Below are 72089 nucleotides of genomic sequence, written 5' to 3'. Positions count from 1 at the left end.
GGTTGTGCGCTGAATCGATCAATTGGGAAATCCAACCTTTGGTTGTTGATTGAAATTGATTGATCCTTGAACATTGGTCTTTGGTACCGTTCAAGTGTTTTCTCTTGAATTCAATTTGACTCGCAGATTTCGATTTTCTTGAGTAAATATTGAATCGAGAAAGTGAGATATAACTCTTTGATATACTTTTATTAAGATTGAGTCTGACTGTTTAGTTGATTCTCTTAAAGGTATATTGGAGTTAGTCCATACAAATTGCTAAGCGAAATATTGGGTGTGGTTGTTGTACCCCCGCTTTTTCAATTGGTATCAGAGCAGGCAAACACGTTTAAAGACCTTACAAGTCTGTGTATGTAGCGATCTGACTCTATGGACAGAATTTTTATCTCCATAAACGTACCACCAGTCTTCGATGGCTCAAACTACTTATGGTGGAAAATTGCTATGCGTGCTTTTCTTTAAGCTCGTGATTTTCAAATATGGGTACGTGTTGTTAATGGATATGGTCCTCCGGTTAATACAGAAGGTGATGTATATATACCGAAGGATATTGGTAAATATAGTCCAGAAGAAATTCTTGCTGCAAATCAAAATTCTGACGGCTTGAATGCTATCATACATGCCATTACCCCAGATCTTCAGCACCATGTGACTACGTGCACTAGTCTAAAGAACCCTGAGATATCTTAGAAACCGTATTTGAAGGAAATACCAGTGAGAAAGAAGCTAGGCTTCAAAACCTAAATTCTGATTGGGAAAACCTTCGTATGGCAGATGAAGAAACATTTGATGAGTTTAAACACAAAGTGTCTGAAATTGTTAATGCATCTTTTGCATTGGGTAAGACCATTCCTGAAAAGGACATTGTGATGAAAATTCTCAGATCGCTGCCAACTAGATACGATTCTAAGAAGCATGCCATCGTTGAAGGAAATAATCTCGCAACGCTGTCCAGAAATACTCTGGTTGGGAAGCTAAAGATCTTTTATCATAAGCATATGTCCAAGTTTAGTAAGGATGTTGCTTTCAAAGCACTAAAGAACACTAAATTACTTGATAAAAGTAAAAGTGCTTACGTCTCTGATGATGATCTTTCTGAGGCTGATTCATCAGATGAATATCTTGACAATTCAGTCTCGTTGATCACAAGACAGTTTAGGGATCTTCTTTTGAAGATAAGTAAACGGTTCTCCAGAGACAAATCCAAGTCATCAGATAAACCACATAATCGTGTTCCTCCTAAAAATAGGAATAATAATGACACTGATGACGAGGATATGCCTCAGTGCTTTAAGTGTAAAGGTTTTGGTCATTTTGCAAATGAGTGTCCAAACCGAAAGAAATACACTTGGAACAAAGGTTTTGCTGCAACTCTTGATGAAATGTCTGACAGCTATGATTCTAATGAAGACGAAAAATCAAGTGTTGCACTTCTTTGTAAAAATATTGATTTTGATAATTGTAGCAATACATACATCAATCTTGATATTCTTTCAGAAGAAAACTCAACCAATCTGGAAGAGAAAAATTGACTTTTCCATTGGAAACTCTGTGTATGACGTTTCAGGTACCACTATGTGTCTAGCAGCTTGCAAATCTCAGATGCCTGAATTATATCCAAGATTGACATGCTCGTATTGTTCACTCAAAGGTCATGGACTATCAAAGTGTTACAGGTACAAACAAAAATTGGGACATGTCAACAAACTTCAACGAAGAGCAATCGATTAGCAAGCAAGCTTAAACTTGCTCAAAAGACCGCCGAGGTATGTAAGATATTATCTTCGTCTAAGAAGTTAGTTTCCAAGGATAAAACAAGACCATTAGAGAAGAATGTATGGTCCAATAGTTTTGATAGACAGAGGTCTATGGATTCTTCTCAAAAAGAACATGGTGGATAGATTGTTGTTCACCGCAGCACAACTTGATTGTGTTGAGTTGTGTATCTTGTCTCATGTGCCTGATCAAAAAAGACAAGGTTGTGCACCTCTCAGGCTTTAGGAAAAGTTTTATTTCTTCTTTTCTTAGTTTTGTTTTGAAATTCCCTGTCTATCAATAAAGGAGGGTTATTCTCGACAATTCTACTCCTTCTAGGGTTCAAAGTTATGTGTGTACGAACCTGTTAAAGGTTGCGTAACCCTACATTCCTTTTTCCTTCTATGAAACTCTTTCCAAGACTACCTGTTGAGTTTAAATTGTGTTTCCTCTCACAAACCCATATTCTTATGGATAGTCTAAGCATCATGTCTTCTGATGGAAAATATGTTAATATCATTGTTAAGCCATCAATCATGAAGGAAAAAGAGAAATCCCCGTTGCCTCCAACTTTGAAAAAAAAAAAAAAGGAATGTGAGGAAGCCAAGAGCTGTTCCTTCAAATTCTCAGAAGTTTTATGATGTTCTTGAATTGTTGAAGGAGACATGAAAGGATATTCAACAAATAAAGGCTTTTGTGCTTAAGACTCATGAGATTCAGGATGCCCTGGTTCGGCATCAGTCAAGAAGGTTTATTGATATTAACTACTATCTTCATGAACCTTATGTCCCAATAGCTGTTGATGACAAGGAGTTCGGGGACGATAAAGAATTCTTCAAAGCTCTTAACATCTAGTAAATCTTCTGATGAGAATTTTATTTTATTGTTTTGTTTAGATGAATAACCAGAGTTTGGAATAGCTATTATTGTGACTACACATAGTTCTGTCCAACGTTTTCATCTTCATGTTTTTAGGTTTATTGGCTTAATTTCTAAAATTGTTTGGAAGATGATTTTTGCAGTATTAATCTTTATGGTTTTAAATATTGCAATTTGTTATGGGATATGCGTGTTTGCGTCTGTGAACTATGATTGTCCCATACCTTGTCAAAAGTTAAATCTTTCATATGTCTATATGCATGTGTTGATAAAAGAATGAATGAACTTTTGACATTACAAAAGTGTTAAGTCTATTGTATGTCACTATGCAAATATTGATGGAAGATAGGATGAACTTTTGTTTACAAGGATATGTCTATTGTATGTCACTGTGCAAACAATGATGGAAAATAGAATGAATCCTTGTCTATTCCGCAGTATTGATCTTCCCTGATCCATATTCTTATGTATATACTGTGCGGATCCGTAAGTTCTCTTATGTTGAGCATTTCCAATTAAATTAATCATGGGTTTTCTTGTGGTTAATTTGATTGAGTATTTTTGGATTCAAATTCATATTCATATGTAATTTGTTATGTCCAAAGAAATCCTTCTTTTCTTGTGAAAGTAAGGTCTCTCTTGTTGTTCTTTCGGGAATGACATTTTATGGGGGAGAGTTCTTAATTGAAGCTATTCTTAATTGCCAAATCTTTGTGGGGAGTGTGGCTATGGAATATTATAGGAGTTATCTTATATCTTTATAAACTCCTTGATGAAAGCATTTAGCTTTGGCTATATAATTGCATCTAAAAAGTTGATATGTGCTTGCTTTTGGTCATGAAATGTCTCTATGGAAATTTCATTAGGATCCCATTGGTTTTCGTACCTTTGCCAATTTTCTTGACAAAAAAGAGGAGAATTAATATGTAGTTCACACTACAAATACATATGGTTTTCGGATCATTATATAAGGGGGAGTGGTTTCCATGTGAGATGGAGTATTGACTAAGGGAGAGTGATACATATCACCATAGTATTGTTGTCAAAGTTGTGATACAATTGAACTTTGATGATGTGTAATAAACTATGATATTGTGTAACAATGATTGAGAACTCTTGTTTTCTCATTGTTATGGCTACGAATTTTCAGCAGCAATGATGCTAAACTTACAACCTTTGGGATCATTGGAGTACTTGGAAGTGACGAAGATTTCGAGTAATGTTGAAGAACCAAGAAGATCGGGCATGTGGAAGAGAAGCTACAAAAGTTTGTTTATCTCATTTTTGTATTCCATATGTATTGATAGTTTTGTCACTAAAATTGACAAAGGGGGAGATTATTAGAGCACTTCTCGGTCGAACTCGCATGCGTTGCTATCTCAAGCATGTTTGTCAATGTTAGTGATCAAAACTATAAGTCTTGATTTCTAGTCTACTTATAGCTAAGTCTCGGACTAGGATAGAAAGTGTAGTTGAGCTCTAGACTCTATGGCGATCATCATACAAAGACGAAGAACTACTCAACGAACTGGTGGAACTTCATCGACTAAAAGGTATGTGGAGACTTGAACTTATCTATCACTCAAAAGTCTATCTACTCTATCTCCTATCTTGAGACAAAAGTCGTATTGCTATATAGACTTTGATTATACACATTTGCTATTTCGAGCCGAGTTTATCTCGCTTATCTATTTCTCAAAATATGTGTTGGTAAGCTTTCTCTTTGGCCAAGTTCATCTTTACTAGTGACAAAAGTCATATTAAGTTTCAATTACTTTGACGAAAAATGGTTTGTGAATAACAACTATATAACGTCCTCTAAGAATGTTTCAATAATTGAAATGAGAGTTTAGAATATATAACCATTGTTGGATATAAACATTGTGTGATAAATCATACGTGTGTAAGTCCTTATTCCTTGAACCAAAGTATGCGTACTATGCTGATCAGGAAAACCGGAACTAAAGTCCGCGTACCAGTACGCGCACCATCAGAAGTTCACGTCCCGTGAAAATCTGCTGGAGTTTGTGAACTGAAAACAAACTTATTCCGGATACTTAAGTCCGCGTACTTAGGTTGGTTATTTTCTAAAAACGATTATTCGTGAACTTAAACTTATATAAACTAAGGAATGCATATTTGCAAACCGTGGCTAAAAACTTTATGAATCGATTCGAGTGAACCAAATCGTTTTTGCTTCGATTGTGTCTTGTATACTTCTATAAGATCTAAGCAATTGAATGATAGGTGTATAAAACACCTAAATTTATATCTAGTATTTATGCTTTCTTTGCTATTATCCTTGTGAATTGCATCTCTTATGGTTAGTCTTGAGTTTTAGGTACTTTGGAGTCATTTGGAACAAAATAAGAAGAAAGCGTTCATTTGGAGCGAAAAGGAGCAAAAAGATCAAGTCGCAGGCAAATAATGAGCTGTCAGTTCCCCGCAACTAATAGTTGAGCAAAGAAATAGATTAGGAAGTCAGTTTGCTGAAACTGACAAGCCAAATAATCGATGGGTGGCCCTCATCCGGAAGCTGGTGCCTATATCAGTTTTACTCATTACCAAAACCCTGGAATTCTGTGGGGATTATTTCTCAATCATTATCTTATCAACATTAGAGCAGAGAGAAAATGGTTGCTGTCAAAAAGAGATCTTGATGGATAAATGGGATCGATGAAATTCAAAAGAAGAACATTTAAGTGAAGATTCAGATGTATATTTGGGTGAACATTTTAGTATTTGTTGTTGTTGATACTCATGGGGAGTTAGGGTTCGATCTGTTATCGATGGAAGTGATTTACCAGAGAAGAAATTGATGAAGGGTTTTGAGAGGTTGAATCAGGATGGAGGATAAATTGAAGCTTTGTGTTGGGTTTGTATCAGAGATGAAAAAGGTGTCGCTGCCATGAAGATATGGGTGTTGTGTGTATAAATTTCACGGAAGATTTAGAAGAAGATCCAGCAGAAATTGATAATCGAGATTATAAGAATGGAGCTAAGTTGATGGCCATGGAGTTTAGAAAAGGATAATTGAAGATGGCAGCAGCTACAGTTGATTCAGGGTTGCAGTCTGTGAGAAGAGAGATTCAAGAGCTGGTTGAAGTACAAATTGGGGTTCGAATTGATTCTGTGAATAAAGAGATGGAGGATGAATAACTGAGATTCAGATGGAAGAAGGTTTTGGTTCTGTTGGTTGGATGGAATGAACTGTGAAGGTTAGCTGAATCTGCAGGGGGGTTTGAACTGTGGATGTTTCTTAGGGTTCAAGTTCTGCTGCAATAAAGTAAAGGGAATGATGAGGCTAAGTATATGGTAAGTTGTGCAACTGTGATGGGAGATTGTAGGTGGAAGTAATGATTTTCATGGGTTTATGGTGTTGTGGCTCAATGAAATGCAAAGTTGGGGATGGAGCTAAAGGATATGAACTACAAGATAATCCTGCTGCTGTGTTGGTGACTGGAAGTTGAGACAAGAAGCAGCCGCAGTTGCAAGAAAGAACAAGGAGAATGGGTTTTGCAGTTTGAATCTGGAGCTGAAATTGCAGGTTCAGTTAGCTGAGACAGTGTTGGCAAGTATGAAATATAGTTGTTGTTACTGCTCGAGGCGATATTGCAGCTGAGATTGAGATGATGCTCTTGAAAGTTGTTCAAGTACTAAATAAAAGTGGTGATGTTGTCTAGATGAATGCTTAAGTTACAAGTGAAGTTGATATTATAGGTGCAATATTTTGCAGGGGAGATTGAGATAGGTCTGATGGGTTGGTTCAGTCAAGTATGTGAAACATCCTGGTTGCAGCTACAGCTGCGGAGATGGAGGAACTGGTGTAGAAATAGGTGAAGCATAAGTCGAGCAGGAAAATGCAAAGAAGAGCTGCAGTTAAGTGTTGGTGCTCACTGTTGTAATGGAATTGCAGATTGGAGAATTGAATGGCAGTTGCAATGCAACTGGTTCTTGTGAATCGTGTTGCTGTGACTGGAGATTGTATGACTGGGGTTCAGAAGTTGCAGTTACAAGGGTTACTGCCCTTGGGGTTTGTTAATGCTGCAATGAGATTCCAGAGCTGATTACAATGTGGCAGTACCGTGAAGACGGGAGGTTATGGAGTTGTGACTTTGATTGCAGATGCAAGCAATGGTGCAGAGAAGAATCGAGCTACTGTCAGTGATGATTGAGATGAAAAGATGGACTTGTGGTGGTTGTTTAAGAGATCATAGTGACAGAGATGTTGGAATATATGGAATGCAGGAAGTTTTAAGTGCAGGGAAGAAGAATTATGGGTTATAGTTAGCTGGTGGTACCAGAGCTGAATGTCTTGTCAGTTCCACAAGACTGACAAGCTTAGCGAATTCTATATGGGCCTGTATTGACTTGGCTGGAATGTGAGTTTGTAAATTTGGTGGGGATGGTCAAGCTTGGTCGAGATTATTCACACAACAGGGGAGGCTATATAAGCTCTCTAGGATTCTATTCAAGAGGGATCTTTTATCTCTTCGACTACTTTTATTATAGGGTTTAGAAACATGAAAACCTTTCTTTTTCTCCTTGTTATGAACTCCATTAACATGAATAGTTAATCTTATTATTGGTTATGGAATAATTGGATTTCACATAATATTATTTTTGATATGATAAATTAGTTTTGTCTCCATATTATCGATTATGATTCACTATTTATATTGTTACATGATTTGAATGCTTGTTTGATCGAGTCGCGAATCGGTTGAGTTTGTTTTCATCTCTATTGCTCGATTAGGATTTGTTATACGCAAAAGTAATAAATTCTTGATTACAAGTAGCATAATTGTGAATATTGCTTGTAGTGATACATCCTAGTAGTCACAAGTGGAATATAACCTTTGTTAAATCGGATTAGTGCTTTTACACGTTCAGTTGCTTTGATTGGACTGATTTCATAGAATTTAATGCATCTAGGGAATTAAACTTGATTAGTGCTTTTACACGTTAGGTTGTTCTCTAAGATAGAATTCATATTCCCATCTTTTAATGTGTTCATTGATGACAAGAGGAGATTTGCGGGATATACTTGCGATCAAGGCATCCTAGGGCCTTTGATAAAAGAGAGATTAAATATCAATTCTAGTTATTGCTAAAAAAGCATGTTTATGAATGAAGAAGAATCCCTAACCAATATCTGTTGTATTTGATTTGCTTGTTTATTTCTTTATTTGCTTTCATTTTATCTTAATTTATAAAAATCAGAAAATTCCCCATTTGTTTATATAAGAAACTGAAACATATTGACAACCTAGTCATCTCTGTGGGAACGATCATTTCTTACCCTTGGTATATTATATATTTTGAGTAGTGATAAAGTGTAATTTATTTTTGACGCATACGACAGCGATCAAATTTTGGTTGTGTTCAACTTTCTGATAAAGCTATATTATTAATTTATGAATTGGATTTGAAAGTGGGTACTTCCTCTTGTAATCATTGATAGTATCCCAATTACAAAATGTTTAGTGTCATGTTTAGACTTTTCACAGGTAGCTGGATTTTGGAAGTACAGGTTTTGTAGGTACACCTCTTGTAAACCTTAACGAGACTATAACTCGTCCACTAGGGACACCTAGGGGTTTAAAGGCTTGTTATACATGCCAAGTGTGACCGTAGCCTCGACGACACGGAGTTATTTGTATGTTTTAGAATTGTTTTATTTGATTTGCTCGAGGACTAGCAAAGTCTAAGTGTGGGGGAATTTGATAGGTGTCTAAAACACCTAATTTTATATCTATTATTTATGCTTTCCTTGATATTATCCTTGTGAATTGCATCTCTTATGGTTAGTTTTGAGTTTTAGGTACTTTGGAGTCATTTGGAACAAAAGAAGAAGAAAACGTTTATTTGGAGCGAAAATGAGAAGAAAGAACAAGTCGCAGGCAAAGAATGAGCTGGCAGTTCCGCGCAACTGACAGTTGAGCAAACAAACATATTAGGCAGTCAGTTTGCTGAAACTGACAAGCCAAATAATCGATATGTGGCCCTCATCCGGAAGCTGGTGCCTATATAAATTTTATTCATTACCAAAACCCTGGAATTCTGTGGGGATTATTTCTCAATCATTATCTTCTCAACATTAGAGCAGAGAGAAAACGGCTGCTGTCAAAAAGAGATCTCGATGGAGAAATGGGATCGATGAAATTCAAAAGAAGAACATTTGAGTGAAGATTCAGATGTAGATTTGGGTGAACATTTGAATATTTGTTGTTGTTGATATTCATGGGAAGTTAGGGTTCGATCTGTTATCGATGGAAGTGATTTACCAGAGAAGACTGATGAAGGGTTTTGAGAGGTTGAATCAGGATGGAGGAGAAATAGAAGCTTTGTGTTGGCTTTGTATCAGAGATGAAGAAGGTGTCCCTGCCATGAAGATATGGGTGTTGTGTGTATGAATTTCACGGAAGATTTAGAAGAAGATCGAGAAGAAATTGATGATCGAGATTATCAGAATGGAGCTGAGTTGATGGCCATGGAGTTTAGAGAAGGAGAATTAAAGATGGCAGCAGCTGCAGTTGATTCATGGTTGTAGTCTGTGAGAAGAGAGATTCAAGAGATGGTTGAAGTACAAATTGAGGATCGAATTGATTCTGTGAATAAAGAGATGGAGGATGAATAACTGAGATTCAGATGGAAGAAGGTTGTGGTTGTTGTTGGTTGGATGGAATGAACTATGAAGGTTAGCTGAATTGGAATTGAATCTGCAGGGGGGTTTGAACTGTGGATGTTTCTTAGGGTTCAAGTTCTGCTGCAATGAAGTAAAGAGAATGATGAGGCTAAGTAGATGGTAAGTTGTGCAACTGTGATGGGAGATTGTAGGTGGAAGTAATTATTTTCATGGGTTTATGGTGTTGTGGATCAATGAAATGCAAAAGTGGGGATGGAGATGAAGGTTATAAACTACAAGATAATGTTGTTGCTGTGTTGGCGACTGGAAGTTGAGATAAGAAGCAGCTGCAGTTGCAAGAAAGAACAATGAGAATGGGTTTTGCAGTTTGAGTCTGGAGCTGAAATTGGAGGTTTAGTTAGCTGAGACACGTTGGCGACTATGAGATATAGTTGATGTTACAGCTCGAGGCGATATTGCAGATGAGATTGAGATGATGCTCTTGGAGGTGGTTCAAGTACTCAATATAAGTGGTGATGTTGTCTAGATGAATGCTTAGGTTACAGGTGAAGTTGATATTATAGGTGCAATGTTTTGCAGGGGAGATTGAGATAGGTCTGATGGGTTGGTTTAGTTAAGGATGTGAAACATCCTAGTTGAAGCTACAGCTGCGGAGATGGAGGAACTGTGTTGAAATAGGTGAAGCATAAGTCGATCAAGAAAATGCAAAGAAGAGCTGCAGTTAAGTGTTGGTGCTGACTGTTGTAATGGAATTGCATATTGGAGAATGGAATAGAAGTTGCAATGCAACTGGTTCTTGTGAATCGTTTTGCTGTGACTGGAGATTGTATGATTGAGGTTCAGAAGTTGCAGTTACAAGGGTTACTGCCCTTGGGGTTTGTTGATGCTGCAATTTGCTTCCGGAGCTGACTACAATGTGGCAATGCCGTGAAGACGGGAGGTTATGGAGTTGTGACTTTGATTGCAGATGCAAGCAATGGTGCAAAGAAGAATCAAGCTACTGTCTGTGATGATTGAGATGTAAAGATGGATTTGTGGTGGTTGTTTTAGAGTTCACAGTGAAAAAGATGTTGGAATATATGGAATGCAGGAAATGTGAAGTGCAGGGAAGAAGAATTATGGGTTACAGTTAGATGGTGGTACTAGAGCTGAATGCCTTGTCAGTTCCACAAGACTAACATGCTTAGTGAATTCTATATGGGCCTGTATTGACTGGGATGGAATGTGAGTTAGTAAATTTGGTGGAGATGGTCAGGCTTGGTCGAGATTATTCACACAACATGGGAGGCTAGGGGTGAGCATGGTCCGGTATGGACCGGTTTTCACCTCATCTGCATCCAATCCAACACACCACGGATTTCAAATTTGGCATCCGCATTCAATCCAACATCCAACGGATTTGCATCCAATGGCAAGGATGAACAAATTGGTTGCGGATAATCCAAAGGATTTGTGTTAGTTAAAATTTATAATGAAAAAATAAAGCCTATATAGAGGATTTCTTATAGAACCTACACATTGTATATATGTATATAAATATAGAAGTGTCATGGACAACACTCCAAGAAAACACCTAAAAATTCTAAAACTATCCATATATTTTCTAGAAACTATATAAATGCCCTTAATCTAACGGGTATGAATGTCCAACGGATTTTAAAGGTTGCATCTGGGTCCAATTCGTAATCCGTTGGATTTCAAAAATTCCATTCGCGTCCAACCCATTAAAGAATTGTCTGGGCATCCATCCGCACAAATACGGTTGGTCCCGGTTAAATCCGTGGATTACGGATAAAATGCTCACCCCTAGGGGAGACTATATAAGCTCTCTAGGATTCTATGCAAGAGGAATCTTTTATCTCTTTGACTACTTTTATTCTAGGGTTTATAAACATGAAAATCTTTCTTTTTCTCCTTGTTATGAACTCCATTAACATGAGTAATTAATTTTATTATTGGTTATGGAATAATTGGATTTCACATAATATGCTTTTTGATATGATAAATTAGTTTTGTCTCCATATTATCGATTATGATTCACTATTTATATTGTTACATGATTTGAATGCTTGTTTGATCGAGTCGCGAATCGGTTGAGTTTGTTTTCATCTCTATTGCTAGATTAGGATTTTTTATACGCAAAAGTGATAAATTCCTGATTACAAGTAGCATAATTGTGAATATTGCTTGTAGTGATACATCCTAGTAGTCACAAGTGGAATGTAACCTTTGCTAAATCAGATTAGTGCTTTTACACGTTCGGTTGCTTTGATTGGACTGATTTCATAGAATTTAATGCATCTAGGGAATTAAACTTGATTAGTGCTTTTACACGTTAGGTTGTTCTCTAATATAGAATTCATATTCTCATCTTTTAATGTGTTTGTTGATGACAAGAGGAGATTTGCGGGATATACTTGCGACCAAGGTATCCTAGGGCCTTTGATAAAAGAGAGATTAAATATCAATTCTAGTTATTGCTAAAAAGCATGTTTATGAATGAAGAAAAATCCTTAACCAATATCTGTTCTATTTGATTTGCTTGTTTATTTCTTTATTTGATTTCATTTTATCTTAATTTATAAAAATAAAAAAAATTCCCCATTTGTTTATATAAGAAACCGGAACATATTGACAACCTAGTCATCTCTGTGGGAACGATCCTTTCTTACCCTTGCTATATTATATATTTTGAGTAGTGAGAAAGTGTAATTTATTTTTGACGCATACGACAACGATCAAATTTTGGTTGTGTTCAACTTTCTGATAAAGCTATATTATTAATTTATGAATTGGATTTGAAAGTGGGTACTTCCTCTTGTAATCATTGATAGTATGCCAATTACAAAATGCTTAGTGTCATGTTTAGACTTTTCACCGGTAGTTGGATTTTGGAAGTATAAGTTTTGAAGGTACACCTCTTGTAAACCTTCACGAGACAATAACTCGTCCACTAGAGACACCTAGGGGTTTAAAGGCTTGTTATACATGCTAAGTGTGACCGTAGCCTCGACGACACAGAGTTGTATGTATGTTTTAGAATTGTTTTGTTTGATTCGCTCGAGGACTAGCGAAGTCTAAGTGTGGGGGAATTTGATAGGTGTCTAAAACACCTAATTTTATATCTAGTATTTATGCTTTCTTTGCTATTATCCTTGTGAATTGCATCTCTTATGGTTAGTTTTGAGTTTTAGGTACTTTGGAGTCATTTGGAACAAAAGAAGAAGAAAACGTTCATTTGGAGCGAAAAGGAGCAGAAAGAACAAGTCGCAGGCAAAGAATGAACTGTCAGTTCCCCGCAACTGACGGTTGAGCAAAGAAACAGATTAGGCAGTCAATTTGCTGAAACTAACAAGCCAAATAATCGATATGTGGCCCTCATCCGGAAACTGGTGCCTATATCAGTTTTACTCATTACCAAAACCCTGGAATTCTGTGGGGATTATTTCTCAATCATTATCTTCTCAACATTAGAGCAGAGAGAAAACGGCTGCTGTCAAAAAGAGATCTCGATGGAGAAATGGGATCGATGAAATTCAAAAGAAGAACATTTGAGTGAAGATTCAGATGTAGATTTGGGTGAACATTTGAATATTTGTTGTTGTTGATATTCATGGGAAGTTAGGGTTCGATCTGTTATCGATGGAAGTGATTTACCAGAGAAGACTGATGAAGGGTTTTGAGAGGTTGAATCAGGATGGAGGAGAAATAGAAGCTTTGTGTTGGCTTTGTATCAGAGATGAAGAAGGTGTCCCTGCCATGAAGATATGGGTGTTGTGTGTATGAATTTCACGGAAGATTTAGAAGAAGATCGAGAAGAAATTGATGATCGAGATTATCAGAATGGAGCTGAGTTGATGGCCATGGAGTTTAGAGAAGGAGAATTAAAGATGGCAGCAGCTGCAGTTGATTCATGGTTGTAGTCTGTGAGAGGAGAGATTCAAGAGCTGGTTGAAGTACAAATTGGGGTTCGAATTGATTCTGTGAATAAAGAGATGGAGGATCAATAACTGAGATTCAGATGGAAGAAGGTTGTGGTTGCTGTTGGTTGGATGGAATGAACTGTGAAGGTTAGCTGAATTGGAGCTGAATCTGCAGGGGGGTTTGAACTGTGGATGTTTTTTAGGGTTCAAGTTCTGCTGCAATGTAATAAAGGGAATGATGAGGCTAAGTAGATGGTAAGTTGTGCAACTGTGATGGGAGATTGCAGGTGGAAGTAATGATTTTCATGGGTTTATGGTGTTGTGGATCAATGAAATGCAAAGCTGGGGATGGAGCTGAAGGTTATAAACTACAAGATAATGTTGCTGCTGTGTTGGTGATTGGAAGTTGAGATAAGAAGCAGCTGCAGTTGCAAGAAAGAACAAGGAGAATGGGTTTTGCAGTTTGAGTCTGGAGCTGAAATTGCAGGTTCAGTTAGCTGAGACAGCGTTGGCGACTATGAGATATAGTTGATGTTACAGCTCGAGGCGATATTGCAGCTGAGATTGAGATGATGCTCTTGGAGGTGGTTCAAGTACTAAATATAAGTGGTGATGCTGTCTAGATGAATGCTTAGGTTACAGGTGAAGTTGATATTATAGGTGCAATGTTTTGCAGGGGAGATTGAGATAGGTCTGATGGGTTGGTTTAGTTAAGGATGTGAAACATCCTAGTTGAAGCTACAGCTGCAAAGATGGAGGAACTGGTGTTGAAATAGGTGAAGCATAAATCGAGCAGGAAAATGCAAAGAAGAGCTGCAGTTAAGTGTTGGTGCTGACTGTTGTAATGGAATTGCAGATTGGAGAATGGAATGGTAGTTGCAATGCAACTGGTTCTTGTGAATTGTGTTGCTGTGACTGGAGATTGTATGATTGAGGTTCAGAAGTTGCAGTTACAAGGGTTACTGCCCTTGGGGTTTGTTGATGCTGAAATGAGCTTCCGAAGCTGATTACAATGTGGCAGTGCCGTGAAGACGGGAGGTTATGGAGTTGTGACTTTGATTGCAGATGCAAGCAATGGTGCAGAGAAGAATCAAGCTACTGTCAGTGATGATTGAGATGGCAAGATGGATTTGTGGTGGTTGTTTTAGAGTTCACAGTGACAGAGATGTTGGAATATATGGAGTGCAGGAAGTGTGAAGTGCAGGGAAGAAGAATTATGGGTTACAGTCAGCTGGTGGTACTAGAGCTGAATGCCTTGTCAGTTCCACAAGACTAACAGGCTTAGTGAATTCTATATGGGCCTGTATTGACTGGGCTGGAATGTGAGTTAGTAAATTTGGTGGAGCTGGTCAGGCTTGGTCGAGATTATCCACACAACAGGGGAGGCTATATAAGCTCTCTAGGATTCTATTCAAGAGGGATCTTTTATCTCTTCAACTACTTTTATTCTAGGTTTAGAAACATGAAAACCTTTCTTTTTCTCTTTGTTATGAACTCCATTAACATGAATAATTAATCTTATTATTGGTTATGGAATAATTAGATTTCATATAATATTATTTTTGATATGATAAATTAGTTTTGTCTCCATATTATCGATTATGATTCACTATTTATATTGTTACATGATTTGAATGCTTGTTTGATCAAGTCACGAATCGGTTGAGTTTGTTTTCATCTCTATTGCTAGATTAGGATTTGTTATATGCAAAAGTGGTAAATTCCTGATTACAAGTAGCATAACTGTGAATATTGCTTGTAGTGATACATCCTAATAGTCACAAGTGGAACATAAGCTTTGTTAAATCGGATTAGTGCTTTTACACGTTCGGTTGCTTTGATTGGACTGATTTCATAGAATTTAATGCATCTAGGGAGTTAAACTTGATTAGTGCTTTTACACTTTAGGTTGTTCTCTAAGATAGAATTCATATTCACATCTTTTAATGTGTTTGTTGATGACAAGAGGAGATTTGCGGGATATACTTGCGATCAAGGTATCCTAGGGCCTTTGATAAAAGAGAGATTAAATATCATTTCTAGTTATTGCTAAAAAGCATGTTTGTGAATGAAGAAGAATCCTTAACCAATATCTGTTCTATTTGATTTGCTTGTTTATTTCTTTATTTTCTTTCATTTTATCTTAATTTATAAAAATCAGAAAATTCCCCATTTGTTTATATAAGAAACAGAAACATATTGACAACCTAGTCCTCTCTGTGGGGACGATCCTTTCTTACCCTTGCTATATTATATATTTTGAGTAGTGAGAAAGTGTAATTTATTTTTGACGCATACGACAACGATCATTGAACAACTTTCTAACTAGTTCATTTGAGTCATTTGAACTAGTTATGGTAAAGAAGAATATGGTTGATATGAAAGTGCTCATATGGCTAACCATTTGGTTAACTATTGTTGAACCAACTAAATCTACATGTTCGGGTACGGTTAGACAAACCTAAAACGTGCATTTCATTTGTGTGTAACAAGCTAAGTTTCGGTCTAATGGTTGAAAGATATTAGATTGAATCTAATCGGGTTTTCATCTAACGGTGAATATTGAATGCTTTGTTTTCGGGGTAACTTAGATTGCAAACCCTGATTTGAAAGACTATATAAAGGAGAACTCTAGAAACTGGGAAACCTAATCCCCACACCTCCTGTGTGATACTAGTTGTATTATCTAGAGTCGATTCTCCTTTAACCTTAGGTTTCTACCGAGACCCTGTAGGTTAATGACTTGAAGACTTCATTGGGATTGTGAAGCCAGACCCAACAATTTTCTTTGCAGTTGCGTGATATGATCTTGATGTTTCTATCGTACAAAGTACAATCGTAAGATTGGCTTGAGATTGATTTCTCCGATAGGGAAGATATAAAAGAAGTCACAAACATCTTCGTCTCATCGTTTGTGATTCTGCAATATTTTCTTTCGCTAGTCGATTAAGATTATTGTGAGGTGATTAATAATTCTAGGATGTTCTTCAGGAATATAAATCCGGGTTATCAATTGGTTCATGTTCACCTTAATTTATCAAAAGACGGAACAAAAAACTCGTAAGTATTTCTGTAGGAGACAGATTTATCTATTACCGTAGACTTTTCCGTGTGATACAGATTTGTTTATTAAAGTCTTCGACTTTGGGTCGTAACAACTCTTAGTTGTGGGTGAGATCAGCTAAGGGAATTAAGTGCATAATATCCTGCTGAGATCAGAGACGTAAGGAGCGCAACTGTACCTTGGATCAGTGTGAGATTGATTAGAGTTCAACTACAGTCCAGACCGAAGTTAGTTTATAGTAGGCTAGTGTCTGTAGCGGATTAATACAGTGTGTGTTCAATCTGAACTAGGTCCCGGGGTTTTTCTACATTTGCGGTTTCCTTGTTAAGAAAACTTCTGGTGTCTGTGTTATTTCTTTTTCGCATTATATTTTGTTATATAATTGAAATATCACAGGTTGTGTATTGAATCGATCAATTGGGAAATCCAACCTTTGTTTGTTGATTGAAATTGATTGATCCTTGAACACTGGTCTTTAGTACCGTTCAAGTGTTTTCTCTTGAATTCAATTTGACTCGCAGATTTCGATTTGCTTGAGTAAGTATTGAATCGAAAAAGTGATATATAACTCTTTGATATACTTTTATTAAGATTGAGTCATACTGTCTAGTTGATTATCTTAAAAGTATATTGGAGTTAGTCCATGAAAATTGCTAAGCGAAATATTGGGTGTGGTTGTTGTACCCCCGCTTTTTCATAACCTATATGAAGTTGTCTCTAGTACATAATCAAGCGCTCTTTAAATGATTTTTGATTCACTAAAATATGACAACCAAACTTGACATACCAACACTTGGTGGGTTCAACCGAGTTATGCTCTAACAATCTCCCCATTTGTCAATTTTAGTGACAAAACTCTTGATAATATGGATAAACAAATTACAAGAATTCATTAAACATATGTTTGATTCCAAGTTTCAACAACACAATACCGTACATATATTCAATCCATAAATGCCGCTGTTGACACCCCTAAAGGTAAGATGGGTAGATTTTCAATCCGAACATCTTTGTTATTCCCCTTTTGTATTCAAGATAACTACAATAACAATATGATATGTTGCTCCCCCTTAGTGAATGCTTTACTCTTTCGTTATATATAATGTTTAAGCACAATTGTCATTTCCTTAGTGATTAACTTCCGAAGGATCATAGACATTAACCACATAAACCCATGATTGGTAATCACGCGCTTGAATAAAGGCACGCATAACAGTTTTCTACCATAAGTAATTTGAGCCATCGAAGACTGGTGGTACATTTATAAAGATAGCACTTCTGTCCATATTTAGATCGCTACAAACACATACTTATGAGGTCGTAACGTGTTTGCCTGCTCTGATACCAATTGAAAAATCGGGGGTCTAAAAACCATACCCAATATTTCGCTTGGAAATCTGAATAAACAAACTCCAATATACTTTCAAGAGAATCAACTAGACAGTCAGACTCAATCTAGAGAAAAGTATATCTAAGAGTTTATATATCTGTCTCTTAATTCAATCCTCAATCAGCAAATAGGAATTTGAGAGCCCGACTGAATATAAGAGAAATAACTTGAACGCTACCAAAGACCAATGTTCAAGGATCAATCAATTTCAATCAATAACCAAAGGTTGGATTTACCAATTGATCGATTCAACGCACAACCTGTGATATTTCAATTATATAACAAAATATTATGCGGAAAAGAAATAACACATACACCAGAATTTGTTAACGAGGAAAACCGCAAATGCTTTGAACACCACACTCTATTAAGCCGCTACAGACACTAGCCTACTACCAATGAACTTCGGACTGGAATGTAGTTGAGCCGTAATCAATCTCACACTGATCAAGGTACAGTTGCGCTCCCTACGTCTCTGAACCTCAATAGGATTCTACGCACTTGATACCCTTAGTTGATCTCACCCACAACCAAGAGTTTCTACGACCCAAAGTCGAAGACTTGATAAACAAATCTGTCTCACACAGAAAAGTCTATTGGAATAGATAAATTTGTCTCCCACGGAAATACTTACGAGTTTTGTTCCGTCTTTTGATAAATCAAGGTGCACAGGAACCAATTGAAAAACCGGACTTATATTCCCGAATAACAGTCTAGTATTATCAATCACCTCACAATAATCTTAATTGTATGGTAGTGAAACAAGATACTGTGGAATTGCAAACGATGAGACGAAAATATTGGTGACTACTTTTAATCTTACCTATCGGAGATAAATCTCAAGCAAATCTTAACAAAGATAATACTCAATCACGATAGTAAAAGTAAGATCAGAACACACAACTACAGAGAAAATAGTTGGGCCTGGCTTCACGATCCCAATGAAGTCTTCAAGTCGTTAACCTACAGGGTTTCGTGAAAAACCTAAGGTTAAAGGAAAATCGACTCTAGTCGCAACTAGTATCACACATGAGTTATGGGTATTAGGTTTCCCAATTGCTAGAGTTCTCCCTTATATAGTTTTCAAATCAGGGTTTGCAATCAATATTACCTTGGCAACAAAGCATTCAATATTCACCGTTAGATGAAAACCTGATTAGATTCAAGCTAATATCTTTCAACCAACTTAGCTTGTTATACACAAATGACTTATTTAGGTTTATGTAACCGTACCTAAACGTGTACACCATGTTGGCTCAATAGTAGTTATCGAGGTTAGCTATATGAACACTCTCATATCAACCTTATTCATCTTAACCAACTAGTTTAAATGACTCAAATGAAACTAGTTAAAGATTTGTTCAATTGTTATATTCTCATAGAATAACACAATTGAAGCAAAATTGGTTCGGTTCACTCGAATCAATTCATGAACATTATAGCCACGATTTGCAAAGAATGTATTCATATATAAATGTATTTGTTCATGTCACAACCTATTTTAGAATTTTAACCACTCAAGTATGCAAACGGGTATGCATACTTGAATAGCCGGACCAAGTTTGGTTTTCTCCAGTATGCGAACGGGTACACATACCTCCAAACCCAGCAGAATTTTCCGGACATGAACCTTACGCCAGTATGCATACGGGTACGCGTACTTAGGTTCCCGCACTTCTCAAACCAACAGGTAAGCATACGGGTATGCATTCTATGGTTCCCGAACATGAATCACATATATGCAAGAGTGCATAACATGCCTATAATCCAATGTTGGTTAAGTGTTCTAAACTCTATTTCAATCATTGAAACTTTCTTAGAGGATGACAATAGCCGTTTTCACACACTATTAGCATCAAAGCAATTTTGAAGTTATTGAAATAATAATAACGAAACATTCCAAGTCTACACCAAATGATTATATCACACAAACCATGTAAGATGTTACTCAACAATTTTCACATGACATCTTTTGACTTTCGTCAATAATATAAGATGAACTTGGTTGAAGCGAAAGCTTACCAATACATATTTCGAGAAATATGTAAGCAAGTTAAACTCAGCTCGAAATCTCAAATGTGCATAATCGAAAACTATAGTAATACGACTTTTGTCTCAATATAGGAGATAGAGTATAAATAGACTTTCCAAGTGATAGATGAGTTTTAGTATCCACATACCTTTTGTTGATGAAGTTCCACAAGCTCTCCTTAGTAGTTCTTCGTCTTAAATTGATGAACGCCGTGAAGTATAATGCTCAACTACACAATCTATCCTAGTACGAGATATTACTATAAGTAGACTTAAAATTAAGACTTATAGTTTTGATCACCAACATTGACAAACAAGCTTGAGATAGCAACGCTTGCGAGTTCGACCGAGCAGTGCTCCAACAGTTGAACTTGTTTTCATAATCGAAAGTGAAACCATGATTGGTCTTGTTCTTTATTGAATATGTTTTGGATGACCAATGGAAGATCACATTAATGGTAGAACCTATCTTAACTTATGTTGAGACTTGAGGTATAACCGGTCATAGCCTATAACATATAACTAGCTGTAATTGGTCACAAGTTACTTTGGAATTCAAGATGTAACCGATCACAATCTATATTTGAATGCAAGTTGTAACCAGTCACAAGTTACTTTGGAATTCAAAGTATAACCTGTCACGAGATGAATTGGGGAGTTAGTTGTAATCAGTCACAAGCTACCTTTGGAAAGCAAGGTGTAACTGTTCAGAAGTTACTTCGGGAAGCAAGATGTAACCGGTCACAAGCTACTTTGTGGAGCAAGGTGTAACCGATTACAACCTATCTTGGGAATCATGTTATAACTGGTCACAACATATTTTGGAGTGATGGTTTAATCGGTTCCATGAACAAAGCCAAGTATCCATGGTTCACATATATCTTCATGGTGTATGCGAATTAGGGTTTTCGTTTGTTAAGGTGAGAAGCTTCTAGATGTCGATACTAAGAGTGGTTATCTTCTAGCAACTCACCTACTATTTCACGTGCGTGACTCTAGAAGTCGGAGGCGCAGGGATACTAAGGAAACTAAGTAGCTAGGGGTAGTCTACTTGGACTCAACTATATGAAGTTGGTATTAGATTTTGTATATCAGCTTAACAAAACTGGACTAGGTCCCGAGGTTTTTCTTCATTTTCGGTTTCCTCATTAACAAAATATTGATGTGTCATTTACTTAGTTTTTCGCATTATAATTATTATTGTAATTAAGTAAACTACACATGTGCGTTAACTCCGTTACACTTGATATTTATCCTATGGAGTTTCGGTTTAATACCGTACATATTATCAAGTGCACACTTTGTTGTCGTATCTCAAGGCGGCTTAGTTTGATAGAATCCGGTGAATAAGGGTACCATTTATCCGGTGATTAAAGGAGTTTCGGGGATAGTTAGCGTACCTGCTATTCTACGGTTGGTGATGAATGATTCTGACGGAAAATAGATAAGTATACTGATCCGATTAACGCTTAGTAACGGTAAATTATTCCTTGATCATCTTTCTTTTATTTGTTATTCTTTTTATTTACTTTAATTCAACTAACCCCCCCCCCCCCCCCCTTTGCCTTTTACTTTATTTTGCTGATTCAAATAACCTATCAATTACACAACTCTTTGTGGGAACGATACTTACTACCTCTATATTACTAGTTAATTAGTGGGAAATATCTTGATTAATTTGTTACACTTACGACCGCATAAAATATTGAAGTGTTTGGATATTTTGCATATAGATTTTTCAAAAAAATTGTAAATATTTGCATTAAACCTCCAATTTGTAGAGATTTTAGAGTCACTAGTATACTTCTAGCTATGTTTACATACGGAATTCTCACCGAAATACTGGAACTTAGAAACTCTAGAGAATGTTGCACATGTGGTGTTATTAATCTTTGAGAGAAGTCATTTACTGTTTGTGGTTCAACTTAACCATGCCGCTGGCGAATTAGGTGTAGAAGGAAATGCATTATTAGAGAGTTGATCAACCTTAGTGGAGACTACCTATTTTTGCATCAAGTGAGGTACCAAACCTTAAATTCTTTGTAGCTGACTAAAAAAGCTTTTTAGACTGTGTGTCACCTTACGTTAATTCCGGGTAGAATGGTGAGATACCCAACTTCGCACATATTTCAGCACTATTTTTGATCTCTTAAGTACTAATTTTGTCAATCATGAGGGTGACGTCTATAGATGAAAACCACCTTATTGTAGTTTGATTTGCAGTCAGGACCATTCTCTCTAACCAACAACAGGTCCATAGAAACACACCATCATCATCAACAGTGGAGTGACATCGAAATCTAACAAGGAAAGTTGAAGACGTTTAAGGTTTACAAGCAACAATACAAAAAAGAGCAAATTTCATATCCAAGTAAAGCAACATACAATGAGAAGATTTTTATATACATGTTGAAGACTTACATAACAAGAGTATAATTCTATAGAAAGAAAAGAAAGAATATTTCCCATGTCTTTCTTGGTTGGGCAAATCCAACCGGTCATTTCTTATAAGTCTTTCCTAAAAGAGCAAGAAGCGTAAGAGAAAATGCAAAGTCTGAATGGTACACAGCCCACTTGAGCAATTTGCCATTATTCTGCTCATTCCTATGAAGATAGGGAACTTTTACTTCTCATTCACAAATACATCTTTGTCTATGTTGCTCACTCTCAGTTTGGTCATACTTCTAGTTCATTTTGTAACCAAAAACGGAGGAGGAAACTTAGTGCCAAATGCCTGGCAATCCTTGGTCGAGCAAATCTATGACTTCGTACTGAACCTGGTAAACGAGCAGATTGGAATTCTGTCTGGCAATGTGAAACAAAAGTTTTTCCCTCGCATCTTGGTCACTTTTACTTTTTCGTTATTTCGTAATCTACAGGGTATTATACCTTATAGCTTCACAGTGACAAGTTATTTCCTCGTCACTTTGGGTCTCTCGTTTTCGATCTTCATCGGGATCACTTGAAGACTTATTTACAAGAGAGAAAAAATCAAAAGATGACAATTATTGAAGTTTATGATACGAAGACAATACAAGTTGTGAAGATTCAAGTGGTAAAATACTCTTTCATGTCCGTGTTAATTTTGGTTTCATTTTTATTGTTGTGGTTGGAATCTTTTTGTTATTCAAAATAAAAAATATACAAAAAGATTTGCATTTAGGTTGTTGTTTTATCAATAAGGCCACGAGGAAGAAAAATATATAAAGAAGTTTCAAGCAACAAGGAAATCAAAGAGAAGGAGTCACAAATTGTCGAAGTTCTACGAAGTTCAAGAGTTTATCATCAACAGTTGAAGACGAAGATCAAGACCAAGAATATGAAGAAGATGAACCGAAGATGTTTCTATTGGATGATGTGAGAGTGGTGCTATCATTACTTCCGATCGGATGTGAAGGAGAGTGAGTACTCCCATCCTTGCAATAGTAGTTGATTTCCTTTCTTAGAGATCATCGGAAAAATATTTTTGTTTCCCACGATCTTGTGGGGTTTCCAAAAATAATTTGGAAGGTTTCCTTCCTACCATTAAACGTGTGCAAAATTTCTATCTTCATTCCCGCCTGCACACATGTGTGAGACTAGAAAAGCGAACTTTTGAGTGCAATTATCATAAAACCTTATTGGTGAGGCAAAAGTCAAAACAATCGATCAAACTCGAACATGCATTCTCTTATTATGGCATAAGTTGACTGGTCACACTTTTTTCGATTAATCACATTTTACATGTTAATTTTCTCTTGTACTTCTAACTTCTTGACAATAGGTTGAGAACCCTTATGTCTTCCTAGGTATTTGTATGCTTGGAACGCTGGAAGGATTTGAAATGGGAGTAGGTTTTGTGGGTATACCTCTTGTAAGTCCTTATGAGACTATAACTCGTCCACCTGGGACACCTAGAGGCTAAAGGCTTGTTGCATATGTTAAGTGCAACCGTATCCTCGACGAAAGGGAGTTGTTGTATTTTGTTTTTGTTACGTAGTTTACTCGAGGACTAGCAAAAGCTAAGTGTGGAGGAATTTGATAGGTTCTTAATTTACATGTTTAGAGTGTAAAATCCATACTAATAGTTGTTATGTTTCTTGCATATTATCCTTGTAAAAGGAAAAAAAAACAAAACTAAATTCACTAAAGTACTGGGGCAGAGCCCAAAGTACAAATAAGAACAAAACACCCAAGAGGAAGTAAACACTAGAATGCTCTGAATCCCAAAGGATTTGAGCTGACACAACTGAAGGAATATCATTCCTGAGATTCTAAAACATCTACTTATTCCTGCAAATTAATTTAACCAGCTTATCAGCAGCTTCATTTGCACCCCCAGGAATAAAAGTAACAGCAATATCATTCAGGTATTTCATTATATCTCTGATTTTCTATTTAGCTTGATCTTCCCTTTTATCAGACATATTGGCACCCTTGACACTTTCCACCACATTTTTGTTATCTCCTTCAATGAAAATGTTGAACTGTTGCACCTGAAGATGGGTATCCCTTTTTATAGCTTCCAACATGATTAAAGCTCCAACTTGCTCAGCGTACCTATCTCTTTCTGCTATGGCTCCTATAGAGAACATCAAAATCATTCTTGTTCAAAGTCACATCGTTCTAGAAACTAAAATAAATAACATTAACAAAAGAATATTCAGTAAAAATATTCTGGAACAGATTTTTACTAACTCAAGATCTGCAATCTAACTCCTACCGCTACATCTTAAAAAAGTGGTCCCGTTTTTACTTCTTTTGTGGATCGCAAAGAGATGAAAACATGAATGTTTTTATCTACTTAGAACTCCTTAAGATTTATTTCTGTGTTGCCAAAACATTTTTTTCCTCTCATTTTTTTTCTTTCTTTGAGTGATTCTTTTTTTATTCTCCAGAATCAACAGGTAAGCTTAAGATTAAATACAAGCTAAACTTCTCAACAAAAATAAAAAATAAAAAATACAAGGTAGACTTTTCTTTTTGAGCCTCAAGTTTTTGGGACCCAGAGGCAGTTCCTATAGCAATGTTCAAATCCAATTTTTTGACCATCCAGGTGGATAGGAAAAGTGGATTTTTCACCATGGTAAAAGGAAGTGTGCAGCGATGAAGAAACACGTGGCTAAAGTTTGCCCGCACGATCGATGTAAAACCGCTGGAGTATTAGCCAAGGACGCCAACTGCTAGTTTTCCAAAGGTCACCGGAACGACTGCTTTCCACCCCAATAAATACTACTCAGTTTCATCCTCCAAAATCACAACACTATTTCATCCAATCAAAATTTTTTTCATTTCAATCACTTTTGGTTTTCAACCCAAAATCCCGACTTTGGTTCTTCTAAGAAAGATATGAAAATCGATGAAACCTTATATGAAGGAGAGAATGAAATGTATGTAGAGATTTTGCATCAAAGGGATGAAGACGCAATTGAGGATAGAAGGCGGAAATTTTTTATGTTGTAATTACATTCAAATGAAAAGATGAGGGTACCCAAATACACCACAATCTTTTAAATATGAACCTATAAGTATGATACCAAGTGTGATCATATATGGAAAAAGTCGAGAGAGTACGACAACTTGATATTCACTTGATAATAGTTACAATCTGAAACCGATTTACTATATGACCAATATCAAGTGATTAGGATTAACGCACAAGTGTATTTACTTTATTATAATATAAAAAAAATTATAATGCGGAAGTAAAGTAAATAACACAACACAAGATTTTGTCAACGAGGAAACCGCTAATGTAGAAAAACCCGGGACCTAGTCCGGTTTCGAATACTCTCAGAATTAAGCCGCTATAAAAAATCTAATACCAACTTCGTATAGTTGAGACCAAACAGACTACCCCTAGCTACTTAATTTCGTCAGTATCCATGCGCCTTCGAATTTTAGAGTCACACACGTGAATACCAAGTCCTTTGGATCTTCCAAACAACAAAGGAAGAATCTGTTTGGTAACCACTCTAATCAATCTTGTTAGAAGATATGTGACTTGTTGACAAAGGATCATCCGTTTAATTTAATAAACTCCTTTGCCTAGTTAGATCAATATATCTTTTGATTATCGAAATAATCAAACTATAGATTCGCAATGAATAAATATAGATCTCAAAGAGAAACTATAAAGCGATGCCGATCTCATGCAACTAATCAATCAAGTCTATCAAAGATAAATCGATTCTAGTTGGATCCCAGTCGATCAAGGTTTGTGCACTAAATCCACAAGATATAAAAACTAATAAGAATTCTTCTTCGTCTTCAAATTTTCTATTGCCTTCAATAACCTGCACAACAACACTTGAATCGTCTTGTAATCTATCACGCACAGAACGAAGTTTGTTAACAATGAATTATCACACGATGTCTTTAGATCCAAAGATGGTTCTAAAGATATCGTTGCTACTTTGAACAAGTTTGAGTGAGCCTTATATCAGAAGACAAGGTTTTCAAGAATAAACAAACTACGTGCAATCAAAGTTACCACAACCGTTAGTTAATCAAATCAATAATTGAAAACTAATAACACTGCAATTATCTAGTTTCCCACCAACGGTACTCGTAGAGCTTCTTTATCCCATATAAGTCTTTAAACGAGCGGTCGTACAAGATTTCGCCTAATTAGGATACTTTCCTCTCTGGATAGACGGTTCCACCAAAAACAACAAGAAATGAAGTTTTCCTGGCTCTTAGGATAGTTTGCAAGAAATACAAACTCAAGTATTTATAGACCAAGGTTGTTTGGACAACAAGGGAATTCCAAAACCAAAAATATTCTCAAGATATGCATTAAAGTACCTATTTTTCTATTTGCCTATCCCAATTAATGTTAACTAACATTTCCGAAAACTATCATAGAAAAAATTCTACTATTAGTCTACCATATTAACTAATAATATTTTCCAGAGTATATGCTTCAATTGCTGGTAATTAAACATATATGATGAAAATCATAATTAAATGCTTTTCAATATTTCGGACCAGGATTACCTTGAGCACAAAGGAATATCTTTGAACAATAAATGATAAGAGTTATGTACATGTTCAAATATGTCGACATCTGGAAGATTCTCATCTTGACAAACCCAAAACCCTAATTCACACACAACATGAAGAAATATGTGAACCATGGATATCGGTTTTGAAAAAATGGGGGTCTAACAACCACACCAAATATTTCTCTTAGCAATCTGTATGGACTAACTCCAATATACTTTCAAGAGAATCAACTAGACAGTCAGACTCAATCATAAGAAAAGTATATCAAGGAGTTATATCTCAATTTATCAATTCAATACTTACTCAAGCAAATAGCAATCTGCGAGTCTAATTGAATACAAGAGAAATCACTTGAACGGTACCAAAGACCAATGTTCAAGGATCAATCAAAAACCAAAGGTTGGATTTACCAATTGATTGATTCAACGCACAATCTGTGATTTTTCAATTATATAACAAAATATAATACGGAAAATAAATAACACAAACACCAGAAATTTTGTTAACGAGGAAACTGCAAATGCAGAAAAACCCCAGAACCTAGTCCAGATTGAACACACACTGTATTAAGCCGCTACAGACACTAACATACTATAAACTAACTTCGGTCTGGACTGTAGTTGAACCCCAATCAATCTCACACTGATACAAGGTACAATTGCGCTCCTAACGTCTTTGATCCCAGCAAGATACTACGTACTTGATTCCCTTAGTTGATCTCACCCACAACTAAGAGTTGATACGACCCAAAATCGAAGACTTTAATAAACAAATATGTATCACACATAAAATTCTATAGGAATTGATAAATCTGTCTCCCACAGAAATATCTTCGAGTTTTGTTCCGTATTTTGATAAATTAAGGTGAACATGAACCAATTGATATAACGAAGCTATATTACCGAAGAACAACCTAGAAATATCAATCACCTCACAATAATCTTAATCGACTAGCGAAAGAAGATATTGCGGAATCACAAACGATGAGACGAAGATGTTTGTGACTAATTTTCTATCTTTCCTATCGGAGAAATTCATCTCGAGCCAATTTTACAATTGTACTTAATACGATAGAAACAGAAAGATCAGATCACGCAACTACAGAGAAAATAGTTGGGTCTGGCTTCACAATCCCAATGAAGTCTTCAAGTCGTTAACATACAAGGTCTCGGTAGAAACCTAAGGTTAAAGGAGAATTGACTCTAGATTATACAACTAGTATCATACAAGAGGTGTGGGGATTAGGTTTCCCAGTTGCTAGAGTTCTCCTTTATATAGTCTTCAAATAAGGGTTTGCAGTCAATGCTACCTTGGTAACAAAGCATTCAATATTCACCGTTAGATGAAAACCTGATTAGATTCAAGAATATCTTCCAGACGTTAGATCGAATCTTAGCTTGTTATACACAAATGAAATGCACGTTCATTTAGGTTTGTGTAACCATACCTAAACGTGTATGTTAGAGCATTGTTCGGTTGAACCCACCAAGCGTTGGTATGTCAAGTTTGGTTGTCATATTTTAGTGAATCAAAACTCATGTTAAGAGTAGCTTGATTATGTACTAGAGTCAACTTCGTATAGGTTATCTTGAAAGTATTAGGATAATGAGACATTACAAGTATTGCGAAGACTTGAAGATGTGAAGAAGCAAGGAGATACAACGACATCAATCATCCTTCCACTTGAGGTTAGTGATATTTGACTTGAACTGTTTCATTCCCTAATATATCTTTCAAGTCGTGCATATTGAAAACAAAACTGCGAAGCATATTTGAATTCTAGATAGACATGGTATTAAGGAATACAGTACGAGGTTTATTGCTCAACCATTAAACTTTGTAGATAAGACATGTCCATAATCATTTGAATGCTATTGTGATTATGTATGGGTATAAGGTGAGGATTTCATCATAGGGAACAATGTTTTACATATGTTCTAAGGAAGTAAGTTCATAAACTTGTTTGTGAATCGAAAAGGAAATTGACAGGCGTTATTGGTTTTGTTATTTGTTGCATATCTTATGAACAACCAATATGTGTGATTGAGTATAATAGTTAACGACTTGTTGTGTTCTTTCAAAAAGGCCTGACTTATGTATTGGTATGACTTTTATTAGTGAAACCGATCTTAAGTAATCACCTGAGATGGTATGATCGGGTTTGTTATTTTATGTCTGACCAAATATGGGAAAGGGGAACCGATCCTAGTAAGAGGTGTAGTACATCACAAAGGGTAACCGATCCTTGTATGAGGTGCAGCAAGGTTTATAACAGAAAGGGGAACCGATCATATGAACATGTGCAACCCGTTTTTAGGAAAAGGGGAATCGATCCTATGGACATGTGCAACACATATAAGTTAGATACCATATATATGTGGGGAACCGATCCTACTACCTAGTCAACCGAATTCTGGAAAGCTAGTGTGACTATGCACAGTACTCACATGGAAGGTAGAACCGAAACTTGTTTTGGTAGAACCGTTAAACCTATGATTATGATTGAATGTAATTTGATCAATAGCATAGTTCTTGAAAGTCAGATGAACCAATTCTAAACTTGTTTGGAAGTGTGGAAAATCGGTTTCAAGGTTATAAGTGTGAAAGAGAACTTACAAAGTAAGGATGTCGACATACTTTGAACATGTGCTATGAATGTTTATTTCTTTAATTGTTCAAAGTTATTCCTTAATAGATAAGGGAAGAGAATCTCAGGATCGAAACATAAATAAGTTAAGAATCTTTTAATTAAGATTATTAATTTCATTTTGTAGGGAAATAAGAATTACTAATGTGCATTTACTAATTAGAGATTTTCCGAGAGATCTCGATTTTCCAGGAATTATGAAAACCGAATTTGTGCTTTAATGAATATATTGAGAATATTTTCGGTTTTGGAAATTCCTTGGTGTCCAAACTTCCTTATCTATAAATACTTGAAGTTTTCCTTTCTAGCAAACTAATCTTTCGTAACAACAAGCTTCCTCTTTGTTGTGTTGTTACTGGTGTAGCCGCCTATTCGGAGAGGAGAGTAACCTAATTAGGCGAAATCTCTTACGGTCGCTCATTTTAAAGTCTTCTTTGGGATTGAGAAGCCCTAGCGTGTACCGTTGGTGGGAAACTAGATAATTCCGGTTTATCTTTTGTTTTCATTGATTTGATTGACTAACGGTGGTTGAACTTTGATTGCACCTAGTTTGTTTATGCTTGAGAATCTTCTCTTCTGATATAAGATTCACTCAAACTAGTTTAGAGTTTCGACAGGGATGTTTAGACTGTTGTTAGTTCTAAAGACGATTTTGTGATAATCCATTGTTAACAGACTCCGTTCTGTGCGTGATTGATCACAAGAGATTCAAGTGATTGTGTGCAGGTTATTATTGAAGATCTAAGAATATTTGAAGACGAAGAAGATATTGAAGATTTCTGATTTGTGGGTTCATAATATTTGGTGTGCACAATACTTGTTTCGGTAAAAGAGGATCCAATTAATAATCGGTTTATCCTTGTGATAGATTGGATTGATTAATTGAGTAGATCGGCATCAACAAAATTCTTTGGATTAATAGTGTTGTTGTCTTAATCTTAAACGATTACTTTGGTAATTGAACATAAGATATATCTAAGGACCTGACGAAGGAGTTTATGTTAAGATAAACAGAAAACCTTTGTCCGACTCATATCACTTGGTTGAAGAGAGTTGATACCAAACATATTTGTTGTTCCTTTACTGTTTGGAATATGAACCAAAGGAATTGTTCCAAGTACGTGACTTATTTATAAGTTGGAGGCGTGGGAATATAGAGGGAACTAGGTGAACTATAGGTTTAGTTTTCTGGTATCAACTATACGAAGTTAGGTGTAATTTTGTGTAGCGGCTTAATCCTGAGAGTATTCAATTATGGACAAGGTCCCGGGGTTTTTCTGCATTTGCAGTTTCCTCGTTAACAAAATCCTGTTGTGTCATTTACTTTATATTTCCGCATTATAATTGTTTTATTATAATTAAAGTAAATTACACAAACGTTAATTCATATTTACTTGATAAGTGAATCCTATTGTATTTGGTTAAGTCCGAACCTTTTTATCAAGTAACATACTTCATTATTGTATTGTCTCGATCTCGTATCCATAGACGATCACACGAAGTGTGAACCGATTAGTTGTATTGTCTCGACTCAGTCCATAGACAATCACTTTCGGAAAAATGACTTATAGGTAGGAAAAGTTTTAGCTTGAGGTATATTTGGGTACCCTCGCCTTTTCAGTGTACACCTAGTTGGTTCAACAGTAGTTAACCAATGGTTAGCCATATGAGCATTTTCATATCAACCTTATTCATCTTCACCGTAACTAGTTCAAATGACTCAGGTGAACTAGTTAGATAGTTGTTCAATTGCTTAGATCTCATAGAAGTATATAAGACACAATCGAAATAAAAACGATTTTGATTCACTCGAATCGATTCATGAACATTATAGCCACGATTTGCAAATATGCATTCCTTAGTTTATATATGTCTTAGTTCATGAATAAACCGTTTTTAGAAAATAACCTACTCAAGTACGCATACCGGTACGTATACTTAAGTACCCGAATTGAGTTTTTTTTTCAGTTCACAAACTCCAGCAGAAATTCATGGGATGTGAACTTCCGACAGTACGCGTACGGGTACGCGGACTTAGCTTTTGGACATCCTGAACTAGTAAAGTACGCATACTTTAGTTCAAGGATTTTGGACATACACAAGTATGAGTTCACATACAATGTTTATATCCATTCAAGGTTATATATTCTAAACTCTCATTTCAATCATTGAAACATTCTTAGAAGATGTTAAATAGAGGTTATTCATACACTATTTTTCATCAAAGCGATTTTAAAGATATTGAAATAGTCAACATGACTTTCGTCACTTGTAAAGATGAACTTGGCCAAAGCGAAAGCTTACCAACATATATTTCGAGAAATAGATAAGAGAGGTAAACTCGGCTCGAAATAGAAAATGTGTATAATCGAAGTCTATATAGCAATACGAATTTTGTCTCAAGATAGGAGACATAGTAGATAGACTTTTGAGTGATAGATAAGTTCAAGTCTCCACATACCTTTTAGTCGATGAAGTTCCACCAGTTCCTTGAGTAGTTCTTTGTCTTTGCATGATGAACACCGTGGAGTCTAGATCTCAACTACACTTTCTATCCTAGTCCGAGACTTAGCTATAAGTAGACTAGAAATCAAGACTTATAGTTTTGGTAACTAAACTTGAAAAACAAGCTTGAGATAGCAACGCTTGCGAGTTCGACTGAGCAGTGATCTAACATGTTTTGTTCATGGAACCAATTAAACCATCACGCCAATATATGTTGTGACCGGTTATAACATGATTCCAAATATAGGCTGTAATCGGTTACAGTTTGCTCCTTAAAGTAGCTTGTGATCGGTTACACCTTGCTCCCGAAGTAACTTGTGATCGGTTACACCTTGCTTCAGGTAGCTTGTGACCGATTACAACTAACTTGTCAATTCATCTTGTGACCGGTTATACCTTGGTTCCCAAAGTAACTTTTTACCGGTTACAACTTGCATTCCAATATAGATTGTGATTGGTTACACCTTGAATTCCAGATTACTTGTGACCGATTCCAACTAGCTATACGTTATAGGCTATGACCGGTTATACCTCAAGTCTCAACAAAGTTAAGATAGGTTCTACCATAGTCATCTTCCATTGGTCATCCAAAAGATATTCAATGAATAAAAAGACCAATCATGATTTTCCTTTCGATTGTGAAAACAAGTTCATACATCTACTTCCTTAAACTAATGTAAAGATACGTAGTTTCCAGGATGGAATCACACTTATATGATTCACACATAATCAAATAACTATACAATAGATTATGTCGATGTCGTATTTACGAAGTTCTAAAAGATACGCATTTATACTTCGTAATATGTTTCCTTGATACTTTGATTATACTGTTATGACCAAGTCTCATCACTAGAGTATTATATACAATATATACATCTTCACATGTTATGTTTTCAAGATAGAACGACTTCAAAGATACGTTAGGAATGGAACCAAGATCAAGTCAATATTACTAACCTCAAGTGGAAGGATGATTTCATTGTTGTAGTCGTTACTTCTTATCATTATTCAGGTAGTCATGTGCAAAGGCTCTTCCGTTTAACTAATAAACTCCTTTGCCTGGTTAGATCAATCTATCCGAAGTAGAAGAGTTCAGATTTTCAATCAATCAATGACATCAAGGATGATACCATAGCCTTTAGAACCACAACAAGTTATGACTAGAAGATGGACGTGGATAGATCGACATTTTTACCACGACAAGATGATGCAAGATTATTTTAATCATGGATGTGTGTATTCAAACGCAGATTTTCAACATCGATTCTGCATGGGTCGTAACTTAACTCAAAGGATTACTGCTGAGTTTTATCAGGTACAACCTTTATTTAATTATCAATACGATCCACGACATGTACGAGGCTTTACTACTGAACAAAATATCACTGCAGCTCTCTGAATACTACGTTATGGGGTACCGACGGATTCCACATATGAGTACATCCGTATGGGCAAAACAACCGCATTTAGGTATCTCAAAATGTTTTGTGAAACAATAGTCGAGAATTTTTGTCCAGCTTTTTAACGAAAACTTACTCATATGGGGAAAAGAATTAGATCCATTGGATAATTAAATTCAGATTTATCTGTTGAAGGGAAGACAAGGGCCGCGCGGGTTTAGTTGAACCGCCAGCTGATTATGTTGAGACGTGCGAATAATGTTAATCCGCTGGCGGCTGTTGTCAAACGGCACAAGTTTTGAATAAGCACACGACTCTTGATAGATCGCTATGGACAAGTCAACAAATATGCTCATTTACCCATTCGATTTTCAGTTTTGGTTAGTCCATAGTGGGATCTAAATGGGAAATTTTCAATTTGATTTACCCATCCCATAAGAATCCCTAAGTCAGATAATAGTAATAATGAGAGTGTTCTCCAGACACTTTGCTAATTAGTTTCTTATATAACTCACACTTATATCTTAGTTAGTTTCTTATATAACTCATACCTTATATCTTAATGAAAGCAAGAGAGGTCCATCTATTAAAAAATCCTAGCGCAAATCCAAAATATATAAGGTAAACTTATTCCGTAAAAAACTAAGAGATAAATTTGGAAGGTATTTATGTTATTTTGAAAAACCGTTTAAAACAAGGAAAACAGGAAATATCACGAATAGGCATAGGTGTCCATTAGGTCTTGAACTTTTTCTTAGTGAGAGGTTACCAGAACTATTTGTTAGCCAGTGAATGCAATGTCTTGAACTGTCCAACGTTTGGTGTAATACGCGATAACAACCACGCGTGATATCTCCAAGGTTACTGATTTCAAAATCCCCCTTTGATTTCCTTACAACAAAACTCATCATCATAAAAACCCCTCCCTCTTAGGGTTTATTTTCTTTAGATCAATTAAAACCCCTTTTGGATTAAATCCCATATTTTCAAAGCTACTTTTGTAATAGATTTTAGATCGATTTTTTTTTGTTGTTATTTTTGTTATTAGGTGGTGTATATACTGGTTTCTTTGGTGGTTTTAGGTGGAGACTGCTGAAGATGAAAGGGAAGAAGAAGAAAGAAGGTGAGGTTAGTGATTATTTTCTCATTTGCATCTAACTATGATTATTAGGAAACTACAATGAATGACATTTGGTGATGATCTCCATTGTCGAGTTTGATCGGTCATGTTAGATATGCTCGACTTGATTTCATTAAAACAATTCTCTGCTGGTATTTGTATTCCTTAGATTAAGCATGTGTAACAAGAAGGGATCCGCCCCTTGTGTCTCACCTTCATCACCGACTATATTATTTGTTGATCTCATTGCCCTGCAAACTAATTCAATCTTCATATATCTATGACCGATTGGAATATCATATTAAACTGTGGAAAAATTTCGTCTTGCTTACATTACTTTTCTCTGACAGTTTTACATCATTGTGTCGATATTACATATGCATGAGCAATATGTTTGCCCGTCTCATCTAAATGTTAAGAATGCCCAACCATTGTGCCAACATTTTCAAATATGATATTTTCGAGCTAGAGATGGATGCCAATTGATGGTCTCTGCATTGTTGAGTGTCATGTATTAAAGATTCGTGACTGCTAGATATGATCTTAATGCTAAAAAATTACTAATTTGTTTTCTGCAGGATTGCAGTCCACATGTGTCATTCAAAAAATCTTGAACTCAAATTTGTTTTTTTGCAAACAAAAGCATGAATACATATTCGTCCAGTGTTTCTATTGCAACAAATAGCAGAATTCTACTTGGTTAATAAAGAACAAGGAAACCAACGCCATCCATGCGAAGCATTGAACGGAGCTGTTTTCCTTTTTGTGTTAAAAACTAAGCCTTGATTTGTCTTGGCCAGTAACTTTGGTTTAATTTGGTAATAAATTTTCATGATTTAGAAAAAGAAAAAAAAAAGAGCTGTTTTTCTTTTTTTTTTCTACTGCGAAGCAAATTTTTTAATATAATATGCATGCTTCCATTCACTAAGTAGTTTGTGTCTTGTTACTGTTTGTGCAAAGTATATATTGATATATTGTTTTATGGTCGTAAAACAAGAGGGTTATCAATAAAAAAAAATTCAAAAAATTTATAGATTCTCATATTAACCAATTTATAACTAACTTAACTAATTGTTAGGTGTACAATTAGTGTTTTCAGGGGGTATATAAAGGAACACCCTTTGTTAATGAACGTAGACAAATTTCAACCTGAGTGTGTTTGGCACCGTGAATTTTTGGGCGGAGTGGAGTTGGATGAGGTAGTTCATTTTATGGGTGTTTGCCTGGTAGGTTGGGAAACCTACAATAATAATACTGCAAGTGCACAGTGTCTAACTAGTAGAACAATGGCAAGTACAGGTCGTTCCCACGAGGAGTGTGAAATACTACTACTAATTAATATCAAAACTAACTAATCGACAAGATGATGTTTGAACGATTTTCAAAAATTTGGAACAAAATGAAATAATAATAATTCTAACAGTAAACAAAATGAGAGCGTGTTATTAGGATTTTTGGTTTCCACCAATTAATTATGCAAATTCTACTAGTCATTAAAAATATATTCCATGCATTTTCAAATATTATTTCTCCGCTGTAATTTTTTTCGCTTCATGGGTAGTGATTTTAAAGCATTACCTATCAATCCTAAAGCATATCACGTCAAAGAACTTAACCAAAGCACGCCATATCAATTGAAAAGCATAAATAATCAAGAAAATCACATGAACAATAAAATACCAAGCCATATGAAGAAAAACTACTAGTCATTCAAATCATTATTGAGAATATAAATGTAGAGTTTACACAATTAAATTGGTTTCTACCTAAATCCTAACATGACTCTAGCTAGACATGGCTTTCTCAAAAGCCATAAACATATTAAAATCAAACTCTAGCTAATTAAAAATGAAGAATCGAAAACAAAACTTCAAAACCCTTCTCTACTTACGACCCTGTGGCCGGGCTCTCCTCTCAAATAGTCGACATCCTTCTTATACACCTTCCCTTTCTTTTATTTCATTAAAAAAAGTATCAAAATAAATTATTCTATGAAATACTTGCACACAAGTTGATGTCGTCATCAGTATCTTTCCCCAAATAGTATTGCCACCTCGTTCTTCCAATGAAATAATAAACTCTCCTTATTTCCAAAATCTCCCAAAATGCAGAAAGAATTATTTTATTTCCAAAATAATCTCACGTGTAAATATTCCTCAATTAATTCTTCACATGGCAAATAAATTATCTTTCCCGGTGGAATATATTTGTAATAAAGTAAGAAAGATAAAATACTTCTCATTTTCAGTTTGCATGTGCCAACCCCATTTTGATTTCAATTCCTTTGTTGCGTTTATGCCTCGCCTATGAAACAATTTTATGCTGCTGATATATATGGAGATACCAGGCCAGCTACATTTTGTCATTTTTTTAATTGTGTTTGATGATATATGGAAACACCAGGCCAACCTCATTTCATCATTGTGGTTGCTGATATATGGAAATACCAGCCCAACCCCATTTCATAATTGTGGTTGCTGATACATGGAAATACCAGGCCAACCCGGCTGCTGATACATGGAAATACCAGGCCAGCATAATAAGTGCTGCTGATATATAGAAATACCAGGCCAGTATAATTGATCATTGTGGTTGCTGATACATGGAAATACCAGGCCAACCACATTTCATCATTGTGGTTGCTGATATATGGAAGTACCAGGCCAACCACATTTTTCCATTTTCATCGCAAACACCATTAAGTCTCACATTTTGCTGTTTATTCGCTGGATGATCGAATTCACTTGTACTTTCTACAAAAGCACTAAAATAATATTAGTAACTAAAATATTGTATCATAGCTAATATAAATATGGGTATAAAATGTAGCATATACATGCTTATCAACACCCCGCACTTATATTTTGCTAGTCCCCGAGCAAAACAGAGATATTATGCAATTGATTATTTTTATTTTTTATTTTATCTTTTAGTCTAAGAAAAATGAAAACCTGCAAAAATATGGATAATTACCCACTCCCCCACACTTAAACATTACATTGTCCTCGATGTAATTGAGTCATCCAACATAGAAATTAAGATGGGAAATACAAAAATAAACAATAAAAATAAGAGATAAAGTAGAGGGAACAAATCTGATGAGTTGACTCCCATGAAGCGAAATGTATTTGTTTCCATACTTTCCAATAGCATGTAGTCTCAAACAAGGTGAGGTTGGTACCCCAAAGTAGACATCCAATCATATATATAGAGTTTAAAAAGTTGAGGATCATCCCAACTAATCCGGTCAGCTGAAGATATGTCCCTGTGAACACTATAAACCTCCAAAACGGTATGTAAATCCATTCTCAATCGAAAACTGTAAGTGATATTCAAATAATGCATAGATGGGATAAGTAAATCATTCCCATACGCAACAAATTCAGATTGTTTGACAGTTTTTATTGGCGGAACACGCCCTAAATCAGGTTCTAAATCAGCTGAAATAATTTCCGCGGAACAAGAGCTCAATGGAACAATAATATCACGACTCATAGACCCATTATCATCTAAAACGGTTTCATTATTAATATCATCAAGACGAAAAAATTCAGAACTTAATGGCTTAAGGGTCAAGGTCGGATCTTTCTCGACTAATGGAACTAGTCGAGACTCGGACAAAACTAGAGGTTCTAATTTGGGGTTCCATTTATTAGTGTATAGAAATGGTACGGAGTCTAACAAGGCATTGAATTCACAAATAACACTATCATCATCAAAACCAAACCCAAAATGAGATAAGCAAACCTCTAATGTATCTTCCAAGTGGCTCTTGCAAAAGCTTGCCGAGTACATACTTGTTTTTCTCCTGCAACACTTCGGACTAAGATACCTAAAAAAAAATCAAGCAAACTGCATAAAAAGACTAAAAGAAATTTAAAAGAAAAATAAAAATAAATTATGTACAAAAACTAAAAATAAACTATATACAATGACATCAACAAAAGAGTATTTTGCAACCACTCCCCGGTAGCGGCGCCAAAAAATTGGTAGGTTGGGAAACCTACAATAATAATATTGCAAGTGCATAGTGTCTAACTAGCAGAACAATGGCAAGTACAGGTCGTTCCCACGAGGAGTGTGAAATACTACTACTAATTAATATCAACTAACTAATCGACAAGATGATGTTTGAACGATTTTCAGAAATTTGGAACAAAATGAAAATAATAATAATTCTAACAGTAAACAAAATGAGAGCGTGTTATTAGGATTTTTGGTTTCCACCAATTATGCAAATTCTACTAGTCATTAAAAATATATTCCATGCATTTTCAAATATTGTTTATCCGCTGTAATTTTCTTCGCTTCATGGGTAGTGATTCTAAAGCATTACCTATCAATCCTAAAGCATATCACGTCAAAGAACTTAACCAAAGCACGCCATATCAATTGAAAAGCATAAATAATCAAGAAAATCACATGAACAATAAAATACCAAGTCATATGAAAAAAAACTACTAGTCATTCAAATCATTATTGAGCATATAAATGTAGAGTTTACACAATTAAATTGGTTTCTACCTAAACCCTAACATGACTTTAGCTAGACATGGCTTTCTCAAAAGCCATAAAGATATTAAAATCAAACTCTAGCTAATGAAAAATGAAGAGTCGAAACAAAACTTCAAAACCCTTCTCTACTTGCGGCCCTGTGGCCGAACTCTCCTCTCAAATAGTCGACATCCTTCTTATACACCTTCCCTTTCTTTTATTTCATTAAACAAAGTATCATAATAAATTATTCTGTGAAATACTTGCACACAAGTTGATGCCGTCATCAGTATCTTTCCCCAAATAGTATTGTCACCTCGTTCTTCCAATGAAATAATAAACTCTCCTTATTTCCAAAACCTCCCAAATGAAGAAAGAATAATTTTATTTCCAAAATAATCTCACGTGTAAATATTCCTCAATTAATTCTTCACATGGAAAATAAATTATCTTTCCCGGTGAAATATATTTGTAATAAAGTAAGAAAGATAAAATGCTTCTCATTTTCAGTTTGCATGTGCCAACCCCATTTTGATTTCAATTCCTTTGTTGCGTTTGTGCCTCGCCTATGAAACAATTTTATGCTGCTTATATATATGGAGATACCAGGCCAGCTACATTTTGTCATTTTTTTCATTGTGGTTGCTGATATATGGAAATACCAGGCCAACCTAATTTCATCATTGTGGTTGCTGATATATGGAAATACCAGCCCAACCCCGTTTCATAATTGTGGTTGCTGATACATGGAAATACCAGGCCAACCCGGCTGCTGATACATGGAAATACCAGGCCAACCCGGCTGCTGATACATGGAAATACCAGGCCAGCATAATAAGTGCTGCTGATATATAGAAATACCAGACCAACACAATTGATCATTGTGGTTGATGATACATGGAAATACCAGGCCAACCACATTTCATCATTGTGGTTGCTGATATATGGAAGTACCATGCCAACCACATTTTTCCATTTTCGTCGCAAACACCATTAAGTCTCACATTTTGCTGTTTATTCGCTGGATGATCGAATTCACTTGTACTTTCTACAAAAACACTAAAATGGTATTAGTAACTAAAATATTGTATCATATCTAATATAAATATGGGTATAAAATGTAGCATATACATGCTTATCATTGCCATCACTATTATAGGGCTTATTTCGTTTTCTCAGCAACTTATTTCCTCTTGCCCAATGGAAATGAAGTTTACATCCACCCCCTCCCACACACACACACGAGTTTAAACTACCCTTTTTATTTTCCACCCAAATATAAAGAACATTTTCCGTCATTTTCTCTTTCCTCTCCATTTTTTTTCTCTTCTTCCCAAAAGCTCTGCAATTGAGAGCAAACTCCCAAGCCTAAATCTCCCCTCCTTTAATGACAGCAACACCAAATTGAAATCACTATCCAATTGGAAACACGGAACGAAATTTAGCCGTCAGAATTTCTGACTATAAAATTCAGCCGCTGGATCTCGGGAATATTCCGTCTTCTTTTTCTGTGAGAAAAATAACCATTCGATCTTCTTTTTGAATTAACGTAGTTGTAAATTATTTATCCGATGCTATCATTCACTGTGGTTGCCAGACTAAAATATATAAAATAGCCCTACATGGGCTATCAGCTAAACAAAAAGCCAACTAACCATTCGATCTTCTGACTTTCAACAAATCGATATGAGCCGTCGACATGATAAAGGAGTTTAGAATAATATGCATGGTATTATGGTGGTTTCCTTGAATATAACTATATAACTTTCAAGGAAATAAGTTGAAAAAATATATAAAACCAAATTTAAGCCAGAGAAAATTTCTTCTATTTTCTTCGTCGCGCTCTGAGCAGGGATCAGAAACAATGAACACAATAAAATATATATTATCAGATTAAACCCTTTTCTTCTTCAACTTCAATTCATTCTTTGTTCACCAAGTTATTCAATTAGCTGATTAGCTTTCATATTTTCCTTTTGAATTTAGGGTTTAACTTTAACCAACATGGCACACATTGAATTGAAGAATCGCACTGCTTCAACTATCATGTTAGCTTTTTCATTTATTTGGTATTGATTCTATACCTAATTCAGCAAGTGAACTTATTAATATTAATTGGGTTTCTGTGGTAACTGATTATTTTATTTTATTTTGGTAATTTTCGATTTTGTGAATAGAAAATTAAAATTAGGGGAAATATTATATGAATAAATAATGATACAGTAGAATTGTATATAGCTGCGTAATTGAGCTGCATTTGAGCTTAACTATTGGTATTTAGATTAAATTTTTATATGAAATTCTATGAGAATTTGGGAATTAGGAATGAAAACTTAGGTTTATAATAATTCGTTATCGTATTAATTTCTTCGCATATTTGTTTGAAATCTATAGGTTGTTCCAACGATAAGGTCATAATGGATAGAGATTAAAGATCTCCTTTTTCGGAGACTTTGTTTTACATAAAACATTTTTATGATGTTGTTAGGTAAAAGCCTATTACTTTGATGGTACTATGAATAGAAGGTACTATTAGAACTAGATTATTGTTGCAGCAGTGAAGGCCGACTGAAATTTGATATATTTATAATTAGTTCAATATTCTTCTTCTTATTTCTTTTTTTTCTTGAAGGATGCATTTATATAAACTACTAGGTTACAATTATACGTGGGTATGTAGTACCCACAGAGTCACATGGAGTAATTTAATTAAGAAAAATTATTTTATATGAGAAAAATTAGGTTACGATTCAATATTTTAGGATGATAATCATCTACTGGGGCGAGTATAGTCGTTCTAAAATGCTCTAGCTTATTTTTAATGGCAATGACTAAATACAACCCATATTAAAACTAAATACAACCTTTGTAAATTATTGTAAACTTTATTGAAGTGGGTAGACAAAACTCTCAACTATCTTCTCCCAATTTTTCACTGTTTAATTTTTTCCTAGATCCTGATTTTATTTGCTGTTCTTAATCAATCTTAATCTTTGCTCACAACAAATATTTGTGTTGTCTGTTCACGGGTCTTTTAACTATAAGATTAAGCTTGAACTACAAAAAAGATCATGAACTTGACCAAAACCAATTGCATTTCCAAAAGAATAAAGAGAGTTAATAGAGCATAAGGATTTCTTAGATGGATATCTATGACTTTCCACTTTTTTTTGAGGTATCTAACATTCATTGGTAAGTATGCCATTGTTGGGTTTTGTTTAATTGATTATGTAACGAGGCTAAGATTTTTCGTTGTTCTGTTTCCATATAAAACCTGCAGACACATATTTTTTGTGAGAGAAGGTAGACGATGAAGGTTAAGTTGAGTACTGCTTACCCCCATTAATAAAGTCAATAATATTTCGCAAGGGTTTATATTCAATCCTACCGTGGGTTGTATTTAGTCATCACCTTTTTAATCTTGTAAGAAAAATTAGGTTGTGCTTTTGTTATGTACATGAAAAAAATACGTCTTGAATTCTAGTATTGGACAAAAAGTTCGCCAATACTAATATAACGGATATTCCCTGGCACAATTCCTTCTCACAAAAATATCTGATTCTTCGCCTCCGTATTTGAAATTTCTTTGCCTTCTACGAGTAGTAATTCAAAGCATGCACTGCTGTTAGGTTTTTAAATGTTACTAAGGGCAATATCGTCATAATCAATAACTACGACACATTTGAATTTTTGGAAAATACAAAGAGTGGTCGGGATGGACTCTGGGAACGACAAAGTGTGGTTAAGATTTTGTAATCCCACTAGGAGAAGGTTTGCTCCGCCGGTTTCCGTATGTACACACAAATCCACCGTTCTTTGTCTTACTTCATCAGACACAAAGGGTCTGAAAACGTACTCAGTAATGCTACATTCACCTGGATATAATCCCGTGTTATATACCGAGTGAAAAAAAAATATGTGGGCTCCACCGGAGATTTGCGGGGGGTGCTTTTAAGGGTGGGGTCCACATTATTTTTACCTAACTCGGTATATTTTACGGGATTATCTCCCGGTATACCTAGAATTATTGTCCGACTGCAATCCATATTGACATATACGTGTCACAACCTCCTAGTATTTCTCTATATTCTACCTACGTGTAGTCCTTCGTAAGTAACTTCCAATAACTTCCTCAATCGAGAAAGAACTGAAATCAGTTTCGATTTATTTCCCCCGAATTAGTTTTTTATTTCCGACCATGAAAAAAAGACATGAGAGTTTAACTCCTCAATATTCCTCTCTGTTTATGTTCTTTTTAATTTAGTTATCTCATTATTTGCTTTACAGATATTAATAGACATCTCAAAAACCCTCAAATCATCTTTTTTCATCTGCAATGACTTTCATCTTCATCTCTGTTCCGATCATAAGATAATTGCGAAAAATATGGTTGCTTTTAGGTTCCCCTCAAAGAACGGAGACACTTTTAGGTTGAAGAAAAAAATTCAATAAAGAGTGGTTTTTGCAGTCGATTTTAAAACTGTAAGTATGTTGCCGGTATTTGATTATTAAATTTACGTATTCATCTTGAGATAATCAATTACTGACATGCTTTTTGTACAATTCAGTCATTTTTGGATCTGTTAATACTTTCTGTTAGAGCACTGCTTGGTCGAACTCGCAAGCGTTGCTATCTCAAGCTTGTTTGTCAATGTTAGTGATCAAAACTATAAGTCTTAATTTCTAGTCTACTTATAGTAATATCTCGGACTAGGATAGATTGTGTAGTCGAGCATTATACTTCACGGCGTTCATCAATTTAATACGACGAACTACTAAGGAGAGCTTGTGGAACTTCATCAACAAAAGGTATGTGGATACTAAAACTCATCTATCACTTGGAAAGTCTATTTATACTCTATCTCCTATATTTAGACAAAAGTCGTATTACTATAGTTTTCAATTGTGCACATTTGAGATTTCGAGCTGAGTTTAACTCGCTTACATATTTATCGAAATATGTATTGGTAAGCTTTCGCTTCAACCAAGTTCATCTTATATTCTTGACGAAAGTCAAAAGATGTCATGTGAAAATCGCCGAGTAATATCTTACATGGTTTGTGTGATACAATTATTTGGTGTAGACTTGGAATGTTTCGTTATTACTATTTCAATAACTTAAAAATTGCTTTGATGCTAATAGTGTGTGAAAACGGCTATTGTCATCCTCTAAGAAAGTTACAATGATTGAAATAGAGTTTAGAACACTTAACCAACATTGGATTATAGACATGTTATGCACTTTTGCATATATGTGATCCATGTCTGGGAACCATAGTATCCATACCCGTATGCATACCTGTTGGTTTGAGAAGTCGGGGAATCTAAGTATGCGTACCCGTACGCATACTGGCATAAGGTTCATGCCCATAAAATTCTGCTGGGTTTGGAGGTATCCGTACCCGTTCGCATTTTGGCGAAAACCAAACTTGGTCCGGCTATTCAAGTATGCGTACCCGTTTGCATACTTGAGTGGTTAAAGTTCTAAAATCGTTTGTGACATGAACAAATACATTTATATAATAAGGAATGCATTATTTGCATACCGTGGCTATAATGTTCATGAATTTATTTGAGTGAATCAAACCGATTTTGCTTCAATTGTGTTCTTGTATACTTCTATGAGAATATAGCAATTGAACAACTTTTTAACTAGTTTCATTTGAGTCATTTGAACTAGTTATGGTTAAGATGAATAAGGTTGATATGAGAGTGTTCATATAGCTAACCTCGGTTAACTACTGTTGAGCCAACATGGTGCACACGTTTAGGTACGGTTACATAAACCTAAATGAGGGTACATTTCATTTGTGTATAGCAAGCTAAGTTCGATCTAACGATTGAAAGATATTAGCTTGAATCTAATCAGGTTTTCATCTAACGGTGAATATTGAATGCTTTGTTACCAAGGTAACATTGATTGCAAACCCTGATTTGAAAACTATATAAGGGAGAACTCTAGCAACTGGAAAACCTAATCCCCACACCTCATGTTTGATACTAGTTGCGACTAGAGTCGATTTTCCTTTAACCTTCAGGAAACCCTGTAGGTTAACGACTTGAAGACTTCATTGGGATTGTGAAGCCAGAGCAAACTATTTTCTTTGTAGTTGCGTGTTCTGATCTTACTTTTACTATCGTGATTGAGTATTATCTTTGCTAAAATTTTCTTGAGATTGATCTTCGATACGTACGATTAAAAGTAGTCACAAACATCTTCGTCTCATCGTTAGTGATTCCACAATATCTTGTTTCGCTACCATACAATTAAGATTATTGTGAGGTGATTGATAATACTAGGCTGTCTTTCGGGAATATAAATCCGGTTTATCAATTGGTTCATGTGCACCTTGATTTATCAAAAGATTGAAAAAAAACTCATAAGTATGCCAATGTGCTTTGATTAATCATCTTATTGTGTTTCAAATATGCCTTTGGGTGTCTTGGGTCACGGACTCGGTGGTTGCTTTTACTTGCAGAAAAAAAGATTTCTCTTTCACAGCAATACAAAATTTGATTTTTGTATATGGGTTCAAAGGAGGAGGCTGTGGAGTTGGGCTTGGCGTTAGACGGGGTTCGGGAATGCCTTCCGAAGGAGTGAGAGCGAAAGTGATGGTAAGCTGTCAACTGTCTACTCAGACATATTCGTTGTTGCCGTCTCTCTTGAAAAATCCTATATATGATAAGAAAATGTTAATGCTGAAGTGCGCTTTTTCAAGTTGATTATACAATTCAGTTAATGTCGCAAAACATGTAATTGTTATCTTGAAGAGTACTTTATTGAACAAATGTTAATGGCGCAGTAAGGTTATCTATATTGAGAAGTATTTTATTTATTTAATTTGTTGAGTTGAATTCATTTGGTCATTCAATACTTAGAATACCTCCAAATGTGTCGATGTTTCTCTTTAATGTCTAATATATGTTCACACCAACTTCTTTCGCATGAACCACCATCTTACTCACTTTACTTCTCTAAATAACAACCTTACTATTGTCAGTTTCAAATCAACCAGTCTGGGGATAATGTTAATGAATACAGGATAATCACAAATCCAATCATGTGTTATCCTAGATGATGTCAAATCTTTGCAAGTGAAATAAAATTACGAGACATACAATTTAATTAGAAAATTTCAATTTTATGCCCAAAACTAACAAAGGATGCATGTGAATGCAATTCTCAGCTCCCGCGTACATATCTCCGAATTTTTTTGCCCTAAGTGCAAGATGAAGCCTAAATCAATTACGCATTCACTTGTTACTTTCCAAAAGCTTAAAAGAGTTTGGTGTATGATTAATATGAATACTCAACAGTTTTAGAGTCATACTTTCCATCAGTGAATCAGATTTTGGCTCCAACTCAACCTTTACAAAGACTCTTATAGGATATCCGTAGTTTTCCCCTTAGTTGCTTGTCTTTTATAGTCAATTTGGAATAGTAGAAACGAGATTGTTCACCATAGCAATATTGAAGAACTATCAATTATAATGGCAAGAGCTAAATCAATGCTATTGACGTCCCATGAAGCTACTCCTCTCAATCGAATCGCTACGATCGATGCAAATCACCGGGAATCCTCTCCTTGGAAGCCTCCTCCAGACAGTTGGATAAAATTTAATACTGATGGAGCTTGGAACCTGAATTCCAGCAATAGGGGAATGGGTTTAATTATCCGCGACTCGAAGCACTCATTCATACTAGCTGAATCAACTAACTTAGTTTTTTTTTTTTTTTTTTTTTGCAGAAGAAGCAGAAGGACAAGCAATTAGAGAGGCGCTAAGGATAGCTTTAATTAGGAAAGATGAAAAGGTTATCGCGAAAAGTGATGCAGTTGGAATTATTGAGCAGATTAACAACAAAAGCTTTCTAGGGGATCAACACACTCATCCTTTGTTTGAAGATATCAAAACCTTGAGTCTGAAGATTAAGTTTCTCTCTTTTATTTTTGTTAACCGTTTGGGAAACAATGTAACCCATGAATTAGCGCAATGGACTAAGAAAAACGCCGACCATATGGTGTGGACTGTCCCACCTGTATGACTAGTGCCTGCCCTAAATGCTGATCACAGGGAGTCTACGGAAGACTAGACGTCACAGGAAAAAGTGAAATGAAAAATACTAAAATCATAAAGTCCCACGTGCCGAAGGCGCACGAGAAGTTGAGCCCAGGCCGAAGGCCTGGGTGATACCTTAGTGTTGCTATACAAAACCCTAAAAAGAAAAACATTTCTTTTAACTTCCTCTTCCATCTTCATGTACTTCCTCCTCAATTCCAACGGCCAACGCTTAGTTCTCTCTTTGTCAAAAAAGAAAGAAACCATAAACAGTTGTTTTACAGGAAGCTGGACAACAAGTTACAAGAAATCTCAATCTAATCAATTTTCAAAGGTGGTGATGCTGTTATTTTGATGCTAAATCTGCAGGTTCGTCTGTTTTTGTAAATTAAGTTTCATTTTTATACTTTTCATCATAAATTGATTTTTTTTTCTTGTAATTTTGTTTTCGGTGAATTCTCGGGCCAGACTTCATCTTCTTCACCTTATTTTCTGCTACTGTTTTTTTTTTATTGGTTTATTTCCAATCTTTGCTACTGCAATTGATCGAATTAGATCAACTAATTCTTTAATTGGAACATTTTCTTGTTGTAGTTGTATGAAACTGGAGTGTAAAAGGTTCTGATTTGCTCAATTTGAGTTCCGATTTTCTCAATTTGATGAAATTGACAAAACTGGAAAAAAATGGTTTTGAAATTGATGACCTTTTATTCGAAGAATTTCTGTAAATTTTTTTTTTTTTTGAAATTGGAGTGAAGTTGTTGGTAATTTAGAAGAAACAGAAACAAATTTGAAAACCATTGGATGAATTAGGAAGAAATCAGGATTGAAAAAGAAAATGAAAAAAGAGGACCATAAAAGTGTGACGGACAAATTACCATATAGAATGCCACCTAAAGTCGCCAATTATTAGAGATATTTCAACTTTCCAAGGTGAAGAACTATGTTTTTATTTACATTGGCTATTTTATGCTATGAGATTGCTCTCTTATATATCTTTGAATAATGTTCTTATTAGTGGGGAAGAAATTGATGCAGAGATGATGTTGGTCTGCGTAACATAATTTCGGCACTAGAACTTCAGTGATATTATTTCAGTGATTGTACTTGACCGAATTGATAAAGGTAACTATGGTAGATGGTCAAACAACTGATAACTTGCAAGATTTTATTTTGTAAAGTTTTTTTTTTTTTGCTCTGTTGGGAGAACTTGAAGAGGCTCTGGCATCAAAGTGTAGTAAGCTTTGTGTATGTATGTTGTAATAAAATGTTTATTTTATTTCACAAGTACCTTAAATTTTAGGTAGGATGAGGGGTTTATAAGGTCAGGTGAGTCTGCTAAGATATGCCCTCTTTTTTTTTGGATGCTTTGATTGCAAAGGATTAACTCCTGGATTTAAAAAAATATGTCTGGTTTATTACTGTCTGACATTATGTTATCATGAGTGTAATTATGCATCGACGTGCAACGCACTTGCTCTCGACTTGTCTGGGTAACTCTCACTAATTTTTCCATGTTGCAAGTCGGGGTAACTCTCACTAATTTTTCCATGTTCGCATCATTGATTATTGTTAAGTTCCCTCCGGTCTTTCCCTGATGTAATTGTTTACATCATCTTTATCATCTTTTTGATAGATTTACCAAACCCTAGATTTTTTTTGAACCAAAAATTAGTATATATATATACATCTTTTGGGTTTCTACATATAGGGTAAAGAAGTTTTCATGATCGGTTTCATGTTTCTGGATCAAAAAGTTAGGATTATTTAACATATATGTACATTCTATGTACAAGGGTAAAGAAGTTTTCATGATCAATTTGATGTTTCTCTTGTTTTTCTGAATCTGCTCTACTTGTTTTCAGGCTATTCATCACTTGAAAAATGTTGACTAAGTTGTTATAAATTAGAATACTAGTTCTAATAAGTTTATAATGCACACGTATTGTTTGATAAAATTTCTGATTTGGATACACTTCTGGCAGCATTATGATGTTTGGAGTGGTTAGGTTATAAACTTATAAGACTACTTTCTTTATCAAATCGATGCTATTGTTAAGGTTGTTCTTCATAATGTGCATGTGGATGTTTTGGTCCACTTCATCTTTTGGTTGTTTGATGTACATTTAAAGTATTGCACTTAATTACCAAGCTGGTCAAAACTGTATCTCGCCGAAGTTCATACTTAAATTATTATGAGTTTGCAACTGCTATGTGAACGATTTTGCCACTTCAGTAGATTACAGTATGAGCACTTGCTTATTAAAATCCTATCTAACCACTTACTAAATGCTTTAGAGTAGCATCCTTAAGTAATGAATTGGGCGAGCTCGTTTCTTGTAAAAATATGTCTGTTAAACCTTTTGTTTGAATAATCTCTTTTGTAGTATCTAATGAGACTGACCATATTAAACTTTCAGTACTCTTTTGTTTTATGTTTTTTGTTTGGTTTACGGATGGAAAATTTGTCTATTATCTAATGGGACCGACCATATTAAACCTTCAGCACTCTTTTGTTTTGTGCTTTTGTTTGGTTCATGGGATGAAAAATTTATCTGTCACTGTGCTTTATCGAATTAGTTATACTATTTGGCATTTAATCATTATTTTCTTTGTTTAGTGTGATTTATTTTGAGTACTGGTTTGCATGTGATTAATTTTGCATGTATGCCTTCTTCATATCCCTTATTTTCTTTGTTTAGTGTGATTTATTTTGAGTACTGGTTTGCATGTGATTAATTTTGCATGTATGCCTTCTTCATATCCCTTCTTGTCTCTGATCAATTAGCTTTGACAAGTCTTATTTCTTTTGAACTACAGTGTGACTTACATGGTATTTCATGTCATTTTGATTGGGGGATTTGTTGTTTGTTAAACTATCATTACTTTACATGATGTATTTAGTCTCTTCCTTTTGAATTTGCAATTTCATTTCATTATCTAAAAATTTTCTTTGCGCAACTATACAAACATTTACGCACCTTTATTCCTAGATTCCAACTTTTTATTTAGACTAGGATGTTCTTGATTTATTTTACTTTTAGATTTGAGTAGATTGTTGGTATTTGATTAATTGGCTTCTACAGTTTTTTTGGTCATAATCCTATATTCTGCAGGTGAAGCTTATCTTCTAATCACATTGCTTGCTGTCATTGTTGTACTTCCCTGATTAATACTATTTCTTTTCCTTTTTTGTAGGGTTTGAGCTTGCAACACAAGAAGGTTATTAGCCTCAACATCCATCACTGCCTAGAGGTTAGCTTGTCTGTTCCGTACAACTACTAGCCAGCATGGCGGCCGTTGCCCAGCTTCGGTTTTCTCCTCAGTCAAACCCACACGACCTCGCTGGAAACTCTCAGTTCTCAACTCGAACTTCTTCTCGTCTTCCATCACTCCCTCTTTCTAGTCCATCTAATATCTCATTCAACTCTCGTTCTCCTGCTAATCTATCACTATCTTTACTGCAATCCAAATCTTCAAAGCCCAAATTCTCTGTAAATGCAGAACTATCCGCGGACACTGGTGGCAGTAGTGGTAGTGGGATTGGTAATCACAACAGAGGAGGAGATGGAAACAATGGTGGAGGAGGGGACTCTGGTCGACGCAATAATGATGGTGATGGCAATTCAGACAACCAATCTTCTGCATCTAGTTTTGGAATTTTAGGGCTTTTACTGAATGGTTGGAGATCCAGGGTTGCTGCCGATCCACAATTCCCGTTTAAGGTTTTAATGGAAGAAATTGTAGGTGTGAGTGCATGTGTTCTTGGTGATATGGCATCTCGCCCTAATTTTGGGCTTAACGAGCTGGATTTTGTTTTCTCAACTCTTGTTGTCGGATCAATTCTGAATTTCGTTCTGATGTATCTGTTAGCCCCAACAATGGGTTCAGCATCTTCATCTCTTCCTGCCATCTTTGCTAGCTGTCCACAGAGCCATATGTTTGAACCCGGGATGTTTACTCTTCTCGATCGATTTGGGACTTTTGTTTACAAAGGAGCTGTTTTTGCTGCGGTTGGGTTTGCCGCTGGACTTGTTGGAACTGCTATTTCGAATGGATTGATTCTAACGAGAAAGAAGATGGATCCTAATTTTGAGACACCAAACAAGCCTCCACCTACACTTTTGAATGCAATGACTTGGGCGACTCATATGGGTTTGAGCAGTAACTTTAGGTATCAAACTCTCAACGGGATCGAATTTTTGTTAGCGAAGGGTCTCCCTCCAGTTGTGTTTAAGGGCTCAGTTGTCGTCTTGAGGTGTATGAATAATGTTCTTGGAGGAGTTTCTTTTGTGACTTTGGCAAGGTTGACGGGATCTCAAAAGGTCGAAGGGAAGCCAGTTGTTAGCATAAAAGAAGGCGTGGAGGAAGAAACAGGAATTGCCGAAGAAAAGGTTAACTTGGTGGAAGAGAAATGAATTGTAAGTGAGTTACATTGATCAAGTGAATCTCTAATCCAGCAAGCTTTGTGATGTACATTTTAAGAACTCTAATCAAGCCAACACTAAATGTCTCCCTTTAGATTTCTCCTTTTTATTTTTAATGTTCTGGAATAATACTCAGTAAGTTGAAAAATAGTGAGGTCTAGCTTGTTATACTTGGAGTATGTGTGAACCAACTGGTGATAGCAAAATTGATAGAGTTTTGGTGCATTTTCATAATAAGAAGCATTATTTCAGGTCATATAAATTCTCCTACTCTCATAGATAGTCTCGTTGAAGTAGAAGAATTATTTATTTATTTTAGGATGCTTTGGATAGCTTTCTGCGAAATCGTTTCTTCTAGTGATATTAATATCCTATCTCTGCTGTGTTGCTACTTCTCTTTCCTTCTAGTTTGATAATCTAGTAGTATTCTGTACGTGGAATATCTTTTGTTCTTCGGTTTTCACGGCAATGGATGATCTGCAAAGATAGATGTGCTATTATTCTTCAAAACTAGGAGTGAAATGGGATGCGAACTGTTGAATGAGTTTTGCAGCTTAGTAGCCAATGTAAATGTTGACATCTTTCTCCAAATACTAATCTAAGCTTGCAGGACCATCAGTAAATGAATCTCTTCCCATTTTTCTTACTATTGTACGTTAGTAATTCTTTGATGTCCGTTTCGTAATAGACAGTAACAAACAAACTGTAAAGTATGTAGCAAACACTAGCATTTTTTTTTATTACTGCTCAATCATTGTCACTCTACAGGGAAAGAACCACACCAGTGGAGCTTTACGGATTGTGGTCCAAATCTCCTCTTTCCTTTACTCTTTCTTTTCCACTTTTCCCCTCTTTCACTGTCGAATCTCTCTCTTGCTCTCTTCCAGATCTTTTCCCCCTCTCCCTCTCCTCTCTTACTCTCCATCTCTCGTTTGTTCTTACTACAATGGACAGCAAGAAGCATAACGATGGGTTTAAAACGAAAGAGGGTTTTACACAGAAGACTGCCAAGGATTTGTTAGTTGAAGATGATGATGAAGAAGTGGGATTAGGACTTGGTTGTACTAGTGATAAGAAAAGGAAAGGCAAGAGAAGCTGTTCAAATGAAGGAATTGGGGTTTCTTCTTCTTCTCCTTCTCCTTTTTGTCAAGTTGAAAAGTGTAAGGCTGATCTTACTGATGCTAAAACTTACCATAGAAGACATAAAGTTTGTGAGTTCCACTCTAAAGCTTCTGTTGTTCCTCTTGCTGGACTTCATCAGAGGTTCTGTCAGCAATGTAGCAGGTCTATAAATCCTAACTCATACTAGTGGATCACTATTGTTCTTGTTTTCTTTGAAATTCTATAATTTTTGGTTTCTTATTTCCCCAGTGATCAAGTTACTGTTTAAGTAGAATGCCCAGATCAGCTTGACAGTTGCTTAGTTTTCAGGTCTATGTGAGCTGTTTAGTTTCCATTTAGGGGATGAAAAACTGTGATATATACAAAAAATTGTGTACCTAAATGGATATTGTAGCTACTCTTGAAGGCTCAGAATTCCTTCCAATTCTCGCCAGTTCGATTATAAATATCTTCCACTGCTCTGGTTTGATAACCAAACCCCATTTTAGCATATTTAATTAGGTAGATTATTTTAGTGGAGAACTGTTCCCACTTACTTTCCTAGTGTGGTACCCTGGACCTTTTGTTCCTTATAGCTTTGATCTATTCTGTTCGGATTTGGAAAGGCATATGATGTTTCTTTATGCAGGTTCCATGAAGTCTCCGAGTTTGATGAAACTAAAAGAAGTTGCCGCAGACGTTTAGCTGGACATAACGATAGACGCAGGAAGAGTTCTTCCGAATCCCATGGAGAAGTTTCAAGCCAACAAGGGAAGAACCCGCAGCTGGAGGAAAATCATTGCAGGCGAACTGGTGAAACCAAGAAAGTTCAAATCACTCACCCTGGAAATGCTAAACATTTTCAAAGTAGATAGGAAACTTTAGCGCATGCTCTCTCTCTTCTGTCATATTTTGATGCACTGCTGATATTGTGCATATTATGTCTGTCTATCAAAGAAGCGGAAAACATAAGATCAAGACTGGAAGTAGAAATTAGATAATTGTAATAGCAGTCCAGTTTCATGTTTTATAGTACCGGCTGCCAACAGTGGGCTGTTTCTGCTTTCTGGAGATTGCATATTTATATTCCGCTGATCCAATTTTCTACAATAACCCTGCAAACCAGTACCACCACAAGCCAAGTAACATCAGCAGCAGGGGTAAAACAGCATGCTGATTTGCAACTTATTCATTGCCACTTCAAAATTAAGTTGGAAAATGCTACGCAGGGTCCACTTCTGAATTCTTATTACCGAGTGAGGTTTGACATCAAAAAATGGCTCATCAATTACACAAAGTTGAGACCAGGGATCATACATGAGCCAAGGTTATATTAGCTGACAACCAAATAGATGCCTAAGGAATGAGCAAGTGATCCCAAAAATTACTATCAAAAATAAAAATAAAATTACTCAATCACGATCAGGCCTGATCCCTAGAAGTTTTGCAGTAAGCTCCCAGCTAACAATTGCTGCTGCATTTGCTGGAAATGCTCTTGCTAGTGTAGGACCCAATCCTGCATAACATCCTCTAAATCCAGTTTTTCTGTATATCTGTGGAAACCAGAAAAAGAAATCCTCACATGAAGGAGTACTTACTTGGACATATAGAAGCTCAAGAATGGTAAAAAGAATTGTTTTGGCATCTCTGTGGGAAATATATTGGGAAATCTTTATCAATATTTGCTGAGTACACTTTGACGGTCCATGCACAGTAATAAGGCACGTTCAATCTCTGTGGGAAATATATGATTTCCGTTTTATATTTATCAAGAGTCAAAGATCGCATGAACCATAGTCAAAGGCCTCTTCACCAACAAAGTGATGCGGAAAGAATGAGAAGAAAATGTTGCACTATAATAAATACCAAATACTAAGTGATCATTACCGAGCCAAGTATCTGAAAGGGATTCCGGCTAGATTTTGTATTTGGCGCGGTTTGAATCACAGTTTTTGCCACATCCACTGGCAAAATGGTCAACCAAAACTGTCAAGAGGGAGAATGAAACCATATGAGACAATATTCATGTTTGATGCCAAGTTAGGAGAAAGATTTTGAAAATTACTTACAGCTACACCAGCGAGCCCTCCACTAACAATACCAACCCCGACATCCGTCAACACTTTCAACTGTTGATCACGGTGTCCAGACAAGGAAGAATCCAGTTGCAACCGCATGTAGTGACGGCTATACTCGTAACAGCTAAAGAAAACAGAGTTCCCCACAGACTCCCTCAAAAAAGTTGCAGAACCTCCACGAAATATACCTTTAACCTGACAATGGTTGCGTAACATCAGCTTAAGTTGCATCAAATTGAAAATTGAAAACTCATAAATATTCTAAGTTGGATTATACCCCCTCATTCTTAAAGGTCTTAGAAACACAATCAAGGGTACTGCTATATCTATCATTCCTCGAGATCAGCGAGTCAGTCCCTTGAACTTGCATTCTACACTGGAAAAGTGCAGGATCACGTGTATCAGATAAAAAACCAAAAACATATAAAATAAAAAATCGTATATGTATTCTGGAATTCACTTACTTTTACTAATTCCGATGGGCAGAGTATAAAACTGATTATAGATCCAACACTAGCAGCAGCAGGAATGATGGCCTGGAGTTGTGGTTTACTGCTATTTAATTCTCCCTAAAGAAGTGCAGGATGAACGATATCATGTCAAAAGATGAAATAAAAGAAGAAAAAAGAGCCCAGTAGTGAGATAGTAAATAATAGCCAGTCCAGTTATTTTCCTTGTATGTGAAAACCGGAAAATTACCTGAAGTGATTGCTTTAGTTGAGAATAAAGACCAAAACTTATCGAACCTTCAAATGCCATACCGAGAAAAGAAGATGTTGCACCTCGGTAAAGCCCTTTTACCTGTGAAATGTATCGATTGCTGAGTTGCCCAGAAATAATGCTTAAATGTAGAACATTGCACAAAAGAAGGCAAATGGCATATGATGACTGAGCTAGTTTAAGCAAGTCCAATCACATACCTCCAGATGAATACTAGTTCAAGTGGTCCAAAATCATGAAATTCATTGTTATCAAAGAAGAAAAGATTAAAAATCCAAAACCAGAATTGTTCATCTTCAGGTGCCAAATAGAAGTGTAGCCTAGAACTTTTCTTCTAATAGTAACTGAAAGTTTTTGTATTCAACTATTATGGGAGCTGGAACATTTTATTCACTAACAAATAGATTTCCATCTGTACAGATTTGGTGTATATCTGTAGGATATCATTGTCATGAAATTCTTCACCATACCATTGGGATCCTATAGTCAAGATATGCACATGGAAACAAGAAACAGTTTTGTTCCTCAAAGTCTTGCATGTAATTGCGCATCCGAATGAAAGTTTAAATGAAAGCGCATAGGTATATAGAGAAACAAGTTAAATTCATTTACATCTTATAAGTACAAGAAGCATACTCCTTCATTTGTCAGAATTCTGGTGCTGCATTGCAACGCATTTTTGTACTTAATTCCATGAGTTTCAGTATTGTGTTTTTGTAGCTTCACCTGATACATAGAATGAAAAAAACATGTGAGAACCATGGTCCATAAGTACTTCCTAGAAAGGTCGGTAAACAAGAAAGCTAGTAAAGCCATTGGGCCCGTTTTAACACCATGTAAATCCACTAACACAAGGGAAACAATCAAACGGGTGCGCATACAAATACCGACTTCAGCATAGGCTTTATACAATCAACTTCAGCATTTTCCTTTTTTTTTCGTCAATTGTGTTTATCATATTAAATTTTCTTTAAAAGTAAACACGTAACCTATTGGAACTGGAGCTTAGAACAAATAAAGCTGCATATCGATCCAAACCTAATTAAGTAAAGATTGGTCTTTTGATGCCTAATAACCTAACTGTTTTGGTAATAACTTTCAATTCTTGCAGCTCCTCAAGCTACATTTTACTGTATGATAAATTGAAGTACACTTGATTGTTCGATACCGGTCATTGTTTCTACTACCCAAATGAAAATTCTTTTCAATTGTGTATAATTACAGAAATTCAGTTTAAGTGAAGTAAGATGATTTAAACTGCTGAACATAACAACCAAGTTAATTTAAAATTTTCAGAAATTCCCCACAATAACAAACACATTTCTTAGAACAGAAATAAAATGAAAAATAAATAAATAGAAATCCAATTTTAACAATTGATTCGGCAAATTATCAAGAACTATAGAAAAAAGGCAGACCTTGACAGTGTCAAAGGGATGACCAACAGCAACTGTAGCTAATCCACCAGCTAAACCTGCAATATACTCCTTGTATGCAGACGATGTCTGGGTTTCAGTTCTCATCTCTATCTCTATCTCTCTAAACAAAACTCCTTATTTCTTTCTCTCGAACCAGTCACACATCTCATCACTCACGGTAGTATACTGATGATGGGGTTTGTCACTATCGGCACCAGTAACAACAAATCAGAGCCTACTCCATTTTCTGCTTTATTGATACTGCGAGACACTTAATAAACTTGAAAGAAAATAAACGCTGTTTGAGAAAAGGGATCAGCTGATAATGCTAGGTTGACACTGTTTTTTGTTTTCTCGCGACTTTCCGGTGACGATTTGATTATATCCTTATAATAAACGCATAAACTTGGTTCCGGCACCGGTTTGTTATCTGTGTCGGATTGATTCAGATCTTGGGAGCCCAAACTGTGTTTTCTTTTTCTTTCTTTTTTTATAAATCGGACAATAATAAATCCAACTTCTTGTGAAATAGAGAAAGGGAAGAAGACGTGTATAAACTGTATTACATTTAATCATCAGTCTAAAGTGTCCGGGGATGATCAATGTTTTTTTGTGGCTATCTTATGGTTTTTCTGGACCGGTAGAAATAACCTCATTTTTCAAGGAATTAAGGGGAACTTCACTGCTGTCTTAGCTAGAACTAGAGATATGCTTCTCACTAGGAAGTCTAGGAATTCTAATCTGACTATCCCCATACCATGCCTGTCAGTATTTGTGATAAATGGATGCTCCCCTCTTTCGGTTCGGTTAAATGTAATATTGATGGTGCCTTTGATAATATCTCTGGAGCAAATGGTGCACGGTATGTGATGCGAGACTTCACAAGAAAAGCAATCTTTTGTGCTTCCATAGTCTTTGATGTTCACTCTGCTGAAGAAGCTGAAGCAAGAGCCATCTGGAAAGTCCTAAAGAAAGCTGTGGAACAACATCTATCTCACATCATCATAGAAAGTGATGCGAAAGCTGTCATCGACCAATTTTCAGCTGGGAATTTCGATGGAGATACGAGGACGGATGCTATCTTTAAAGACATTCTCTTTTTCTCTACTAAGTTATCTGCTTGTATTTTTAGTTTTCAACCTAGAGTTTGTAATTCTGTAGCTCATGAGCTTGCTCTATGGGCCAAAAAAAACAATTCTACCATGTGATGGTCTAAATCCCCTGTTTGGATTCTTCCAACAGTTGAGGAGGACCATTAGCCTCGTTGAAGGCCTTTGCTTGTTAAAAAAAAAGGGAAGAAGACGACACAAAGTAAAGGCAAGAAGAAGGGTGAAATTATATTCATCATTAGGCCTATTCCTATGGGTATGCCAAAAAAATGTAGTTTGGCATGTCACATGGCATGGTAAATTTTTTTCTCCACTATGGTAGATATGGCAAATTTGATTAAAAGGATATATTAATTGTATTAAATGGGACCCTAATTAATAAAAAATATATTTGTATGTATTTTGTGGGGTCCATAGGGGATATTATGGAGTCCAACTTTGTGCACCCGCGGGTGCACATTCCTCCTCCCCTCATTGGCCAGACACTTAATAGATATCTCAACCGTTTAAAAATTTTATATTTTCTTTTAAAATTCAGTTTGAAAAAATAGAAAAACAAAAAACTTTCTATCTTTCACTTTTTTCTCTTTCTTCTTCGTCTTCCTTAAGTTCAGAAATCATCTTCAGATATAACCTTTCTCAAGTTTGCAGACTAGGTTTGCGGGCTTAAGCAACCGGTAGAGTTTACAAACTCCAGCAGAAAATCTCGGCAAAGACCTTCCGCCTCAAAAGGAATCTGCCTACTATAGAAGAAATATCTGTCATCGTTCCTGAAACTCCAGGCAGCGTGAGCGGAACTCGAGATATACTGTTGCACCTAAAGGATGGAAACGGCTTAACAAGAATTGATGAATGCCACCCTGCGTACCTACCTCTGCACTATGTTTTACTATTTTCTTATGGTGATCTTGGATGGAGCATCGAACTTACTCAATTGGATGGAAAAAAATACACAGATAAAAGAATGTCATATATGCAGTTCTTAGAACAGAAAATACACAGATAAAAGAATGTCACCATGTGGTGATAGGAATCCAGAGTCACCTTGCATGAAAAAGGGAAGGTGTACTAAAAATTACCCTAAGAAATACAATGACACCACATGTTTAGATAGCGGAGGATACCCAGTATATCGTCGGAGAGATGACGACAGAGAAGTTATAGTAAAACATGGACGTAAGGCATACAACACTGACGTTGTACCTTACAACCCATACTTATCTAGGATGTTTAACTGCCATATAAATGTCGAAGTATGCGCTGGTATAAGAGCAGTTAAATATATCAACAAGTACATATACAAAGGTTTTGATAAGACAACAGTGATCGTTGGATCTGTAGATGAGGTGCAGATATACATTGACGCAAGGTATATTGGACCGCCTGAAGCTGCACATCGTCTATTCGATTATTCCATGCATAAGGAAGAACCAAACGTCGTAAGATTGGCAATCCATTTACACGGGAAGCAGAGAATTATATACGAATCAGATGGAACGATAGATGGAGTTTCACAGAAAGCTGAGAACTACAAGTCAACGTTAATGGGTTATTTTGAATATTATGTTGAAAATCCAACCACACCCTCTTATATGTATCAAGAGTTCCCACAACATTTTGTCTGGAGTGAAAGTAAATGGCATATCAGAAAACAGGGTTTTGCGATTGCAAGGATGTATTTTGTTTCTCCAAACGTCTGAGAACTATACTATCTTAGATTGTTGCTAACCGTTGTTGCAGGAGCCAATTCGTTTGAAAATCTAAAAACAGTGAAAGGTCAAAGGTGTGATACGTACAAAAAATAAAAACATGGAGTACCTCCTTTATTTGGCATCATTCTGTCTAATTTCATTTTAATTATGGAAGCATAGTGATCTGCGCGTAATTTTCCCAGGTGAAATCTCACATAATCCAATCGATTCTGTTCGGTCGAAGCCCATGCATCCACTAAGAATTCTTGGAATAGTTTATCTTCTCTAAGTATCGTCGAATATTCTGATCTACGCTGGAAAAGACGGTAACCAAAGAACTGCATATGTGACATTCTTTTATCTGTGTATTTTTTTCCATCCAATAGAAAAAGTTCGATGCTCCATCCAAGATCACCATGAGGAAATAGCAAAACATAGTGCAGAGGTACGTACGCATGGTGGCATTCATCAATTCTTTTTAAGCCGTTTCCATCCTTTAGGTGCAACAATATGTCTCGAGTTCCGCTCACGCTGCCTACCTACAAATTTCAGTTATGGAAAGCAGTGTTTCAAGGGAAAGATCTCCTAAACGATAATTCGAAACGCTAAGTCCTTTGAACCCATTGTAGACAAGAAATATAGGAATATTTTTCGTTAAGAAAGTGTTGCCTAAATCCTTACCTATTGGTGTCAAGTTTCGTAGATAACAAGTTGCAGAAAAATGTGTCAGAAAACATGGTTTTTCAACATTAAATTTTAAATAAAGCTTTCAAAGGCAATCATCATTTAAAAAATCCCTTTCAAATATATAATAAAAACTTCATGGGCAGTAATTTATGTTTCTAAGTCTGCACATTTATTCTCCCAAAGAAAAACATCAAAACACATGGAATTGAAAGAAGGAGTAATGCATGCTTAAACTAACGACTTCTCACTTGCTTCGCCCTTTGATAAAATCTGTAAAATCGTCAATTGGGGTGAGATGACGTCTCAATAGGTTTACGTTCTCATCCTCGAAGAGATGCGGAAGAAATCTCGGAAAAACAAAAGGATTAAATGTAAAGAAACGACTATAGAACTTCAAAACGTACATGGTGCATTTATCAAATAAAATTCACACAATAAAAAACAATGAAATCTCCGACAAATCAATTCATTTAGATTTCGATACATTGAGTCCACGGCACGAAAACCTTGGTTCGTACACCCTCTTAACCTTGGTTCATTTACAAACATCTTAAGTTCACAGAAAAACAGTGAGAAGTAAAACTTGGAATCATTTCTTTTCCACTAGCAGCAACATACCCATTCAATAATTGATCATAACAAACACAAATTCAAGTTTGACAAACAATTTCGAGCAAGAAAGCATTCCATTTCACAATCATAGAAATCAAACTTGAAATTAGAAATGATCGTACCCAAAAAAAAATTTCTCCAAGATGATGAGTAGTAAACCTACCTCCAAATTGCTTAAACCCAGTCGTTTTCCTCCTTAAAAATTCTTCTCATATTCTAATTCAATCCTACATCCTCCTATATATAATCCATACGTTACTATAGTCTGATTCTAGTCCTTTCATTTCTCACAGCAATAAGAATTCATTTTCCTTATTCATTTCCTGTTCTTTGATCTTCCCTTGTAGATATCTAAATGGTTATTCCCACCCATTCCCACTAACACTAAGCAGGGGTGGAACAATATTATACAATTTCCTAAGTCTCCAGTACTGGATTATAATTCATGGTGCTAGCCTAAAAAATGTCGCGCATCCACACACTATAAATGAGAAAATGTATACCTACAAGCAATACACCGAAAAATTTGACAAGTAAATAGTAAGACCAAAGTTCTCATTTGGTCCAAAACAATAGTTTTGTTGGATCCGGTTTAACCCGATCCTTTACGCATACTAAACGGGTGGAGGAAAATGCAGGGTATCACATCCTCTCACCCTTATAGGAATTTCGTCTCGAAATTAAGATTAGTCATACATATAAAAAGATCCGGATACTTTTCTTTCATTTCCGACTCGAGCTCCCAGGTCGCTTCTTCGGAACCATGCGATACTTCCATAAGAATTTAACGAATCGAGTTGTTTTGGTTCGCAGTACTTGCTCTTTTGTGTCCAAGATACGAAGAGGTGCCTCTTCATATGTAGCGCCATCTTGAACTTCAATGCCTTTCCAATCGATGATGTGAGACTCATCCGGTTTGTACAACCGCAATACAGAGATATGAAAAACGTTATGAACTTTTCCCATTTGTGCCGGTAACTCAAGTTCGTAAGAAACTTCACCAACTCGTTTGATAATCCTGAAAGGTCCAATATACCTTGGTGCTAAGTTACCTTTACTACCAAAACGAACTACCCCTTTACGAGGGTTTACGCGAAGGAAAATGCTTTCACCAACAAAAAAAGATAAGGGACTTCTCTTATTATCCGCATAACTCTTTTGCCTACTTTGTGAGGCTAGAAGTCTCTTTTGAATAATTTGAATCTTCTCTGTAGTCTCACGAACATATTCAGGTCCAAGAAGACTCTCCTCGCCAACTTCATCCCAACAAACAGGTGATTTACAGGACGCCCATAGAGTGCTTAAAATGGTGCCATACCGATGCTAGCTTGGTAACTATTATTGTAAGAGAATTCAATCAATGGTAGTTGATCGATCCAGCTCCCCTTAAAGTCTAAAGCGCAAGCACGTAACATATCTTCAAGAATCTGAATTACCCGCTCAGATTTCCCATCAGTCTGTGGATGGAATGCAGTACTAAAGCTCAAAGTCGTACTCATAGCCTTTTGGAAGCTTTACCAAAACATAGATGTAAAACGGGGATCTCTGTCGGATACAATGGACAGCGGAACTCCATGAAGTCTTACAATCTCCTTCACATAGAGTTGACTTAGAGTGCCAAGAGTGTCTGTCTTCTTTATAGGAAGAAAGTGCGCTGACTTTGTTAAGCGATCCACAATTGCCCACACAGTATCACAACCTGATGTTGTTCGAGGTAGTCCGGAGACGAAGCCCATAGTTATATGCTCCCACTTCCATTCAGCCACGGACAAAGGTTGTAGTAGTCCCGACGGACTACGATGTTCTATATTCACTTGTTGACAAGTTAGGCAACGAGATACATATTCTGCGATGTCCTTCTTCATACCACTCCACCAAAACTGCCTTCTCAAGTCCTTATACATTTTGGAGTCACCTGGGTGAATCGAGTACTTAGACTTGTGAGCTTCGTCCATAACCTTTCTCTTCAAAACACTAGGTACAACAAGTCTCCTAGAGTATCTTAACCCTCAATCAGATTGAATTTCCTAACCGTCAGGTCCAGTTCCATCAAAAAATTTCCTGCATATTTCATTCAAATCGTCACTATTCTTTTGAGTCTCCACTATCTCTTGAATAAGAACGGGTTGTACCACTATATTACAGGAATGAACTTCTGATCCTTTATCTTCTAGACTCAACCCTTCAACGGCCTCGTATAGCTTCCATGTATGTAAACCCAAACAAGCTAGGGTTCTCTTGATTTCCTACTCAAGGCGTCAGCGACAACATTTGCTTTACCTGGATGGTATTGCAAATTAAACTCATAATCCTTGATAAATTCCATCCAACGTAGTTGCCTTAAATTCAGATCCCTTTGAGTGAAGATGTATCGCAAGCTTTTGTGGTCAGAAAAGATCTCGAACTTCTCGTCGTAAAGATAATGTCTCCAAATCTTCAAAGCAAAGACAATGGCGGCTAATTCTAGATCGTGGGTTGGGTAGTTCTGTTCATGAGACTTCAATTGTCTAGAAGCATAATCCACCACTCGTCCATGCTGCATCAGTACGCACCCAAGTCCTTTCAAAGACACGTCGCTGAAAATGACATAACCCACTCCACTTTCTGGTGTAACTAGGACTGGCGCTGATGTTAACTTCTCCTTCAAAGTCTGAAATGAAGTTTCACATTCTGTACCCCAAACAAATTTCACCCCTTTCCTTGTCAACTTTGTCAACGGTGCTGCGAGACTTGAGAAACCTTCCACGAATCTTCGTTAATATCTTGCCAAGCCGAGGAAGCTTCGAATTTCAAACACGTTTTTTGGTTTCTCCCATTTGAGTACAGCTTCAATCTTGACTGGATCCACACATATTCCATCCTTAGTTACTACATGACCCAAAAATTGCACTTCATGAATCCAAAATTCACACTTGCTAAATTTGGCGTACAACTGGTGATTTCTTAGCGTTTCCATGGTAATACGCAGATGCTCAGCATGTTCCTGCTTAGTCTTGGAATATATCAAAACGTCATCTATGAATACCACAATGAATTTGTCCAATAAGGGTCAAAATACACGATGCATTAAATCCATGAAAGAAGCTGGAGCATTAGTAAGTCCGAAGGGCATGACATGAAATTCAAAGTGTCCGTACCGTGTCCGGAAAGCAGTCTTGGGTATATCTTCATATCGAATCAGCAGTTGGTGGTAACCGGATCTCAAATCAATCTTCGAGAAGAATTGAGCTCCCTTTAGTTGATCGAACAAGTAATCGATTCTTGGTAGTGGATATCTATTCTTCACGGTAACAACATTTAACTTGCGGTAGTCGATACATAAGAGAAGAGACCCATCCTTCTTCTTCACAAAGAGAACAGGTGCGCCCCAAGGTGAAGTACTAGTTTGGGTAAAACCCTTCTCTTGTAATTCTGACAGTTGCTTGTCGAGTTCCTTAAGTTCTGCCGATGCCATACGGTACGGTGTAACTGAAATTGGTGTCGTCCCCGGAAGAAGATCAATTGTAAACTCAATTTCACGCTTCGGCGGTATATCCGGTAAGTCATCAGGAAAAACATCCACATAATCCCTAACTATTGGAATTTCCTCGATAGTAACTCCACTAGACTTACTGTCACTATCCATATGAGACAAGAAGCTAAGATTACGACACAACTTTGATTGTCTACCACACAAAATAATACTAGAAAGGATGTCAGGGGAATACCTTACAGCATCAAAACAAAAAGATACACCATACTCGGAAAGAAAAGTGATTCCTTTCCTATAGCAGTCCACTAATGCTCGATATTTCGCAAACCAATCCATGCCTAAAATAACATCGAATGATGTCATTCCTAACACAATAAGGTCTCCTGATAGTTTTTGGTCACCAACCCGAACTATACAAGACCGACAAATACGACCTAGACTAACACTAGCAACTGGTTTTATCACATGGACAGTTTTTCTAATGGTTCATAATGCAAATCCAAACTTGAAACAACCCGATCAGAAATAAAGGAAAGTGTAGCACCCAGATCGAATAAAACTTTAACCCAAGAATTAAACAGAATAAGTGTACCTTCTACTACTGCATTGTCAGCATCTCCCGTAGTCTCAACCGTAGCAAACACCTTTCCTTGTTGATTAGTTGGTGGTGTTGGTCTTGGTTGATTAGGCCTATTGTGTTGGGCGTTGTTACTACGGTTACCGTGTTGAAACCTTTGCCCGTTAAAAAGAGGACAATTCCTGCGAAGATGTCCAGGCTTGTTGCACTCGTAGCATTTCCTTTCTTGCACCATTATTACTGTGAGCCACTTCATATCCTCTCCTTGGTGCATTCTCCGGCCTTGGCTTCTTAGGAGGTTCATTTCTGTTATTAAAGTTGCTTCTCTTTCGATCCTTCCCTTCTCGGAATTCTTTGTACGCTGCCTCAATAACCAATGCCCTCTCAAATATTTCACTATGATTCGTGAGCATTTGTTGTGCAAGCTTAAAACGAATGTCTGGCAGCAGTCCCTTTTGGTACTTAATTGCCTTCAAGTGCTCGTTTTTACCATATTAGTAGCATATCGAGATAGCTCCTCGAACTTCATATCATACTCCAAAACGTACAATCCCTCCTTCTCCTGATCCAATTGTAACGGTAAAATAATAATTGTGATGTATAACGGTAATTAATTGCCTTCAAGTGTTTACGAATGTGTAATGAACAAAATTATTCAATGTAAAGTGATGACTAAAGGCATATGTTAAGAATGAATTCAGGATCATGAGTTCAATTGTGTAAAAAGGTAACATGGTTTATGTCTCAAAAACTTGGAAAAAGGAATCAAAATCCAAACATGCATATTTACAAACATCTTAAGTTCACGGTAAAACAGTGAGAAGTAAAACTTGGAATCATTTCTTTTCCACTAGCAGCAACATACCCATTCAATAATTGATCACAACAAACACAAATTCAAGTCTCACAACTTGTAACACCCCAAAATTCGGGTCATGGATTTAACCCAAATTCTAGGTGTTACGGTCGGGTCTCGGAACTCTAATTCGTTTCCTAAAGCTTACATTTTTTATCCTTAACCTTCACCCCCTAAAATTTATCAGTATTCTTAAAGATTTTTATCAGCCTAACAAGTCTTTAAGTTCAAAATTACAAGGATGAGAGGAATCTAAGTAATGTACAGTAGAAATATGGGCAAAAAGCGCTGCAGAAATACATCCCTAACAGCCTGCGTTGTCGAGGCTTCGCAGACTTCATTCGAAGTCGGAATTCAGAGATTGTCCCCAATTTAGAAAGTATAAAGACACGCCTTTCTAATGCACCTTAAAAATTCAGATTTCGAGTTCAAATGGTAGGACAACAGTGTAGGCAAAGTACGTCGCAGAACTGCCTACCTACAGATTTCAGTTCTGGCAAGCTGGGTTTCAGGGGAAAGATCTCCTAAACGATAATTCGAAACGCTAAGTCCATTGAACCCATTGTAGACAAGACATATAGGAATATTCTCTTTAATAAAGTGTCGCCTAAATCCCTACCTATTGGTGTCAGTTTCGCAGGCAACAAGGTGCAGAAAAATGTGTCAGAAAACATGGTTTTTCAACATTAAATTTTAAATAAAGCTTTCAAAGAAAATCGTCATTCAACAAATCCCTTTCAAATATATAAAACTTCATGGGCAGTAATTTATGTTTCTAAGTCTCCACATTTATTCTCCCAAAGAAAAACATCAAAATACATGGAATTGAAACAAAGAGTAATGCATTCTTAAACTAACGACTTCTCACTTGCTTTGCCCTTTGATAAAATATTCAAAATCGTCAATTGGGGTGAGATGACGTCTCAATAGGCTTACGTTCCCATCCTCAAAGAGATGCGGAAGAAATATCGGAAAAACAAAAGGATTAAATGTAAAGAAACGACTATAGAACTTCAAAACGTACATGGTGCATTCAACAAATAAAATTCACAAAAAAAACAACAACGAAGTCTCCGACAAATCAATTCATTTAGATTTCGGTATATTGAGTCCACGACACGAAAACCTTGGTTCTTACACCCACCTATCGTTTCTCGGCACAGACAGCCGCCATCGATGGTCGGAATCTACGTTCCAATGGGGATCATTACCCATTTCTCTATATCGGGGATCATTACCCGGCGTAAGATGGAACTACGTTCCAACTAACAGAAGACATGAACTCAATAAGTTTTCTTCATGAAACTTGCTTTATTATCAGCAGAATGAAACGCATTTTCAAAATCATACAAATGATTCACAATTAAATCAAGCAACCCCTTTGGAGTTATGAGTACAGTGCATATGAGGTTTTCAATCACTTAAATTCAGCCAAGGTATCATATTTGAAATCAATGTTTACGAATGTGTAAGGAGCAAAATTATTCAATGTAAAGCGATGACTAAAGGCATATGTTAAGAATGAATTCAGGATCATGAGTTCAATTGTGCAAAAGGGTAACATGGTTTATGTCTCAAAAACTTGGAAAAGGGAATCAAAATCCAAACATGCATATTTACAAACATCTTAAGTTCACAGAAAAACAGTGAGAATTAAAACTTGGAATCATTTCTTTTCCACTAGCAGCAACATACCCATTCAATAATTGATCATAACAAACACAAATTCAAGTTTGACAAACAATTTCGAGCAAGAAAGCATTCCACTTCACAATCATAGAAATCAAACTTGAAATTAGAAATGATTGTACACAAAAGAAAATTTCTCTAAGATGATGAGTAGTAAACCTACCTCCAAATTTCTTAAACCCAGTCGTTTTCCTCCTTAAAATTCTTCTCATGTTCTAATTCAATCCTACATCCTCCTATATATAATCCATACGTTACTATAGTCTGATTCCAGTCCTTTCATTTCTCACAGCAATAAGAATTCATTTCCCTTATTCATTTCCTGTTCTTTGATATTCCCTTGTAGATATCTAAATGGTTATTCCCACCCATTCCCACTAACACTAAGCAGGGGTGGAACAATATTATACAATTTCCTAAGTCTCCAGTACTGGATTATAATTCATGGTGCTAGCCTAAAAAATGTCGCGCATCCACACACTATAAATGAGAAAATGTATACCTACAAGCAATACACCGAAAAATTTGACAAGTAAATATTAGACCAAAGTTCTCATTTGGTCCAAAACAATAGTTTTGTCGGATCCGGTTTAACCCGATCCTTTACGCATACTAAACTGGTGGAGGAAAATGCAGGGTATCACAACCTTGACGAAAGAAAAAGAGTACAACGTGATAGTCAAATAAAATATCTTTTACTATGATGCTCCCCCTGATAAGTACTTAATTTAAATCTTGGCTTGCAAATCTTCGAGTCGACACTTCCCAATTTCGATAAACGAATTTCTTGAATGCTGGAGTTAACAATGCTTTCATGAGAAAACTGCCAGTTGATGAAGTCTTCTTTTTTGTTAGTCTTCTAATAGTAGTGTTCTCAAGTCTTCGTGTTTCTTCAAATACGTTGAGGACTTGCTTCTTGGATTGCTAACTTCTAGGAGATTATTTACAAAAGCAGTTGATGTAGTTTCTTCAACAAAGTGCCAAGATATGAATACCTTATCGTACGTGAACAATAATCGTATTTGTGAGAAGGAAATCCAAATTCTTAGGAGATGATTAAGTTGATTTTGTTTAATCAAATGTGGTCATCCACTAAACAACTAAAATTGATACAAAAAAAATTTGGGTGAGGGAAAAAAATTTGGGCAAAGAAAAAAGAGCATAAATATCAACATTTTGAAAGAAAATTAAACATCAATGAGATGTTGCCTCATTAGGAGTCATTATGGTACTGGTGGATTCAGAATTCTGATCAGCTTCTTCACTTTCTTCAGCTCTTTGTCTCTTGTCAGGCCTATTCTCTTCTTCATTCTTACTTCATGTTGCCTTAGCAAGGAGGAAGTCTAAGTTGACTGCAACACCACTTTTAGGAGGAACAAAGACTGCAATCTTCACTGTGGTTTTGGTGTTCTTCTTTGAGATAGGTGCCTTTCTTATAGAAGTGATTGCAATATCCTTCCTTACATTATTCATGTTCCCAAAAAAATAAGGTTTTTCATGGGCCTTCTCCAGAAAAATTTTTGCTTCCTTGCAAGCAACCTGACAATGCTTGATCACATAACATTATTTACAGATACCACTTGGTTGTCTCTCATAAAAAAAATTAATCCAGCGCGAGAGACCAGCATTAGTTACAGCTTTTACTCCTCTTCTTAATGGGTTTGTCGGATCTATGTTGACACAGACTTTGACAGGCTCATTACCAATTGGGATTGCATCCTTGGGTTCAATAGCAATGACTTGATCCATTAGCTCTCCAATTTTTATCACTGCTGCTACATTCATGTGATTAGGCATCAAGTACATTAGATGCATCCAAAATTGCTGAAAACCCCAATGCTTCTCAGTGTATATCATGCCTGGGATGTAATCATGAACCACTAGTAAATTCTTGTTAATACTCCATGGCCTTTCATTGATGACTGTGTTCAGTAAACTCCAATTACTGAATTTGAAAATCATGATATTAGGATCAGTCTCAATGATTTTCACATCTTCCTGCTTCATAAATGGCCAAGTAAAACCAAGATGCTTAGCAACTGTATCAGCTTTCATCTTTCCTTCTGTGATAATCTTGCCTATTGCGCTTACTTCCCATTTTGTTTCTTCATCCCCTTTCTTATCTCCTTCTTGAGAGAAATCTGTTATTTCAGAAATGTCTCCCAGATCAAGAACTGCTTGCTTGAACTTGTTAACCAGATCTCCCACTTGAGTAGAGCTCTCTCCTTCCATCTTTGAGATGCCAAAAAAATTGTTTCTGAAAACTATCTTTTGAGTTGGAGTTGATATAGAGGTTGAGAGGATAATAGGATATATTTGGTTATTAAGAATCCATATATTTAGGCTATTCTCATTGATTCCAAAAGGGACTAGATTACTGCCTTTGAGGTAAGTTGTGCAGCTGGCTTTTGACCAGAGAATAATCAGGGAAAGGAAAATATGGTAGGTTTTCCTAACTTTGAATTTTGAAAAATTTGAAAGGAGTGAGACGCGGGCTTCATGGTAGTTGCAGCTCACCGATTTGTTACTGAGTTGTTCCTTCATCCACCTTGTACCATAATGTTCTTCACAGATTCCATCTTTAACCAAATGATTTTTAGCGAGCTTGGCAAACGCCATGATCAATACACAAAATAAGGCAAACGCCATTGGAGATAACTCAATCTGTAAACACATGATAGAGAAAAATAGGAAGATTAGTTACACATTTTTGAAAAGAAAAGAAAGTAGGAAATAAGAAGCTAAAGTTTATAAATTGAAATGCTAAATTGAAATCGAAACTAAAACATGAAATGGTATAGTAGGATTTGAACCAGTGAAGGTTAGTAGTTAAAACATTAAAGAAAGACTGTAATGGAACTCAAAAACGAAGAGATCTAGTAAAAAATTTGAACACTGAGTTGAACCAGTGTGAACGCCGATCCCCAGAGCTCAGAAAGAAGAGAGAGGATAGTTTAGTTAATGGACCGTTACGCGAAATCATGGAACACTGGTTGGATTTTCTGTGGAAGACCCCGAGACGATGTATATTTGAACTGAGTATAGAGGTTGAAACTCGAAAAAGAATTAAAAAAGCTATGAAACCGATAGTAATTAGTTTGCATGAAGAAAAAGAAAAATCGCTTAATCAGTAGAGCGACGTGCATGATAACGTCTTGTGAAATAGAGAAAGGGAAGAAGACGACACAAAGTGAAGGCAAGAAGAAGGGAGAAACTCTATTCATCATTATATGTTTGCAAAGGTTTGGGACTCTATTTATAAAGTTTACATACTTGGTGCCCAAGTAATGGGGTCCCACTAAAGTGGGCATCTACCTAATAAACTCCTGCTTATAACAACTGGCATATTAAAAATATTTTGGTGATGCATTCTTCTTATGAAACTCCGTAATTTTATAAAATAAAAAATAAGTACAATCGTAAATGCATAACATCGTTATTTACTATTTTGAAAATTAACGGCCGAAATTGAAATTGTTAGATGTGAGATTTGATATATCTGCTCATCTTTTGTAGGAACTTAGAATTTAATATGAGGAACGTAGCATCAAAATATTATGGCGGGTTTAAACGCAAAATTTTAAAGGTAGTATTTATAGGTTTAGGGGATTTGGTGGAATCACGTTTCTCTTGGTACGTTTGGTTGTCCAAATCCCATGGAATCACGTTTCCCACGAGAATCACTTTTCCAACAAATCATACATCTGTAGTCCGACCCCTCTCCCTAAGATTTGATGGAAAACTTATCAAGAGATTTGTGGACCCATTTTTTTTCACCCTAAAATCCCATATAACAGTGGATGGACTTTGAAACAAGGGATTTCCAGGAATCCTAGGAATTTCAACTGAGTCATCAAACATACGAGGGATTTACTTGAATCCCCGGATTTGAAATTCCATGAGATTATAAATTCTTCAAAATTATAAATTTTGCAACCAAGCACATTATTAGTTTCAAATTCATTGTTGTTATTAGACTCTAACGATTAATTGGGTCAAATCTTGTATATAAGATTGTCTATAGACCCCCTCGTTAAAAAGTTAGCAAAATTATATAGGTAACGCAAGTTTAATCAGTACATAAAAGATCTCAAATTACATGATTAAATATATTCTTCTTAATCTATTGTGGGTCGAGGGCTCCTCTTCTTTAGATTCCGACTCGTATTTTTTTTACAGAAAACTCTTAAAAAAAAAACAATAAGATTTATTTTGCATCATACTTTATTCTAGTTTTGCTTGATTCACACCCTCATTTGCTCAGGCTAGATTACGTTGTCTTCGATCTTGGTTGATCCACCCATTTCTCATGTCAAATCCTTTCAGCTTCTTGAACTGTATCCTCCCAGAACTCGACAGCTTTTCGACTCATCTCCAAACTTCATCACCTATCACCAGAATTATCCCACTGGAATAGGATAGTTTTTGATAGCACTCACAAACAAACCAATACCTTAAACAACCAACTGGTGAAACTCCAGCATGCCCTTCTGACGTTCTCACCTGTTGATCTTGATCAAAAATTGTGTATGTGGTATGAGGGAAATAATTATCACCAGTTATCCCGAGCCAAAAAAAATTATGAGTACGAAAGTGATATCGTATCAATTCCTATTTTCTCTATTGAGAACCATCTAGACTTTGTTTACCGAATAGTCTTTTTTCTCTCATATGGATATATCTCTACGATTTTGGGGTTGTCTGTCTTTATCAAATTTGATTCAACCTTTATTTCTAACTCGAGAAA

At 36.0% G+C, this 72089-nt stretch overlaps 4 protein-coding genes across 7 annotated transcripts; 3 read left to right on the top strand and 1 right to left on the bottom strand.

Moving 5' to 3' along the window:
- The first annotated feature begins 47071 nt into the window (after positions 1-47071).
- LOC113348805 (protein RETICULATA-RELATED 3, chloroplastic-like) lies at positions 47072-51594 on the top strand. 3 transcript variants are annotated; one of them, XM_026592679.1, is made up of 3 exons: positions 47072-47274; positions 47944-48030; positions 50104-51594. In XM_026592679.1, the coding sequence occupies exon 3, from the start codon at positions 50196-50198 to the stop codon at positions 51321-51323; it is 1128 nt and encodes a 375-aa protein (XP_026448464.1). In that variant the 5' UTR covers positions 47072-47274; positions 47944-48030; positions 50104-50195; the 3' UTR covers positions 51324-51594. The 3 variants fall into 3 exon arrangements, with proteins under 3 accessions (XP_026448464.1, XP_026448463.1, XP_026448465.1); XM_026592678.1 differs by having other exon boundaries at positions 47924-48030; XM_026592680.1 differs by lacking the exon at positions 47944-48030.
- Positions 51595-52168: 574 nt separating this feature from the next.
- On the top strand, positions 52169-53497 carry LOC113348804 (squamosa promoter-binding-like protein 3). Its single transcript, XM_026592677.1, has 2 exons — positions 52169-52616; positions 53083-53497. Exons 1-2 carry the CDS (start codon positions 52279-52281, stop codon positions 53306-53308), a joined length of 564 nt encoding a protein of 187 aa, XP_026448462.1. The 5' UTR covers positions 52169-52278; the 3' UTR covers positions 53309-53497.
- On the bottom strand, positions 53470-57221 carry LOC113348803 (mitochondrial arginine transporter BAC1-like). Of its 2 annotated transcripts, XM_026592676.1 has the most exons (9): positions 56650-57221; positions 55868-55957; positions 55211-55312; positions 54976-55080; positions 54789-54887; positions 54503-54706; positions 54321-54419; positions 53846-53986; positions 53470-53548 (listed from the first exon to the last, which is right to left on the bottom strand). In XM_026592676.1, exons 1-8 carry the CDS (start codon positions 56752-56754, stop codon positions 53846-53848), a joined length of 945 nt encoding a protein of 314 aa, XP_026448461.1. In that variant the 5' UTR covers positions 56755-57221; the 3' UTR covers positions 53470-53548. The 2 variants fall into 2 exon arrangements, with proteins under 2 accessions (XP_026448461.1, XP_026448460.1); XM_026592675.1 differs by lacking the exon at positions 53470-53548 and having other exon boundaries at positions 53626-53986; positions 56650-57220.
- Positions 57222-57407: 186 nt separating this feature from the next.
- LOC113351758 lies at positions 57408-57857 on the top strand. Its single transcript, XM_026595693.1, has one exon. The coding sequence runs from the start codon at positions 57408-57410 to the stop codon at positions 57855-57857; it is 450 nt and encodes a 149-aa protein (XP_026451478.1).
- The last annotated feature ends 14232 nt before the right edge of the window (positions 57858-72089 follow it).

Source organism: Papaver somniferum, chromosome 2 (assembly GCF_003573695.1).
Source record: "Papaver somniferum cultivar HN1 chromosome 2, ASM357369v1, whole genome shotgun sequence".
NCBI classification, from domain to species: Eukaryota; Viridiplantae; Streptophyta; class Magnoliopsida; order Ranunculales; family Papaveraceae; genus Papaver; species Papaver somniferum.
The sequence above is the reverse complement of the archived record's forward strand: the minus strand, read 5'-3'. Positions and strand labels throughout refer to the sequence as shown.

What these genes read in the sequence shown, in the direction of transcription:
- LOC113348805 (XM_026592680.1), top strand. Translation starts at nt 50,196, where the DNA reads ATGGCGGCCGTTGCCCAGCTTCGGTTTTCTCCTCAGTCAAACCCACAC.
- LOC113348804 (XM_026592677.1), top strand. Translation starts at nt 52,279, where the DNA reads ATGGACAGCAAGAAGCATAACGATGGGTTTAAAACGAAAGAGGGTTTT. An exon ending in TTCTGTCAGCAATGTAGCAG is followed by an intron (nt 52,617 to 53,082) that starts GTCTATAAATCC and finishes TTCTTTATGCAG; the next exon opens with GTTCCATGAAGTCTCCGAGT.
- LOC113348803 (XM_026592676.1), bottom strand. Translation starts at nt 56,754, where the DNA reads ATGAGAACTGAAACCCAGACATCGTCTGCATACAAGGAGTATATTGCA. An exon ending in ATCCCTTTGACACTGTCAAG is followed by an intron (nt 55,958 to 56,649) that starts GTCTGCCTTTTT and finishes TCTATGTATCAG; the next exon opens with GTGAAGCTACAAAAACACAA. An exon ending in CCTTTCAGATACTTGGCTCG is followed by an intron (nt 53,987 to 54,320) that starts GTAATGATCACT and finishes TGGTTTCCACAG; the next exon opens with ATATACAGAAAAACTGGATT.
- LOC113351758 (XM_026595693.1), top strand. Translation starts at nt 57,408, where the DNA reads ATGCCTGTCAGTATTTGTGATAAATGGATGCTCCCCTCTTTCGGTTCG.